The sequence below is a fragment of the Ornithodoros turicata genome, unplaced genomic scaffold, assembly GCF_037126465.1.
Source record: "Ornithodoros turicata isolate Travis unplaced genomic scaffold, ASM3712646v1 Chromosome17, whole genome shotgun sequence".
In the NCBI taxonomy this organism is placed as follows: domain Eukaryota; kingdom Metazoa; phylum Arthropoda; class Arachnida; order Ixodida; family Argasidae; genus Ornithodoros; species Ornithodoros turicata.
The window spans coordinates 2615498-2679647 of record NW_026999326.1 but is presented as its reverse complement, the minus strand read 5'-3'; the positions used below and the strand labels follow the sequence as shown (position 1 = coordinate 2679647).

The following is a 64150-nucleotide window of genomic DNA, read 5'->3' as shown; positions in this document are numbered from 1 at the left end:
GTACCAAGTTTTCTTTTGCAGCCTCTCGGCCCTAATCTCGGACCGCGACCCCACGTCATTTTGACGTAACAATGACGCAAAAGATTAGTTTCAAAGCTGAAAAATAATGTAGCGAAAAAGGGTCGATTACTTTGAGCGGGGATGGGTTTCGTGATGGGTCCGCATGTGCATTTCCGTTTATTGTGTTGTATAAAGTCTGTATGTGCTCGTCACAACAAAAAATTCATATCTTTCTTCGTTTTTGTTTAATAATGATAGAAAAGCACCGCGCAACACCGTTTCTCTGCGCCGATCGTGGCATCGTATGCGTGAAAGTGGCGGGCGTTTCGAAGCGTCGTCAGAGCCATCTTACAATCAATGTTATTGCAACGTAGCGGTGTGCACACAAAAAACTCATCGATCAAAGTTCACTGTAAGTTGAGTAAAACTATCAACGCTCATTTGCGGTACCATTACCACCCCCACAGCTCACAACAAAAGAAGCATATTGAAATGCAAATTATCATTTCGCATATCGAGCTCACGAACACACAGAAAAATATAAAGAAAAGCTCATAAACAAAGCTCAAGATTTAAAGCACGAACAGATTTCTCATAAACGCGTTTACGGCTCGCGCCACACTGTCCGCTCGACCCTTTGCGAGTTTTGCAATGATCCTTCGCGCTTTTATCGTTTTGTTGCCTGCCATCAGCGCCATCTCACAGGCACATACCGAGTTATAAATGCCAAGTACAATCACGGTGTCACACAAACATTGCCGTCTTGCACACCTGTACGTTAAGAAAAATGACAAACAGCAAAAAAGGAAATTACGAGCGTACTTTTCCGCACATTTTCCACGAAATTCAGTTTTACGCCGGTAGAGTTTTCTGTTTCCGACACCAAAGAACTGAAGCAACAAGGCAGGGCGGGCAGGTCACAGGTGTGGCCTTCGGATTCTCAGGAGGAAAGACTGGTAAGGCGGGTCGCTTTCCAAGATAACACGTGGGGCGATGAGTTGATAGAAGGTGTCAACCACTTTTAATATTCACGCCTTTTTCAACTGTGCATCAATGGCAGAAGAAATTTAAAGTAATCAAGGTAGATTACTTTGACAAGGATAGGGCCCCTGGTCTGTTTACGAATGGGGTGCTTTCCGGTGACTGCACTATTATGCGGCATGATCGAGCTCACCCATACGCCATGTCTACCTTCACGTGAGTTCGTTGCAGGGCCCAAAATCACCTCTTATCAGATGATTGAGATCGTGAGTTTTGAAGGCCCGAAACGCTGAGCTATGGCTGACACACATCATGCACCGTGCACAAGTGTTTTACATACCGCCTTTTGATTCGCGTTGGAGCATGCCGGAGCAATTCCCCTACAAGTTCTTTGACTGAGGTGTCCGTTATCTCAGGAAAATGTGCACGAACCGCATCTGTGAAGAAAAAAAACGAAATGCATTAGTGCAGTGTTTTATCAACTGAAAGGAAATGCTAATAGCCACGCATACCGGTAATCACAGAAAGAAGTCGAAGACTGGAAAATGGTGTCTTCCCCTTTCTCCCAGTCATACAATATTGACTAGCAAGGGAGTCTACCATGCAACGACACATAATATGGCGGATAGCATCCTTTGCTGAAGAGCCGCCTATTAATGAGAGTTGTAAGACCTAGAAAATGAATGACACAGTTTGTTCTGAAACCGCAGAAGCATGTTCGCCCGCGATACTCTTCAGAATTTTGGAATGGTCATCAAGCCTTGAGCTTATGTTCTCCAGTAGCTTCAGAGTCTTTACCTGCAAAGCTGAAATTAAAAGACCCGAACTTTTTCTGCTTTCTTGTTGGTGTGGCTGACTGCCTGACGCTCTCGTACCAGGAATTCACATGTGGAGCATGAGGACAGCTTGATTTTCATTCATGTGCAAGAGCCATCTTTTACTTTCACAGAAATAACTGATTTCATGAAACTATCTGGATTGTAGTATAAAACGCATTCTGCACCTGCTTATCTATATTATAGCTAATGTATTGTATACAGCATCAAAAGTCATTCCGATCAAAATGTCTCGCAAAATGCAATAGATAATTTCGTCCATTGGTGCAGTGAGTGGGAAATGCTTATAAACGTTAAGGAAACTGTTTCGATGACAGAAACTCGTAAACGTAGCCCCCTTATATTTACATACAGTATTGCGGACGCACCACTTGCCCAGGTGAAAACATTTAATTATTGTTATTATCGACTCAGAGTTACCCTGGAGTGTTCACTTAAAATATATAAAAATTAAACTTTAAAAATTAAAAATACATGTTAGGAAAGGCATCTAGAAGACTTAATTTCCTTATATACAGACCAAGACAAATGCCAGAAAGTGCGAAATTACTGTTACAAAACGTTAGCCCGATCAATTCTGGATTATGCTTCAGTGATTTGGCTTCCGTATTTGAAAAATGGTCTAGCGCTCATTGATAAGTTGGAAATAAAGGCACTTCGATTCAGTTTTAGCTTCTATGACAGAAAATCCTCGCCTGTACATCTTTTTGAAAAAGCTGACCTACTCCTGTTTCACAAGAGAGTTTTGTTACAGAAGTTTAAAATTTTCTGGTTAATAATCAATGGTCACTTAGTACATGTACAAGTACATGCATTCATTCTTCTCATATATGTCACGTCAATGGAATTCTCACCCTAACAATCTTGTATGTTCAACTAATATAGATGCATTTCTTGACCATATCTCCTCATCGTTAAAATAATTGCTCGAATTCATTCATTCATCTGCGTATTGTACACTTTTTTTCCTCTGTATTTTAGCTTATGCTGAGTATGGTTTGTTTTGTCTTCACTCTTGTAACGGCCTCTTAGGCCAACAGTATTGTAAATAAATAAATAAAAATGACGATCATACCCAATGAAATTATAAAGTTCTCTAGCACACGCCATACTGGTGTACGCTACTTATGTTTACTTTGCTGCTTCTTTATGCTTCCAAATGGCACTGCAAGTGCAGAAGTATCGGGAATACCACCTTGTCCAGTCCATAGCAGACGAATTAGTCGCAGCAAATGAGGTCTCATAATCAACTAACGTCGTAATCCAAGTGAGTACACCAACGTGTCTTCTCACCGCCTTTGGTAATTCTGTAACTAACTATGCCTTGACAGCACAATGTCCAGAAAAAAACATTTTGTGATGGCAAGTTGTATACTGTATTCAACAACTTGGGACTGCCTTCAGTGAGGCCAAATTGTTGTTCGCAGAGCACATGTGTCAACTCCATGTATCTCTGGTCCACGTGTTTGAGAGCTTGTGCGGGTATCAAGACTGCTGATGTCGTGACTGACTCTAATTACTGACTCACCTATGAGGTCACTCTGAGCTCCTTTGCGTTTCGGGGCCTTCATCTGTTGTGACATGGCATGACGCACTACGTTCTGTGGTGGTGGTGCTGGCACGAAGGATGAGCTCGTTGACGATAATATATCTCTACTCCTGTCCATGGCATTCTGGACAACTTCTGCATTATCTTCGTCCTCTGAACTTGAAAGGAGCCTGAGCGGAACCTTCCTTGTACGTTTCTTGGCAGAGTCATCATCTGTGGTAAGGTCCGACACTTCCTCTGCTCTCTTCTCTCTTTGCCTTGCAACTTCATAAGAATCTGCATAGTGTATTTGCATAATGTAACTGTCTCATACGCAATTAACAATACTTCATGCCACATATTTTGTGTGCACATGGCAGCAAGCCGTCAACAATATTTTATACGTGACTATTGAATGCTCTACAGTAGCAACCCTTATGGTGACGATGATTGCATTATCTTCGTCCTCTGAACTTGAAAGGAGCCTGAGCGGAACCTTCCTTGTACGTTTCTTGGCAGAGTCATCATCTGTGGTAAGGTCCGACACTTCCTCTGCTCTCTTCTCTCTTTGCCTTGCAACTTCATAAGAATCTGCATAGTGTATTTGCATAATGTAACTGTCTCATACGCAATTAACAATACTTCATGCCACATATTTTGTGTGCACATGGCAGCAAGCCGTCAACAATATTTTATACGTGACTATTGAATGCTCTACAGTAGCAACCCTTATGGTGACGATGATTGCATTATCTTCGTCCTCTGAACTTGAAAGGAGCCTGAGCGGAACCTTCCTTGTACGTTTCTTGGCAGAGTCATCATCTGTGGTAAGGTCCGACACTTCCTCTGCTCTCTTCTCTCTTTGCCTTGCAACTTCATAAGAATCTGCATAGTGTATTTGCATAATGTAACTGTCTCATACGCAATTAACAATACTTCATGCCACATATTTTGTGTGCACATGGCAGCAAGCCGTCAACAATATTTTATACGTGACTATTGAATGCTCTACAGTAGCAACCCTTATGGTGACGATGATTGCATTATCTTCGTCCTCTGAACTTGAAAGGAGCCTGAGCGGAACCTTCCTTGTACGTTTCTTGGCAGAGTCATCATCTGTGGTAAGGTCCGACACTTCCTCTGCTCTCTTCTCTCTTTGCCTTGCAACTTCATAAGAATCTGCATAGTGTATTTGCATAATGTAACTGTCTCATACGCAATTAACAATACTTCATGCCACATATTTTGTGTGCACATGGCAGCAAGCCGTCAACAACATTTTATACGTGACTATTGAATGCTCTACAGTAGCAACCCTTATGGTGACGATGATTGCATTATCTTCGTCCTCTGAACTTGAAAGGAGCCTGAGCGGAACCTTCCTTGTACGTTTCTTGGCAGAGTCATCATCTGTGGTAAGGTCCGACACTTCCTCTGCTCTCTTCTCTCTTTGCCTTGCAACTTCATAAGAATCTGCATAGTGTATTTGCATAATGTAACTGTCTCATACGCAATTAACAATACTTCATGCCACATATTTTGTGTGCACATGGCAGCAAGCCGTCAACAATATTTTATACGTGACTATTGAATGCTCTACAGTAGCAACCCTTATGGTGACGATGATTGCATTATCTTCGTCCTCTGAACTTGAAAGGAGCCTGAGCGGAACCTTCCTTGTACGTTTCTTGGCAGAGTCATCATCTGTGGTAAGGTCCGACACTTCCTCTGCTCTCTTCGCCTTGCAACTTCATAAGAATCTGCATAGTGTATTTGCATAATGTAACTGTCTCATACGCAATTAACAATACTTCATGCCACATATTTTGTGTGCACATGGCAGCAAGCCGTCAACAACATTTTATACGTGACTATTGAATGCTCTACAGTAGCAACCCTTATGGTGACGATGATTGCATTATCTTCGTCCTCTGAACTTGAAAGGAGCCTGAGCGGAACCTTCCTTGTACGTTTCTTGGCAGAGTCATCATCTGTGGTAAGGTCCGACACTTCCTCTTCTCTCCTCTCTCTTTGCCTTGCAACTTCATAAGAATCTGCATAGTGTATTTGCATAATGTAACTGTCTCATACGCAATTAACAATACTTCATGCCACATATTTTGTGTGCACATGGCAGCAAGCCGTCAACAACATTTTATACGTGACTATTGAATGCTCTACAGTAGCAACCCTTATGGTGACGATGATTGCATTATCTTCGTCCTCCGAACTTGAAAGGAGCCTGAGCGGAACCTTCCTTGTACGTTTCTTGGCTGAGTCATCATCTGTGGTAAGGTCCGACACTTCCTCTTCTCTCCTCTCTCTTTGCCTTGCAACTTCATAAGAATCTGCATAGTGTATTTGCATAATGTAACTGTCTCATACGGAATTAACAATACTTCATGCCACATATTTTGTGTGCACATGGCAGCAAGCCGTCAACAACATTTTATACGTGACTATTGAATGCTCTACAGTAGCAACCCTTATGGTGACGATGATTGCATTATCTTCGTCCTCTGAACTTGAAAGGAGCCTGAGCGGAACCTTCCTTGTACGTTTCTTGGCAGAGTCATCATCTGTGGTAAGGTCCGACACTTCCTCTTCTCTCCTCTCTCTTTGCCTTGCAACTTCATAAGAATCTGCATAGTGTATTTGCATAATGTAACTGTCTCATACGGAATTAACAGTACTTCATGCCACATATTTTGTGTGCACATGGCAGCAAGCCGTCAACAACATTTTATACGTGACTATTGAATGCTCTACAGTAGCAACCCTTATGGTGACGATGATTGCATTATCTTCGTCCTCTGAACTTGAAAGGAGCCTGAGCGGAACCTTCCTTGTACGTTTCTTGGCAGAGTCATCATCTGTGGTAAGGTCCGACACTTCCTCTGCTCTCTTCTCTCTTTGCCTTGCAACTTCATAAGAATCTGCATAGTGTATTTGCATAATGTAACTGTCTCATACGCAATTAACAATACTTCATGCCACATATTTTGTGTGCACATGGCAGCAAGCCGTCAACAATATTTTATACGTGACTATTGAATGCTCTACAGTAGCAACCCTTATGGTGACGATGATTGCATTATCTTCGTCCTCTGAACTTGAAAGGAGCCTGAGCGGAACCTTCCTTGTACGTTTCTTGGCAGAGTCATCATCTGTGGTAAGGTCCGACACTTCCTCTGCTCTCTTCTCTCTTTGCCTTGCAACTTCATAAGAATCTGCATAGTGTATTTGCATAATGTAACTGTCTCATACGCAATTAACAATACTTCATGCCACATATTTTGTGTGCACATGGCAGCAAGCCGTCAACAACATTTTATACGTGACTATTGAATGCTCTACAGTAGCAACCCTTATGGTGACGATGATTGCATTATCTTCGTCCTCTGAACTTGAAAGGAGCCTGAGCGGAACCTTCCTTGTACGTTTCTTGGCAGAGTCATCATCTGTGGTAAGGTCCGACACTTCCTCTGCTCTCTTCTCTCTTTGCCTTGCAACTTCATAAGAATCTGCATAGTGTATTTGCATAATGTAACTGTCTCATACGCAATTAACAATACTTCATGCCACATATTTTGTGTGCACATGGCAGCAAGCCGTCAACAATATTTTATACGTGACTATTGAATGCTCTACAGTAGCAACCCTTATGGTGACGATGATTGCATTATCTTCGTCCTCTGAACTTGAAAGGAGCCTGAGCGGAACCTTCCTTGTACGTTTCTTGGCAGAGTCATCATCTGTGGTAAGGTCCGACACTTCCTCTGCTCTCTTCTCTCTTTGCCTTGCAACTTCATAAGAATCTGCATAGTGTATTTGCATAATGTAACTGTCTCATACGCAATTAACAATACTTCATGCCACATATTTTGTGTGCACATGGCAGCAAGCCGTCAACAACATTTTATACGTGACTATTGAATGCTCTACAGTAGCAACCCTTATGGTGACGATGATTGCATTATCTTCGTCCTCTGAACTTGAAAGGAGCCTGAGCGGAACCTTCCTTGTACGTTTCTTGGCAGAGTCATCATCTGTGGTAAGGTCCGACACTTCCTCTTCTCTCCTCTCTCTTTGCCTTGCAACTTCATAAGAATCTGCATAGTGTATTTGCATAATGTAACTGTCTCATACGCAATTAACAATACTTCATGCCACATATTTTGTGTGCACATGGCAGCAAGCCGTCAACAACATTTTATACGTGACTATTGAATGCTCTACAGTAGCAACCCTTATGGTGACGATGATTGCATTATCTTCGTCCTCCGAACTTGAAAGGAGCCTGAGCGGAACCTTCCTTGTACGTTTCTTGGCTGAGTCATCATCTGTGGTAAGGTCCGACACTTCCTCTTCTCTCCTCTCTCTTTGCCTTGCAACTTCATAAGAATCTGCATAGTGTATTTGCATAATGTAACTGTCTCATACGCAATTAACAATACTTCATGCCACATATTTTGTGTGCACATGGCAGCAAGCCGTCAACAACATTTTATACGTGACTATTGAATGCTCTACAGTAGCAACCCTTATGGTGACGATGATTGCATTATCTTCGTCCTCTGAACTTGAAAGGAGCCTGAGCGGAACCTTCCTTGTACGTTTCTTGGCAGAGTCATCATCTGTGGTAAGGTCCGACACTTCCTCTTCTCTCCTCTCTCTTTGCCTTGCAACTTCATAAGAATCTGCATAGTGTATTTGCATAATGTAACTGTCTCATACGCAATTAACAATACTTCATGCCACATATTTTGTGTGCACATGGCAGCAAGCCGTCAACAACATTTTATACGTGACTATTGAATGCTCTACAGTAGCAACCCTTATGGTGACGATGATTGCATTATCTTCGTCCTCCGAACTTGAAAGGAGCCTGAGCGGAACCTTCCTTGTACGTTTCTTGGCTGAGTCATCATCTGTGGTAAGGTCCGACACTTCCTCTTCTCTCCTCTCTCTTTGCCTTGCAACTTCATAAGAATCTGCATAGTGTATTTGCATAATGTAACTGTCTCATACGGAATTAACAATACTTCATGCCACATATTTTGTGTGCACATGGCAGCAAGCCGTCAACAACATTTTATACGTGACTATTGAATGCTCTACAGTAGCAACCCTTATGGTGACGATGATTGCATTATCTTCGTCCTCTGAACTTGAAAGGAGCCTGAGCGGAACCTTCCTTGTACGTTTCTTGGCAGAGTCATCATCTGTGGTAAGGTCCGACACTTCCTCTTCTCTCCTCTCTCTTTGCCTTGCAACTTCATAAGAATCTGCATAGTGTATTTGCATAATGTAACTGTCTCATACGGAATTAACAATACTTCATGCCACATATTTTGTGTGCACATGGCAGCAAGCCGTCAACAACATTTTATACGTGACTATTGAATGCTCTACAGTAGCAACCCTTATGGTGACGATGATTGCATTATCTTCGTCCTCTGAACTTGAAAGGAGCCTGAGCGGAACCTTCCTTGTACGTTTCTTGGCAGAGTCATCATCTGTGGTAAGGTCCGACACTTCCTCTGCTCTCTTCTCTCTTTGCCTTGCAACTTCATAAGAATCTGCATAGTGTATTTGCATAATGTAACTGTCTCATACGCAATTAACAATACTTCATGCCACATATTTTGTGTGCACATGGCAGCAAGCCGTCAACAATATTTTATACGTGACTATTGAATGCTCTACAGTAGCAACCCTTATGGTGACGATGATTGCATTATCTTCGTCCTCTGAACTTGAAAGGAGCCTGAGCGGAACCTTCCTTGTACGTTTCTTGGCAGAGTCATCATCTGTGGTAAGGTCCGACACTTCCTCTGCTCTCTTCTCTCTTTGCCTTGCAACTTCATAAGAATCTGCATAGTGTATTTGCATAATGTAACTGTCTCATACGCAATTAACAATACTTCATGCCACATATTTTGTGTGCACATGGCAGCAAGCCGTCAACAACATTTTATACGTGACTATTGAATGCTCTACAGTAGCAACCCTTATGGTGACGATGATTGCATTATCTTCGTCCTCTGAACTTGAAAGGAGCCTGAGCGGAACCTTCCTTGTACGTTTCTTGGCAGAGTCATCATCTGTGGTAAGGTCCGACACTTCCTCTGCTCTCTTCTCTCTTTGCCTTGCAACTTCATAAGAATCTGCATAGTGTATTTGCATAATGTAACTGTCTCATACGCAATTAACAATACTTCATGCCACATATTTTGTGTGCACATGGCAGCAAGCCGTCAACAATATTTTATACGTGACTATTGAATGCTCTACAGTAGCAACCCTTATGGTGACGATGATTGCATTATCTTCGTCCTCTGAACTTGAAAGGAGCCTGAGCGGAACCTTCCTTGTACGTTTCTTGGCAGAGTCATCATCTGTGGTAAGGTCCGACACTTCCTCTGCTCTCTTCTCTCTTTGCCTTGCAACTTCATAAGAATCTGCATAGTGTATTTGCATAATGTAACTGTCTCATACGCAATTAACAATACTTCATGCCACATATTTTGTGTGCACATGGCAGCAAGCCGTCAACAACATTTTATACGTGACTATTGAATGCTCTACAGTAGCAACCCTTATGGTGACGATGATTGCATTATCTTCGTCCTCTGAACTTGAAAGGAGCCTGAGCGGAACCTTCCTTGTACGTTTCTTGGCAGAGTCATCATCTGTGGTAAGGTCCGACACTTCCTCTTCTCTCCTCTCTCTTTGCCTTGCAACTTCATAAGAATCTGCATAGTGTATTTGCATAATGTAACTGTCTCATACGCAATTAACAATACTTCATGCCACATATTTTGTGTGCACATGGCAGCAAGCCGTCAACAACATTTTATACGTGACTATTGAATGCTCTACAGTAGCAACCCTTATGGTGACGATGATTGCATTATCTTCGTCCTCCGAACTTGAAAGGAGCCTGAGCGGAACCTTCCTTGTACGTTTCTTGGCTGAGTCATCATCTGTGGTAAGGTCCGACACTTCCTCTTCTCTCCTCTCTCTTTGCCTTGCAACTTCATAAGAATCTGCATAGTGTATTTGCATAATGTAACTGTCTCATACGGAATTAACAATACTTCATGCCACATATTTTGTGTGCACATGGCAGCAAGCCGTCAACAACATTTTATACGTGACTATTGAATGCTCTACAGTAGCAACCCTTATGGTGACGATGATTGCATTATCTTCGTCCTCTGAACTTGAAAGGAGCCTGAGCGGAACCTTCCTTGTACGTTTCTTGGCAGAGTCATCATCTGTGGTAAGGTCCGACACTTCCTCTTCTCTCCTCTCTCTTTGCCTTGCAACTTCATAAGAATCTGCATAGTGTATTTGCATAATGTAACTGTCTCATACGGAATTAACAATACTTCATGCCACATATTTTGTGTGCACATGGCAGCAAGCCGTCAACAACATTTTATACGTGACTATTGAATGCTCTACAGTAGCAACCCTTATGGTGACGATGATTGCATTATCTTCGTCCTCTGAACTTGAAAGGAGCCTGAGCGGAACCTTCCTTGTACGTTTCTTGGCTGAGTCATCATCTGTGGTAAGGTCCGACACTTCCTCTTCTCTCCTCTCTCTTTGCCTTGCAACTTCATAAGAATCTGCATAGTGTATTTGCATAATGTAACTGTCTCATACGCAATTAACAATACTTCATGCCACATATTTTGTGTGCACATGGCAGCAAGCCGTCAACAACATTTTATACGTGACTATTGAATGCTCTACAGTAGCAACCCTTATGGTGACGATGATTGCATTATCTTCGTCCTCTGAACTTGAAAGGAGCCTGAGCGGAACCTTCCTTGTACGTTTCTTGGCTGAGTCATCATCTGTGGTAAGGTCCGACACTTCCTCTTCTCTCCTCTCTCTTTGCCTTGCAACTTCATAAGAATCTGCATAGTGTATTTGCATAATGTAACTGTCTCATACGGAATTAACAATACTTCATGCCACATATTTTGTGTGCACATGGCAGCAAGCCGTCAACAACATTTTATACGTGACTATTGAATGCTCTACAGTAGCAACCCTTATGGTGACGATGATTGCATTATCTTCGTCCTCTGAACTTGAAAGGAGCCTGAGCGGAACCTTCCTTGTACGTTTCTTGGCTGAGTCATCATCTGTGGTAAGGTCCGACACTTCCTCTTCTCTCCTCTCTCTTTGCCTTGCAACTTCATAAGAATCTGCATAGTGTATTTGCATAATGTAACTGTCTCATACGGAATTAACAATACTTCATGCCACATATTTTGTGTGCACATGGCAGCAAGCCGTCAACAACATTTTATACGTGACTATTGAATGCTCTACAGTAGCAACCCTTATGGTGACGATGATTGCATTATCTTCGTCCTCTGAACTTGAAAGGAGCCTGAGCGGAACCTTCCTTGTACGTTTCTTGGCTGAGTCATCATCTGTGGTAAGGTCCGACACTTCCTCTTCTCTCCTCTCTCTTTGCCTTGCAACTTCATAAGAATCTGCATAGTGTATTTGCATAATGTAACTGTCTCATACGCAATTAACAATACTTCATGCCACATATTTTGTGTGCACATGGCAGCAAGCCGTCAACAACATTTTATGCGTGACTATTGAATGCTCTACAGTAGCAACCCTTATGGTGACGATGATTGCATTATCTTCGTCCTCTGAACTTGAAAGGAGCCTGAGCGGAACCTTCCTTGTACGTTTCTTGGCTGAGTCATCATCTGTGGTAAGGTCCGACACTTCCTCTTCTCTCCTCTCTCTTTGCCTTGCAACTTCATAAGAATCTGCATAGTGTATTTGCATAATGTAACTGTCTCATACGCAATTAACAATACTTCATGCCACATATTTTGTGTGCACATGGCAGCAAGCCCTCAACAATATTTTATACGTGACTATTGAATGCTTTACAGTAGCAACCCTTATGGTGACGATGAGCGATTTTTTTTCCACAAAGGCAGCTAAAAGTATGCATTAAAGGAGTTGCGACAGGTCATACCATATTTTCCCAGATAAACGTAAAAGACTGTTCTTTCCACCGATGCAAACCTGCATTGAAAGTGTCACAGCGAAGAGGGTAGTAGAAGTGGAGAAAATGGGCACCTCGAATACCGAAACTCATGCTGCTCTCTCTGGCATCGCAGTGCTCGCCGTTGCCAGTGAGGCAGCGCACATGAGGTCACATGCTCACAGCTGCCAATGGGAATCGACGCAGCCCTGAGCTTTGTGACATCTGCACTTTGCTCAGGAGCGTCCTCGAGGGCTTGTATCCACTAAGTACGACATACAGAAGAATTATTATTTTTTCTTAAGTATTCTGGGGTGTAGTACAATGCTCCCATGGTGCAATGAACTGCATATATGGAAGTGTCCCAATCCCTTCAACCACTACTAACTGCTCTTAGACAGGGCAATTGCAGTAAACGTAAGAAACTAACGTATCCATGATAAAAAAAAAACTCCAGTCTAAGGGGCCGACACACAGGGACTCACTTAAGTTCCTGTGTGTTGTCCCCTTATTTTAGCTCAGACTCAGGCTTTTTTATCATGGGTTTTCGTCACCAGATTTCCTGCATATTTGGCTATCCTTACAGAAACCAAGGTACATTAATATCGATTGAGTGTGCATAAAATTGTGCAGCATACTTTTTTTTCTTCAAATTACACTTTCCTTACACCAGGAAATATTACCAGCAGAATACAACACTCACAGCTACAGCTGTATACTCAATACTACAGCTGTAGCTTTCCCAATCTAATCCTGGGTTTTCAGTCTCTCGAACCGCTCTCGTTATCCTTGCTGTGCTCTTGTATGGTGGCCACACATACATTCCGTCTGAAATCCAGTCAGTAGGCACCACAGCAACATCATCCATGTCCGTGAAGTGCACAGCTGAGTACATTGCACCTGCCTCCAAAATGTGATTTGACATGTATTATTTCTGAGCAGGGTTGAATGTTGTGTATTTTGCACTGAAAACGCTACAAGTATGATATGAGGAAACACTCGTTTGTACCTCCTCCTTTGTTCCCCCTGCCAAGGCCTATGTACATTATATAAAAACAATCTTATATTGAGCCCTAAGTGAAGAGAACACAATTCAGTCCTTCATTGTGATGACACACAGAAAGAAATTGCAGCACACATACAATGCCAACATCAGGTGCATCTTTGCTATGACGGATGAGTCTCATGTAGGCAAATTCACTGTGGCACTTTCATCTCTAGTCGATGATGACTTGAGTTTTTGTTTCGAAACACACACAAAGCAAGACGGACAAAAATCCACACATTAGACGAAACAAACAGATACAGCACACACACACAGACAAACACTTGCAATCCACATAGGCGCATAAAAGAAGTTCTGGTGCGCAATGCTCAAATGTTCTTCCTAATAACATCGATGAGATGTCATGGTAAGTCTGGGCCCTGTAGATGAAGCAGTCTAAATATGGCATGACTACCGCCACTACATGGCAAGCAAAGGCATTTCCACTTGATTTCCTCCACATCCCAAACTGACAGATTCTCAGACAGTCTTGTCGCTCTGTGTATGCCAAGATCTGACGATGACAGTCCGCATGTGTGCAGGTCACATAGTGTTTGGAAATAGCTGCCACAAATCTTCACAACTCAATTTTCTTTAAGAATGTTTCTAATGATCACAACATTCCCATCCTTCAGTTGAACGCAGCAATCAGATACCTTGAGTGACAGGCGCATGTTACGAACTACAAGGAGTGCATACTGTGTCCCTTCAAACCCTGGCGGTGATGGTCCTCTTGTGTGCACCTGACATAGCTGTGTTTCATTATCTCTGGAATATACTGTTGGACGAACTGAATCCTCCTCTGATATCCTTCTAATGATCTGCTGGAGGGGAAGGGCCCGGGATCTTAACATGCGTTTCAGCTGTCCCAGAAAGTTCTCAAATGGGAATGCAGAAAACTTATCAACAGGACCCAGTGAACGAACATCCTCTGCTAAATGTACCAGGGAATGCAAGTTGTACACGTAAATTCCTTCCCCATATAACCTTCCAGCTGTCTCAACAAACTTTTTCAGAAGGCTGTCTGCCAGATCCCAGTGCGTTATACAAAACTGTGGGCTGTCAAGAAGAGTCAGTGCAGTACTAAGCATCATGAAGTGATTGTAAAACTCTTTTGTCAAGCGTTTCTTTAATGCTACGGGCCCGAAATACAGGAGGAAGCTCCGGAATTCCGTTGCCTTCCAGTGTTCCACTTCAGTGAGGCCACGAGGTTTGCGGCCGATGTCACAAGCCGTATGGGATCGCAAAGCTTCCAAGTTTGCCGAGATATCTGCCCTACACTGAAGTGGAAGTCTAGATGAGCAAGGCTTGTTGCCAGTCCAGTACTTTACGAGAAGCATTTTCGTCACCCCCAAGCACACCAGATGCATGTACTCAACAGGAAATTGAGTAACGAGGCCAATGTTCAAAGCAAGCAAAGGGGATACACTTCGATGATGTTCGGCCTGGTGCTGCTGTGAGAAGCTTTCATCAGTGCGAACTGGGCACTGCGAGTCAGGCAAAATGACTTTCCTGTGTTCTTTCGAGTACGTCCCTCCCTGTGTACATTTCTCGCAGCCATAGAGGGCATTGTGGCCCTTGATACACTTCACATAGGCCCTTGCAGGAGCATCACAAACAAAACACTTGTTGCAGTAAACCAGGCCCTGCAGTGTAATGGCTGTCAACTCTTCGACAAAATCTTTTAGATAGTCACTAACATCAGCTGGCTTGGCAGAACCCACATATAATGCTGCAACAAAGGGCTTCTACACACTGCTTTCGTTGACAAGAACAAGGACTGGCCAAAACTGAGTTCGAGAGCTTCGCGAAATGGGAAGCCCGTCAATGTTTATATTCAGTGTCATTGTTGTGGATCCACTGAGCAACTGACCCTCTGAAACTATGCTTATAAGCGTGTGGGTTATGCCAAAGTAGTAGTACAGACCACTACCCATGGTCCTAACTTCAGCTGTTATAACAGTCTGCAGCAGAGTCCGTGCATCCCGAGGAAGTTCGGGGTGGTCGGAATGCAAAATTTTCAAAAGTCTGGAAAGGTGCGACGCGCACTGATTTGTCTGTACGGCCCAGTTACGAAGCTTAGTTTCTAAGCTTTCGATGTTTCCTTCCTCTGACAAAGATACAGCTGCGTTTGATTCGTCTGTTTGTGTATTTACTGACAGCTCTTGCCATCTGCTATCGTCCACTTTACCTGACTCGCTTTCGTCAGATGACGGCACGTTATGCGTGCTCATATCGCTGCCGCTGCTGCATGATTGTACAGCGGCCATGTGACTTCCAATGTCACAGAGGTGGACGCTAGAACAAGACGCACTTGTCTCCCCCAAGAAAGATGCACCGGCCATTTGAGAAACAATCTCATGTTCATCGTTGACATTGGAGTTCGAAGTTTCAGTGCTTTCGCTGTCATCAGTGCCAACGTCAGAGAAAACGAGTGCGGACGCAAGATGAGAACGCACGCTGTCTTCTATGCGCCGACGTTTTTGTCGGCTGCCAACTTCTGACAACACCCTCCTCAGCCTCTTCATTGTGATAAGTCAATGTCTCTGCACTGGGGATGCATTTGCACAACGAACAAAGACCACTTACATTTGAAAGAGGAACCGTTATGAGTTGAGGAACCGCTGGGAGATCGCGCCATTCGTGAAGCGGCGGCGCGGCAATCGCTCCGTACCGATGACGTTCGTGATTCTGAGGAAGGGGTATCACATTCTGGCAAACAAGTTGACAAACACTTTTAACAGAAAAGAAAAGCTTTTCCAGGAGCGCCCCATACCAAGCATATACTTCTGAAACGAATGCCGTAACGTTTTTCCCGAACGAGCGTGCGTCATGGTGTGAGCTGTCGTCTGCTATCTGTCGTTCTCCGTATCCAGCTGGTACGCATATATGCCTGTCCAGAAAGGGGGCGAGGGGTGCCAAGGGCCGATAGACAAGGGAATTTTGGAAAAGGGGTGATCCGGCTCAGGGGCGCAATGAGGGGGGTGTCGGGGGTTCAAACACCCGCAATCGTACCTTAGGTAGTGCATGCATTTGGGAGAGCTATGTTGCACATTTGAACTTTGTGAAACGTAACAGGAATGTTCTGAGGGAACAGTTAGACAACGTTCCTAGAGCAACGTAGCAGTGTTGCTTTATTATGTTGAAAACGTAACGTTTCTAAAGCAACGTGTCTGTAATGTCTCTTTTTTGTTGAAAATATAACGTTTCCCAGAGAACGTTGCAATAATGTCATTTTTTTGTTGGAAACGTTGCTCTCACATTGGGCACATTCAGGCAACGTTGCTGCAACTTTCTGTGCTACCTGGGCAGTAACATGGAATCTAGGTTGGAATAAAACTCATTCAATTGGCCTTTGTCTGCTGGTGAGTAATATGAGGGCCGGAAACATGACTCTGCAAGGCCTGCCTCGCACCACAGATGCGCACCTGTTTCGCCATATCATGAGTGTCGCCACCGTCAAGACCAAGTTTTCAAACCTCGATAGTCTACGACTTCTTGTTCAACTCGGGAAGCCGAAAGTGCGTGTGACTATATTTTGAAAAGTCCTAATTTGCACGCACTCTGATGTAGCATGCCGATTGGTTTCCTCATTGCCGCAATTGGGACACGTTGACAAGTTCGTAACGCCCCATCTGTGCAACCGATCACGCGTTGGTAGGATTCCCGAGGCGGTCTCCCAAAGGAAGTCTTGCACATTACTGGGGAGCTCTTGGGCGCTTGTTTCCAACCACTCTTTCTGTATATTCTGTACCCTGGGTACGCTTTCGACGCGTGTTTCGGATATGCTTTCACATATGCGAGATACAGGGAGTGCTTGCACGTCTGCTTGGGGGCAGATTGTCCGAAATGTTTGGAAAATTCGCAATATTGACGAATAGGAGGCAGGCGTCACTTCCGAACTGGGGCTGAGGTTTCCCAGACGACGGGGGACCAGCATTCTGCGGCTCGGGCCGAGAAAATACAAAACAAAGGGTCGACCTATGCACTGAATATCATCGATAATGTTCAAGGTGCTCCGTAGAGCCAACAGAGCAGAGAATGTTGATAGGCACGGTAAACCCCATCCTCCTTGAGCGCGACTTAAACGAAGTGTATCACGCGATACCAGTTCTGTTTTGTTGTTCCAAAAGAACTTAAAACAGGCCGATGTAAACCGTCTAGTGAACGTTGCCGGGGGGTTCGCTACCCTAGCGATATACCATAGCCTGGCACAAAACACTGACTTGATTAAAAACGATTTTTCCCTGTACGTGAAACGAAACTTACTGGCCACAGTTATCTGCTTATCTAAGGTTACCAGCAATTGCCCCCAGTTTGCCGATGCTACGCCATCTTTGTCAAATATCACTCCCAGTAGGCACTCTGTAGGCTTTCCATGTCTAAAGACGATATCGTCTGCGTACGCAGTCGCGGCCACTGTCGCAGTACCCGGTAAGGGGAGTCCCCTTACAGCACGAGATTCATTTAGGTTTCGGAGGAGGGGGTCTATGCACATGACAAAAATCAATGGTGACAGAGGACACCCTTGCCGTATCCCTCTGGACATTTGGAATTTACAGGTAGAGAAACCGTTAAGAAAGAGGAAACTTTCCAAGTTCGAGTATAACATCTTCATCAAAAATACAAAAAGGTCAGAAAAGCCGAATATTTTCAACACAGAGTAAATGTAGAACTGTTCAATACAATCAAATGCCTTGGCTTGATCCCAAGAGACTACAAGACCATTAATTATGTGAGAATTCGTGTACATCATTATATCTCGCACCAAAATGAGAGATGAAAATACAGATCTACCAGGTACCGACGCTGTTTGATAAGGGGACAAAATGTACGGGAGTGCTTCCTTCAACCGTTTTGCAATGAGTGACGCTAATACCTTATAGTCACCATTCAATAGCGTGATCGGACGCCAGGATCGTGGGTCTCCTGTTTCCCTCTCGCCGTCCTTGGGTGTGAGCACTATGCGACCCAACTTAAAAGACTCGGGCACAGTTCCTGTCGTCAAAAATCTATTTACGATATCGACCAAAATTGGTCCAAAGATTGGAAAGAAACGCTTGTAGAAATTTACGGTGAGGCCATCCTCCCCGGGTGCAGATTCCGATTTCATAGCGTTTAACACAGACTTAATTTCCGCGCTTGTAGCAGTCTTATACAAACATTGTTCAATCTCTGCTAGAACATGTGGTAGACCAGAGAGGAAAGCTATCCCCGATTCAAGAAAGGTTCCTGTCGGATCCTGCATTTGTGTTTCGTACAGACGGCTAAAAAACCGCACAAATACGTCCTCGATGTCCATTCGAGACCGTGAGGTGCTCCCCGATGGCATCCTCACTTCTTCGATGCGCACGGGTGATTTTTCTTGAATTTCTCCGTTCCTTATAAAGCGGAGGTATTCCGGGTTTCGGATTGGTCTACCCCGGTTTAAAGCAACCGCTGCAGTACCAGATGTCGTGCGGAGCAAACGAAAATATCGTTCTGTTTGAGTTTGTATATATTCTTGCATAAGGAGGGTTGCGGCCCCGCCTCGTTTAACTATTTGGAGTCTCTTCCAAATGTTTCGCAGTAACAACGTCTCGTTTCGTGCTTTCTGTTTTCCAGCCTCAATAAAGAAACCGCGTATCGTCTCTTTTAGACTGTCCCATTCAACGCACCCTGCACGCGTAGAGTTCAAGGCCGCGCTGATCCTTTGCTCGACATTCCGCATCAGCGGTTCATCACGCAGCAAGCTGTCGTCTAATCGCCACAATCTTCGTGACCCGCTCCTCGTTCAATCGAGTTCTATCACCATTGATAGCGGCCGGTGATCTGAGACGTATCCCATTTCGGGTGCAAAGTTGGAAACTGTACAGTCAATCTATCGAAGTCCCCGAAGGCACCGTGACGTTAAACGCCCATTCCTTACTGGGTGAGCAAGATGTTGCCATCTTGCCCCGGAAAACGACGTAAGGAACGACGAAATCCGGGGCCGAAACACTCGAAAAACGTTCGCAGTCTCCGATCAGAGAGTGTATTGGCATCAAATGGAAGGCCGGCCACAGGGGCAGGCTTCCTGTAGCATCTCAAACAGACTCGAACAACATTCAACTCCTTAGTTCCGGATTTTGTGTTGATCGCCGCCTGTGTTCCGTGTCTTTGCTTTTGGCGATGTAAGGTTTTTGGTATTTCCGCTGTATCGTTTATTCAATTCAATTCAGCTCGATCAACACACAAACGATCTTAGCCAAAAGGCCGAGAAGCGATAAATATTGCACGTCCATCTTTCGCTCTGGTCACGGTCGCGGCACCTGCCTCCGCGGATGTCACGTCGCCAAATTCAACATGATGTGGTGCGTGTAAGAAGCACTAGAATGATAGTCGGACTGCATGAAATGCGCATGTTAGTGGACGGAACTCGTGTTTCTTTTTCCCTTGTATCCGCCAAAAGACCGAGAAGAGATATACACTGCACGTCTCCCCCTTTCGCTTCTGTCGCAGTCTCGGCTTCTACGTCCGCGCGTGGCACGTCGCCAGTTTGGGCATCGTGGTATATGGGTACGGAACACTAGGGTGTTAGTACTAATGCATCACGGCCCGTGAGATAAAAATGATTGATTGGAAATTGCAAGGTACAGAGAGAGAGAGAGAGAGAGAGAGAGAGGGAGGGAGGGAGGTAGATAGATAGATAGATAGAATGAATGAATGAATGTACCCTAGTGGCCAGACAGGACATTTCCCAGTGGTTGTCTCCAGTGTGTTCTGTGTCTGCTGTAGGTTCCCTGCTTTGCTTGGTGTTGTTTCTACGCTTCCCTCCTTTGCCTGTCTCTGGTCATCATGGCTGATGCTTATTGGTGCTGTTTCCGAATTTTTCTTTGTTTTGATTTTAGACGGGTGGGCTACACCTGGAGGTAGTGCAATACCAGGGCAACCCTTGACACTGCCGAGGCGAGCTTCAGACACACTGTCTCGGGCCAAAAATAAGATTAATATCGTGAGTCCAAATAGGGCTCGTATCAGATATTAAGCTGATAAGAACAGATACTTTTTAGAATGATTTTATTGACATTTCAGACCATAATTGACTAGAGACACACTGTTCAAAAAAAAAAAAAACTACAATTGGGCCATCATTCGCTTATGACGTCATGCAATACGCCGAGTATAGTCCTTCAAAAACACACAGTCTCCAATGGTTATAAAACCTGGGTGGTGACCCCATCGACTTAGAAAACCTTGGTTTCCGTGGCATCTGAGCTCAGTCGTAAGACATGTTTGAAGTTCCACGCGGAGCTGATTAAGTAATGCAATCACGGGAAACGAACGGTTTCTTATTGACTACACCATGGGACCTTGCTCGCCAGAGCAATTTAAAGCCCAGGGCTGTGACTAGGCAACGAAGACGTGTACTGTGGGGAGGACCGTGGTCTGGACAAAGTTGTAATGAGCAAACAACGTCAAGCGACCTGCGAACATACGCCCAAAATCGTTTACTCGCCTGACACTCAAGCAAAACGAGTTTGTTTGTCTCAGGGTTCGAGCACCATACACAGATAGAGACAGGCGTGATGCCCCATGCCGACAGCCGGTCTCTCGTGGGTAAAATTCCCCACGCAAATCGCCAGAGCAAGTTTCTTACCTGAAGGGAAAGACACTGGGCATTAACAATGCTCCACTTAACTCGTCGCACAATCGTAACATGTCTGGCCTGCAGACTACTTTCCGCTATTTTATATCCGAAAGAAGAAGGTGGTGCCGTGGTGAGTGCAATGTCCGGACATTGCTGCTTGATGTATTTTATAAACTTTGCCAGAGAGGCATGAAATTCGCTTGGTGTTTCAATTATCGGTGCAGACCCAAGTGAACAATCGTCTTTAAAAAAACGCCGTGCGGTACCGAGCAGGTAGTGCAAAAGTTTGCATTCTGGCGAGTCTTGCCTACATAACACCTCAATAACTGTACGTAGGTTTAACATTTTGCAGGCTAATTCAACGTTTGGTACTCCCCAACCTCCTAATTTACGTGGTAGTTGCAAAACTACTCTTGGCACAAGTTCAGTTTTCTTTGCCCAAATAAAACGATACAACAATGAATTAATGCGCCTCATTACTATCTTCGAGGGCCATACGACATGTCCCAGATGCCACAGTTTAGCCACAAATACCGATTTAACCAAAAATACTCTTTCAGGTAAACAAAAATCATACTTTTCAGCAGCCGTGACATCCACAACCAGCTCTCTATACAACTGTACCCAGTTTGAAGCATCGTGACCATATGCATTAAAGGTTACACCAAGTATGTTCAATTTCCGACACAAAAGTACTGGTGCATCCACTGCGACTAAGAAATCTTTGATAGGAAGAAGCTTACACTTCGCTACATTGAGCTTAGCACCTGACACTTTAGCATATTCATTGAAAACAGAAAATACACGGGAAAATGACATCTCATCACGCACAAACATGGTCACATCATCAGCATATGCCATTACCTTTAACGTTCCCCCTCCAGGTAGGGGCAAGCCGGTTATGCTTGACGTACACTGTACGGCACGAATGAAGGGATCTAATGCAACCACAAACAAGAGATAAGGGGCAACCTTGCCTCACACCTCGCTTCACGGGAAACCCAGGCGTGTTCTTACCTAACAACATCAATGAACTAACATGGTTTTGATATAACAAGCGCAGAAAATTGACACAATGTGATGGGAACACATAGGCGTCAACTACACAAAAGAGGTAACTGTGACTAAAAAAATCAAAGGCTTTCCTTTGGTCTAGCTGTAATATGCCGCCAGAAACTGGTCTATCACTAACAAATCCCAACAAGTCACGTACTGCTCCCAGGGACGCGTACATACTGCGACCAGGAACACTACACGTTTGGGCCGGGTGAATGATACAATCAAGCACTAATTTAAACCTGTCTGCAAAAACAGACGTGATCAACTTATAATCTGTGTTCAGGAGCGTGATCGGACGCCAGCTTTCCGGCCGCATCAGATCACAATCCTGCTTTGCGATTAACATTATACGTCCTTTACCAAAATAACTTGGAAGAGAGCTGTTCTGAAACCCAAAGGATATAACCTTTTGAAAAAAAAAAAAAAAAACAACAACAACGAAGAATGGGCCAAAATGTACAATAAAATTCGATGGGAAGGCCATCCGGACCTGGCGCCTTCCTTCGTTTCCCGCGTTTAACAGCGCTATCTAACTCCTCGATAGTCACTTCTTTATCAAGCCATTCTTGGTCTTCTGAAGGTATCTGTGGTAGATTTTGTAAGATACGACAGCTCGCTTCGCAAGTCCCAGACCATGCTTCGGCGTTTTGCCGATAAAATTCAAAGAATCCAGCACAAACTTCACTTGGTTCGTAAGAGACAGTGCCGTCTGCCAGCCTAAAACCCGTCACTTCTTTACTGGAACTGATATCAAACTTTGTACGACGGATGTAGCGCAACATCTCTGGACCACCCAGCTGCTTCCTACGATTATAAAAACATTTACATGCCAGAGACGTCTCCCGTAACAGGGAGAGTCGGACATTTGTTAACGTTTCTACATATTCCTTCATTTTCGCTGCTAGCGGACTCCCGCGACGTACAATGTGTGTTTTCTCCGCTAAATCACGCAACTCTGCCGCTCTTTCTTTAGCCTTACGTTTGCCCCATTCTGTGAAGAGGCGGCGAACCACATCTTTAGGTTCCTCCCAAGTTCCTGGTCCGACTCTACTCTGTCGAATAAATTCACCAATCTTTCGATTAACATCATCTACTACCTCTGCATCCTCCAACAACGACACATCCATACGCCAGGGACGGTATGGAATTCTCCTCTGTGCCGGAACGCTTATACTCAGAAACAATGCCCAGTGGTCTGAAATGTAGAAACCTACGTCTGGCAGTCGGCGTATCTCACACCGGGTAACCAAAGGACTAAAAGACCGAGATATATAGCAACGATCCAGTCTGGATCCCAGACCTCGTCCCGTCCAAGTTGTTTCTACCCTCGATGGGTACAAATCCCGTCAGGCATCTACAACATCAAACTGCGTAATTAGACTTCTTAAAGATCTCGTTTCCCATCTCCCTTTACGAGAGTTTGATTTCCCAGTGCAATCACGAGTCACATCCAAAACACAATTAAAATCGCCAATAAGAACAACCGGGGAAGGGACAAGCAGAAAAGAATCCAGACTGCTAAAGATATCATTTAATTTTGATTTGTCAGCTGGCGCATACACATTCAACAAACGAAGTCTGTTCCCGTTTATAGTAATGTCCAAGGCGACTACGCGCCCATCCACATCGTACGTGCAAAAGTATTGCTGGATACGGCTCGGTCGCAAGAAAATAACACCCGTCCCTTGAGATCTAGTGCTACCAAAACTAAAGAAAGAAGGCACATTGAACCGCTTTTCAAATAGCGCCACATCAGATTTACACGAAAAATGCGTCTCTTGTAGACATAAGATATCTACAGATAAGGAACGTGCGAAAGATATCACTTCCACCTGTTTATCCAGGCTTCGAAATCCGTGAACGTTTAACGAAAGAAAGTTCAACATCAGATAAGAGAAAAAGAAAGTTACGCCCACCTCAAAAGGTAGCCCAAGTCCATGCCGATAAGCTGTCATGTTGAAGCAAGTGTCAAAAAACTTTAAGGTCAAGATCGTCCCACATACGAAACAATCAAAAATTTTCGGGACTGCTTTCGCTGTCCGTCCTCTGACATTGCTGGTCCTCTTTCCTAACTTTCTTAGGTCGTGCCAGTGTCGAGGCCTTTCCGGACGACTTGTCCGTGGGGCTGTCGCTGCTGACCGGACGTTCATGTTTCCCTTCCAGGCGTCGATTCCCGAACTTATCTGTGACTCCCATCATCTCGTCTTCCGTCATCGACGATTGCGATCTGTCTTCGTCAATAACTAGCGGCGGCACAGACGAATCGTCGCTACCAGACACCTTGAGTTCTTCACGATCATTCGTCACTTGACTGAGGCTCCCTACCTTGTCGTCAGCCAGAAAACTTTCAGTCATATCAACGGCGACGTGTTGATCTTGTTCCACTGCTGCTACTGCTGCAGTCTCTTGTCCTTGAAGAACGTCAGAATACAGTTTCCGGCCTGTGCAGTCCAACGTCGCGTGGCTCCCGGCACAACGACGGCATGGTAGACTACAACCCTCAGTATCATGACCAAAAACGGCACAGCGAGTACAGCGAGGTGTTTTACATGCTGACCTAAAGTGTCCTTCTTCCTTGCACCTGCCACACTCTTTCCGCATGCCTCTATAATTAAGCATTACGGTGTGCCCCGCAACGCTCAGAAAATTCGGGGCGGGTTTCTTCATTTCCAACCTGACAAGAATGGTACCAGTCCAGAGGTCTGGATCATCTTTGTAAACCAGATGACTAATTCGGATTACCTTTCCAAACGGCGACGGGGCGTGAACTAAATGCTTGTCTGACACGTACGCCGGCAGCAACGCGGCAGTGATGAAAACTACGCTTGGGCCAAGTGGCTCCACTTTAACTTGTCCTCCGTCAACTTCAAATTCATTTACTTCACTTAACTTCTGTCTTGCGGCTTCGTTCCGCACAACCGTTTGAAATCGTTCACCACGTCGATGCTGAAGTGAGTGAACAGAGTTCGGGCCGGTAACTTCACGCAGTTTGCGTACTAAGACTTCAACAGGAGTGTCTGCTGGAGCAGACAAATTAAAGGCGAAAGCCTTAGGTAACCCTGACCAGGCCATGCTCACCGAACGTAGTGGGAACCCCGGGGGCGTTGACGACAATGATGGCGACAGTCCCTGACCCCAGGGTAGATGAACTGATTGAATTGATAACTCTTCCAGACACAATTGATCTTAGCCGAAAGCGCCGAGAAGCGATAAATATTGCACGTTCATCTTTCGCTCTGGTCACGGTCGCGGCACCTGCCTCTGCGGGTGTTAACACTAGGGTGTTAGTACTAATGCATCACGGCCCGTGAGATAAAAATGATTGATTGGAAATGGCATGGTAGAGAGAGAGAGAGAGAATGAATGAATGAATGAACGAACGAACGAACGAACGAACGAATGAATGAATGAATGAATGAATGAATGAATGTACCCTAGTGGCCAGACAGGACATTTCCCAGTGGTTGTCTCCAGTGTGTTCTGTGTCTATGTCTGCTGTAGGTTCCCTGCTTTGCTTTGTGTTGTTTCTACGCTTCCCTCTTTTGCCTGTCTCTGGTCATCATGGCTGATGCTTATTGGTGCTGTTTCCGAATTTTTCTTTCTTTTGATTTGAGACGGGTGGGCTACACCTGGAGGTAGTGCAATACCAGGGCAACCCTTGACAGTGCCGAGGCGAGCTTCAGACACACTGTCTCGGGCCAAAAATAAGATTAATATCGTGAGTCCAAATAGGGCTCGTATCAGATATTAAGCTGATAAGAACAGAATTGGTTTTATTAGAGTTTTTGAAACATTATTTACAATTATATACAGTATTTTACAATTATTTACAATAGTATACACGTATTTACATGATTATTTACAATAAAAGGGGCATTATTTACACTGTCTGTTTTTACGGTATTCACAATATTTATGTGTTGCAGTTACAGTCACAACTGTGTCGATGGCAGTTTTTTCAAGGGTACCTTGCTGTTGTGTTGTCCAATTCTACTGCTTACACACCAGTAATGTGCGTGCTATAAATGTCCCTTGTAGAGGAGATCACCTCACTTACGCAGAGTTTTTTCATTAGTTTGAGGTATTCTCCTGAGCAGAGGCGTTTGAGTCCGCGGTCGTTGGCTGGATCCCAGCTACCAAGGCTGCCGATGACCACTGCCTCGATATGCACTCGGTGATATCTCCTTTGCAGGCTCTCCTTCACAGGTAGGTACTTTTCTTCTTTGTATCGTCGAGCCGCTTGCAGAGCATCTGGGCGGTTGTCGAATACTATGGTCACGTCGTAAACTATAGCTTCCTCTCCTCTTGACACAACCAGGTCTGGCCGCAGTCCGGTGTTACCCACAACCTGATTTTCACTGATCACGTTGTATTTGTTCTGCGATGCCCGTTTCACTCGCTCAACTATACTGTTGTGACGCTTGGTATACGCTGTCGAATACCGCATACAATGATTGGCGACGTGGGGTAGGGTCTCAGGCTGTGTGCCGCACCGTCTGCATCGTTTGTCACCCTGTGTCCAGGGCCGGGCTCCGTTGAGGGGGAGAAGGTCGAGGCGGGCCCGATGAATGAAGCGCCAGTCGGCGAATCTTGTGAATTGTCCAGAGTGCATGAAGTGGAAGCTTGACTTGTCAAGAGCGACACATTCCATGACCTTGCCCTGGTTGGCAAGGGAGGTAAGCCGCCTATCCCGTTCTTCTTGTAGTTGATGCCGTAGTGTGCTGATCACCTTCGCGCGTCTTCTGGGTGGGATGGTTGCTTCATGCCTTTCCAGTTCCGGGCCGTCCGGGCTGAATGTCCACATCACATGAAGACGGGATGAGGCTTTCCGGGCTTCAGTCCACACTGTTTTGAGTCCGCTGGACGGGCTACGGAAGTCATTTTCATTGTCCCCAGAGAGGTAACGTCCAAGAAGATTCGGCGTGACGGGCTCCATGGTACGTAGTCGCTTACTGACTGTGGCTTCAACTGCTTTCCCAGCTAGTGAGCGGGTGACTGGATCCCTTGACGTCAGTAGTTTAAAAGCTGTGTCAACTGGTGCAGCATCACTCAGTTCTGCTGCAAGGGGGAAGCCACAAGCCCCTTTATGTGTACTCCCATATATGTAGTTGGTGGCCGCAGAGTTTGGGAGGTAGAGAGTCCACCTAATGAGGAGTCGGAGGGATTCATCAAGCGGCTTCCATTCACTTTTGGTGTAGGATCCCATCCGCATAGCGAAGTTCAGGCCAGGGTATAGGAACGTTTTCAACGCGTCCAGTCTTTGCCATGGTGCAAGTGCGGAGCCGAGTATCTTCTGGCCGAGTTCCACAGCATCCTCCACCGTGGATTTCTCCGAGAGGGGATTGAAGCCTACAGGTCTCCCTAGGTATGTGAAGGCTTCGAATTCCGCTATAGGTCGCATTGGTGTGTCCGCGATGAAGGACTGTGTTGCACGAAGTCCCACTGGCTGTTTCCCCGACATGTGCATCGTGCAGCACTTGGAAGGGTTAAGTGTTAGTCCAATTCCTATGGCCAGCTGATTTATCAGATCCAGTTGTTGTTGAAGCCTTTCAGGTGTGGTTGCCATTGGGGTGATGTCGTCTGCATACGCCAGTAAGCGGTGCTTTTCGTCGGTTCCTTGGATATGCCGCACCAGCGGGTCGATTACCAAGTTGAATAATAGCCCACTTAATGGGCAACCTTGATCAATTCCAGCATCAACCGGTACCAGCGGTGTCATTCCCTCGTTGCACATCACTGTTGCCAGGTTCTTCTTGTATAGATCCTCAAGGATTTCGCAGAACGTCGGGCCAACTCCTGACGCTTCGGCGGCTTGGATCAGGCTTCGATGTGGTACAGACCCGAATGCGTTAGCGAAGTCCAGAAAGCCGAGGCACAGTTCTTCTCGTGTTGTTCTGGCGAGGTCAAGTCGTTCTTGTAACACAAAGTTGTGCTCCAGTACGCCATCGTAGGGAAGAAACCCCTTCTGACATGGTGGTAAGACATCGTTATCCAGTATCTGGCTTGCAAGCGTGTGGCCAGGCACCCAGTGTACAGTTTTCCTAGATCAGGAAAAGATCTTCCCGGAACAGCACCGCAAGCGGTACTGCCCCGACGACCTTGTTATCAGCCGCGCGTTCAAAGATACGGCCCACCCAGGGACGGACCGCGTTATCAAGGGGCCCTTCTCCAAATATGAAGGACCGGCTCCCTTTCGCCTCCCTCCACCGCGAAAGATCCTGGCCTAAAAGGCGAAAGATCAATACGCGGATTTGAAGGGAGACCAGAGCATATCTTGTATCGCCAACTGTAGGATGGATCTTTGCATACACTTTGATCTTAGCCAAAAGGCAGAGAAGCGATAAATGTTGCACGTCCATCTTTCGCTCTGGTCACGGTCGCGGCACCTGCCTCCGCGTGTGTCACGTCGCCAAATTCAACATGATAGGGTGCGTGTAGGAAGCACTAGAATGATAGTCGGACTGCATGAAATGCGCATGTTAGTGGACGGAACTCGTGTTTCTTTTTCCCTTGTATCCGCCAAAAGACCGAGAAGAGATATAGACTGCACGTCTCCCCCTTTCGCTTCTGTCGCAGTCTCGCCTTCTACGTCCGCGCGTGGCACCGCCGCCACGTCGCCAGTTTGGGCATCGTGGTATATGGGTACGGAACACTAGGGTGTTAGTACTAATGCATCACGGCCCGTGAGATAAAAATGATTGATTGGAAATTGCAAGGGAGGGAGGGAGGGAGGGAGAGAGAGAGAGAGAGAGAATGAATGAATGAATGAATGAATATATATGTACCCTAGTGGCCAGACAGGATATTTCCCAGTGGTTGTCTCCAGTGCGTTCTGTGTCTATGTCTGCTGTAGGTTCCCTGCTTTGCTTGGTGTTGTTTCTACGCTTCCCTCTTTTGCCTGTCTCTGGTCATCATGGCTGATGCTTATTGGTGCTGTTTCCGAATTTTTCTTTCTTTTGATTTGAGACGGGTGGGCTACACCTGGTGCAATACTAGGGCAACCCTTGACAGTGCCGAGGCGAGCTTCAGACACACTGTCTCCGGCCAAAAATAAGATTAATATCGTGAGTCCAAATAGGGCTCGTATAACATATTAAGCTGATAAGAACAGATTTTATTCGATGTTAATGACATTACATAGCATGCGTAGTAGACAGTTGACAAAATATATTATATGTATAGTCAGGGTGCAATATTGTTTTGGTTTGTGGAGTCATGCTTGTTAACACGCAGTTGGTCGTCTCGCGCTCTGATCTCCACTGATGTGGGCCGCGTATATGTTGCGAGACGCTGCGATGACGCTGCAGATGCAAAGTTTCTTTTAGCTATTTCACATACGACTTTGAGCACATTCTTCGCAGCAGTCTATCATTGGCAGGGTCCGTAGACCCAAGGGGACCAACTACGACAGCCTCGACCAAGACGCGTTAAAACCGTCTCTCCAGGTTTTCTTTCACAGGCTGGTATTTTCGCTCTTTGGCTTCACGGGCATGTTGGAGTGCCTCCATGCGGTTCTCGAAGGGGCAGCATACGTCGACTATAATGGCTTCTTCGCCTTTCTGCAGTATGAGGTCTGGTCGGAGCTCAGTGCCTCCCACTGGCTGGTTTTCGGACATAATGCTGAACCTGCCGGAGGCTGCCTTTTTGATGCGTTCCACCACCTCGTTGTGTCTCCCTGTCAAGGCCGCACTCTGCCTCATGCAGTGGCAGATGACGTGGGCTAAGGTTTCGCTCTCGAAACCACATCTTCTGCACCTTTTGTCGCGGTTTGACTGCCACGGTCGTGCCCCATTCAGCGGCAGAAGGTTGAGTCGGGCCTTATGCACGAACCTCCAATCAGCAAACGTAGTGAAGGCGCCAGTGCGGATGAAATGGGAACTTGCGGGATCCGCGGCGACGCACTCCATTACTTTGCCTTGGTTTGGGAGGCTCTGGAGTTTTTGGGCTCGACTCTTGCTGAGGTGCTGGCGGAGGGAGGCGAGGAGTCGTTTGCGCTGCGTACGGGAGAGAGACACTTCTCCGCACGTGATGTAGGGGCCTTTGTCTTGGAGCTCCCATGTCACTTCCATTCTCCGGGATGCTTTTCTGGCCTTCGTTCATACGCTCCTTAGTTGTGTTGCCGGAGCCCTGAAGTCGCCCTCTCCATTCCCGGATAGGTCTGCGATGTCTCGTGAGGTAGCCGGGTGTCTTAGTCTCCTTTCAACAGGTCGTTGGGCCGCTGTCCTTGCCATCTCTCGTATCTTTTCATCTTTGGATGTCAGCAGCTTCAACGCGCTGTCTATTCTGCATAGGTGGCTGAGTTCTGCAGCCACGGGTATGTCACAGGCTCCGGCGACCTTGCTGCCATGGATGTAGTCATTGGTGGCCCCAGTTGGTAGGTAGAGAGTCTTCTTTATGAGTAGGCGAAGCTTGCTGTCGAGATTCTGCCACTCCGTCTTTCCGATCACGCCCATCCTCATGTCAAAGTTGAGTGCCGGGAAGATAAACGTCTTCAGGGTATCTAGTCTCTGCCACGGCGCAAGCAATGAGTTGAGGATCTTTTCGGCTGTGGCAGTGGTGTTCTGGATGGTTGTGCTGTTGCGTAGCACGTTGAACCCAATAGGCTTCCCCAGGAACGGATGGCTTTCGAAGTCGTGCAGCGTTGGAATGGGTTCGCCGAGCGCGGAGAATGCTGTGTCTCTCAGGCCTGCAGGTTGCGCACTGGATAGGTGCATTGTCTTGCATTTTCTTTGGTTGACGTGTAGACCTAGCTTCGCAGACATGGTTGCTATACCGCTGATGGCGTCCTGCCGGGTAGCTGGGTCTTCGGCGAGGGGTGTGATGTCGTCGGCGTACGCCTGGATGCGGTGATCCTTGTGACTTCCTTGGATTTTCCGTATAATGAAATCCACTACATGGTTGAACAGTAGGCCACTCAGCGGGCATCCCTGGCGTATTCCGGACTCTATGGGAATTGGGTTCGTTCCTCCGTCGTTGGTTATAATGGTGGTCGAGCTTCCCGTGTAGAGGTCCCGAATGATATCGGTAAATGCGGGGCCGCATCCAGCTCCGCAAACGGCGTCGCCGAGGGCGTTGTGGGGGACTGAGCCGAAAGCATTAGAGTAATCCAGCATAGCTGCACACAGATCTTTTCCTCCTCCTCGTGCTTTGTTGATCCGCTCCTCCATGACAAAGTTGTGCTCGAAGACACCGTCGTGGGGCAGGAATCCCTTCTGACACTTGGAGATCACTCCTTCATCCTGGATCCATTGTTGCAGTCGCGAAGCCCAGCAGCCTGCGTATAGTTTGGCGATGGTCCTCCCCAGCGATATGGGGCGCCAGTTCGTAGGGTCTGTCCGGTCACCTTTTTTGTAGATGAGGACGGTGCGGGACTTGCGCCATGTGTCTGGAGTCCGCCTGTAGTGCAGGCAGAAGTTAAGGACCTCTGTTAGGAACTCGCATCCAGGGTCCACCGATTTCCAGTGGGCATAGGTTATCCTGTCATCGCGTGGTGCCGTGTTCTCGCACTTTCGGAGCCTTGCCCGTACTTCTCCACAGGAGAACAGTTGTGAGTTCATTTGCCCATCTGCCGGTCTTCTAGACAGGAGGATCGTCGTGTCTGCGGTGGTGGGCGACCAGACCTCACGGAAGTGGTTCTCAATGTCTCGGGTTTGGATGGTGCATTTCTCGGTTGTGCCCTGAGTGATCAGTCGGATTGCTTGGCGTCTGTTCCTCCTGTACAGACGTTGGATGGTTCTGGGGTTATCGGGGTTCACTGGCTGCCGGCCGCGTGACTCTTCGGATTGCTGCGGCAGTTTGATTTCCACTGCGATGGCTTGCGTGGCTCGCAGGAGAAGTTCTTCAAATGATGACCAGGTTGTGTCCGATCTGGGGCCGTTGAGGAGCTCTCTAATTTCCTCCAAGAACGTACGCAGCACTCCAGGGTTATCCTCCGTGATGTCGGTGCGGCCCGCTCTCCATACAGCCTCGTCCGTTCGTCCGGTTGCTCCAGTGTTGTCACCGGGACCGTGTAAGGCGTCTGCGTTGTCGTCTGGGGTGTCACGAGGAGTGGTTGCGTGATCCGTAGCGTCGGTATCTTGCTGAGGGCTAGGGCTCGTCGTGGGCTGAGTCGAACAGTGAGAGGCTTCAGATGGCGTGACCATGTCATCCGTGACGTCGGCGTTTCGCTGCAGGTTGGGGCTCGCAGTGGGTTGGGGTGCGCATTGGAGGTCTTCGGAGGCACTGTTGGGGCACTGGGTGTCTGCAGCGTACTCTGCTTCGACTGTGTCAGTGTTGAGCTGAGGGCGCGGAGCGGTGCTCTCTACGTCTGTGCTGTCGCCGAGTACATCATCATACTGCTGGGGGGACCGCCTTGATTCCGCAGTCAGTCGTTCACGGGCCTCTTGCCTTCGGTGGTTTGCCTCACGGTTCTGACTGCCTTTCCACGAGGGAAAGCTTTCTGAGCACCGGCTGCATTTTAAGGCGAACGTTGTCTCACGGGTGCCCGGAGTGCTTGATCCGGGGCAGTCATGCAGAGCGATCTGCTGAAGAGGTCGTTTTCCGAGCGTGGCATTACAGTCAGAGCAGACGTGGTTGAACGAGGACAATCGAATTCCGTGCTGCTGCTCCAGGTGTCGTCTTAGTGATGCCTTCTGCGATGTCCACGCCTCAGCCTTGAAAGATCGGGAGCACCCTGACTCTGTGCACTGAAAGTGATCCGGAAGTGGAAAGTACACGTTCATGTCGTTTCCATCCCTTTCTGGCTGTCGCGGTTCTTTCCGTTGAGACGTCTGGGTTCCGAGAGCCATTGCCCGCACAGAGGGCAAAAGCGATGACTCCCCCCGTAGTTTAGAGGGCTACGGGGCTGCGGTGTCTGTAGAGGTCCGCATGGGTCTGTCTGTCGGTCAGGAAGGTCTGCGTCTGTGTTTGGAGGTCCGAGGTCTGGGGGGGGGGGGGGGGTCCGGGGCCGGCGATAAAGGTGGATGATCTGGCTGGATCGGCAGGTCCTCGTTGTCCTGGGCGTCAGGGGGGGCAGGAGTCCAGGGCGTGAAGTCGCTGGCTTCACGGCGGGCTGTTTAAGGGCATATTAAGCTGATAGGAACAGATTTTTTTTCAATATTAGTTTAATTATTTACAGAATGTACAGCGAGAATCTGGCATTTATATACAATATGCAATGAGTGTTCATGATTGGGGCGGATCTTCGTCTTTTCACCGACTAGTCGCTCCTGTTTGATTGGTAGTCCTGTTTCCACTGATGTGCACCGCATATATGTCGCGAGAAGCTGCGATAACGCTGCTTACACAGAGTTGCTTCAGTTTTTTACCGTACGATTTAGAGCAGAGTCTCCGCAGCAACCGGTCATTGGAAGGATCCCATGATCCAAGAGCTCCAACAACTACAGCCTCGACTGACACACGCTGGAATCGGCGCTGCCATATCTCTTTAACGGGCTGGTACTTCTGTTCCTTTTCTTCGTGGGCTCGTTGTAGCGCTGCCGCACGGTTTTCGAAAGGACAGCACACGTCAAATATGATGGCCTCCTCTCCTTTCTGTAGCACGAGGTCTGGTCGGAGGTTGGTGTTTCCCACAGGTTGGTTTTCGGTCATGATGGAGAACCTGCCGAACGCCGCCTTCTTAATGCGCTCTACCACTTCGTTGTGCCTTCCTGTCATTGCGGAGCCCTGCCTCATACAATGGCAGATAACATGGGGCAGAGTTTCGCTACTGAAGCCACATCGTCTGCAGCTTGTGTCGCGGCTTGTCTGCCACGGTCTTGCACTATTAAGTGGTAGGAGATTTAAGCGAGCCTTGTGAATAAATCTCCAATCAGCAAACGTAGTAAATGCGCCGCTGCGGATGAAGTGGGAGCTTGAGGGGTCCGCGGCGACGCATTCCATTACTTTGCCCTGGTTTGGAAGGCCGTGAAGCCTTTGGGCTCAAAGCTTGCTGAGGTGGTGGCGAAGTGAGGCGATGAGTCGTCGGCGCTGCGTGGGAGATAGGGAGACTTCTCCACATGTGATGTACGGTCCTTCGTCGTGGAGATCCCAGGTCACTTGCATGTGCCTGGATGTCTTCCTCGCCTCTGTCCACACGCTGCGTAACTGTGTTGGTGGCGTCCTGAACTCTCCCTCTCCTTCTCCAGATAGGTAATTCGCGATGTCTTGCTGCGTTGCTGAGCGTCCCAGTCTTCCCTCAACGGTGCGCCGGGCTGCCGCTGCCGCCATCTCACGGATTTCTTCATCTTTCGACGTGAGCAGCTTGAATGCACTGTCGAATCGGCACAGGTCGCTGAGCTCAGCTGCTACTGGTATGTCGCAGGCACCTGCGGCCCGGCTGCCATAAATGTAGTCGTTGGTGGCTCCTTTTGGCAGGTACAGCGTCTTCTTAATGAGTGGGCGGAGGGCGTTATCGAGGTTTTGCCATTCCGTCTTCCCCACTACGCCCATCCTCATCTGGAAGTTGAGAGCCGGGTAGATGAACGTCTTCAAAGCATCTAGTCGCTGCCACGGAGCAAGCATGAAGCTGAGGATCTTCTTGGCTGTGTCGATTGTGTTCCGGGTGGAGGTACTATTGCGTAGGATGTTGAATCCAACCGGCTTCCCCAGGAACAGGTGGCTTTCGAAATCGTCCAGACTTGGTATAGCTTCACGAAGTGCAAAGAATAGCGTGTTTCTCAGGCCTACAGGTTGAGTACCGGATAGGTGCATAGTTCGACATTTCCTGGGGTTCACTTTGATCTTAGCCAAAAGGCAGAGAAGCGATAAATAGTGCACGTCCATCTTTCGCTCTGGTCACGGTCGCGGCACCTGCCTCCGCGGGTGTCACGTCGCCTAATTCAACTTGATGTGGTGCGTGTAAGAAGCACAAGAACGGTAGTCGGACTGCATGAAATGCGCATGTTAGTGGACGGAATTCGTGTTTCTTTCTCCCTTGTATCCGCCAAAAGAAAGAGAAGAGATATAGACTGCACGTCTCCCCCTTTCGCTTCTGTCGCAGTCTCGCCTTCTACGTCAGCGCGTGGCAGGTCGCCAGTTTGGGCATCGTGGTATATGGGTACGGAACACTAGGGTGTTAGTACTAATGCATCACGGCCCGTGAGATAAAAATGATTGATTGGAAATTGCAACGTAGAGAGAGGGAAGGAGAGAGAGAGAGAGAGAGAGAGAGAGAGAGAGAGAGAGAGAGAGAGAGAGAGAGAGAGAGAGAGAGAGAGAGAGAGAGAGAGAGAGAGAGAGAGAGAGATAGATAGATAGATAGATAGATAGATAGATAGATAGATAGATAGATAGATAGATAGATAGATAGATAGATAGATAGATAGATAGATAGATAGATAGATAGATAGATAGATAGATAGATAGATAGATAGATAGATAGATAGATAGATAGATAGATAGATAGATAGATAGATAGATAGAATGAATGAATGAATGAATGAATGAATGAATGAATGAATGAATGTGTACCCTAGTGGCCAGACAGGACATTTCCCAGTGGTTGTCTCCAGTGTGTTCTGTGTCTGCTGTAGGTTCCCTGCTTTGCTTGGTGTTGTTTCTACGCTTCCCTCTTTTGCCTGTCTCTGGTCATCATGGCTGATGCTTATTGGTGCTGTTTCCGAATTTTTTTGTTACCGCAAATCTGCAATCTGGTGATGCCTTCTCGAATGGCCCTGTGATGTCTATTGCAAGCTTCTCCCACGGCATACTTGGAAGTGGTACGGGAGTAAGCGGTTGGCAGTTTTATCCGCGGCTTGGCAGATTCCACAACTGCGCACCACACGTTCCACTTGCGCATCCATGCGAGGCCACCAAAAGATGTCTCGTAATCTTTGTTTTGTTTTCACTATGCCTGGATGAGACTCATGAGCATTTTGTACTATCGCTTCGGTAAGTACTGTTGGTACGACTATTCGGTCTTCCCGGAGAAGTATGTCTTCAATGCAGAACAGTTCTTCTCTTATGTGGAAGTACGGAATATCTTGTTCTTCCAAGCACTGCTTAGACGGCCAACCGTCTGCGACGTACTTCTTGATTCTTTGAAGCGTTGAGTCCTCTGTTACCTTCTCCTGCAGTATTTCTCGACTGATGGGACCTGTCACAACTGATACAATTTCTTCCTCGAACTGTGTAGGAGTCTCGTCGTTCATCGGAAGGCGAGATAATGCATCCGCAACAACATTTTCCAGTCAGAAGTCATAGGCCAGTAATCTTGCACACCACCGTGCAATACGTAGCGGGCGGTGACCAGACCCTTGTGAAGATAAAAGCGTCACGAGTGCTTGATGATCAGTTCGAAGAACGAAATGTCGCCCCCATAAGTACACGTGCCAGCGCTCACAAGCCCATAAACAGGCTAAGGCCTCCCGCTCACCTGCGGAGTACTTCTTTTCATGTGTGGCCAGTGTTCTTGATGCAAAAGCAACGGTTCGCAATTTACCGTCCTTTTTCTGTTGCAACACAGCTCCTACTCCAATGGATGATGCATCCGTTGTCACTATGACGTCCAAGGTACGGTCAAAAGGTTGCAGGATGTTCTCTGTGGCCAGCAGAGTTTTTAGTTCCCGAAACGCATCATCAGCTTCGTGGTGCCAGGCAAACTGTTCTTCTTTTCGAAGCATCCTGCGAAGCGGTTCTACAACGTCAGCATAATGTGGTATGAATCGTGAGTAATACCCTGCCATGCCTAAAAAGGAACGTAATGCTGCTACATCTGTTGGTGCGGGTGCGTCCAAGATGGCTTGTACCTTGTTTTCTTGGGGACTGATCCCACGACCACTGACCTTGTGCCCGAAAAATGTGATTTCTTTCTGAGCGAAAATGCATTTGTTATTGAGTTTGAGCCCTGTATTAGCAATGCGCCGTAGTGCTTCACGAAGATTTCTTTCGTGTTCCGCTTCGTTTCGTCTGTAAATGATTACGTCATCAATGTATACCATTACCCCATTGCAGCCATGTAGAACCTTGGTCATCATTCGTTGGAACGCTGCTGGAGCTGACGACAGTCCAAAGCATACCCGTTTAAAACGGTCTAGTCCTTCATGTGTGATGAATGTGGTAATCTCCCTGCTTTGCTCGTCCAACTGAAGTTGATGATATGCCGACGCCAAGTCCAGCTTTGAAAATACTGTGGCTTCAGATAAAGAGTTCAGCATCTCTTCTATATGTGGTAGACAAAAAACATCCATGATAATTGCCTTGCTGACTTCACGCAAATCCACACAAAGCCTGATGCTTCCATTTGACTTTCGGACGACCACGACCGGTGAAATCCATTCTGAAGCTGTAACAGGCTCAATGATGTCGTTATCCTGGAGGCGTCGAAGTTCCTCAGAGACTTGTTGACGGAGAGTGAGAGGTAATCTTCTTAGCTTTGCTGCAACCGGCTTTACCTCGGGACGTATTTTCACTTTGTGAGGGAAACCTTTGGCCATTCCAATATCTTCCGAGAATAAGTCTGTAAATTCATTCCTGAGGTTCGGCGGTAGTGCAGTTGCATACGTAGAAACTGCAAAACATTTCAGTTCTGCTCCGTCCAAGCGAAGCTTTAGCTTGCTAATGGCGTCCATGCCTAGTAACATTGTCCCTTGGGGTACGATGTGAAAGTTGATTTTTGAAGATACATTCTTGTACACGACATTTGCCTCAAAGCATCCTATTACTGGTATGGCACTCCCTGAGTAGTTCCGTAGGGTCACGTTGGAATTATGTAGAGGAAATTTGTCCCGGAACTTAGAACGAAATATGTCAGACGACATGAGTGATGCCGATGACCCTGTGTCCAGAAGGAACTTCAACAAAAATTCCTTTGGAGCCTTGGCTGGTATGTTCAACTTGCAGTATACTTTCGACTTCTTCGCTGTCAATTTCTTGAATCGGTACGGATTTGCTTCTGCAGACTGATTTGAAATGCCCAACTTTCCCGCAGTTGTAACACTTCTGCCCAGTTGCCTTGCACGTCTTATTATTTGCTAAGTGGTCTGCAGATCCGCAACGGTAACATCTTGTAGTAGATGATGTCCTTGTTCTTTGCCCGTCGCGCTTCCCTTTTTGTGTCCTCTTGAGACGACCTCGCAGCAGCATTACTTGTTCATCCTCCTTAGGAAGAAATTCACGAGCTGCCTTCGCTCCTTCTTCGAAATGGGTTGCAATGAACTGTAATCTTCCCAATGTAAGCCTCATCCCTTCGCTTAACAAGCGTTCACGTAGTGCATGCGATGACGTTCCCTCGATGAACTGGTCTCTTACAGCTTCGTCGGCCGCCAGGTCGAATCCACATGTTGCTGCAAGCCCATGTAGCTCAGAAATGTACTCCAAGTAGGATTCTGTAGGCCTCTGCTTCCGACTTCTGAAGCGGTGACGTTCGACCATGACGTTCACTTTCGTGCCGAATTGCTGCTCGTGGATACTAAGTGCTTGATCATATACGTTATCCGTCGAAGGTACTGTAACATCTTCGGATGGCGGTGGTGCGTCCCCACCTTCTACGGCCTGCGCTCCACTTGGTGTTGCAGCAACCTGTCTCAGCTCAGCTGATTTTTGTAGTAGCGTGAAGAGCCTTTGACCTTCGATTCCCAAGTTGTGAACTAATATGGCCTTCTTACGTGCTGCGGACAAGGCGTCAGCACCAGCTGCGGCCACGTAGTTCGAAAATAGGCCTACCCACCGTGTCCATGGAAGAGGCGGTGTTCCCGGTACGTCGAGGAATGGAGGCGGCGGTGCGACCACAAAATTCATTGTAGAGCGAAGCGTAGTAATGGCTTAGCGTAGAAATGGATTACATTGCAAATCCGTGATGAAATTCAGGTTTTCCAATCGTCGCCAAAATGTGGTGTCGCCGAGTCCCGAAGAATGAGCCGTGCTCGAGCGTCCGTGCTCCCAACTCTATCCTTTCTTCTTTCTCCTCGTCATCCATCTCATATCACAACGCTAACCCAGGACCACGTACGTCTCTACAAGAATCTAGGACACAATTAAAATCTCCAACGAGAAATATGGGCTGTGGATCCAACATAAAAGCATCCAAATTACTATAAAAGTGATTTGAGGAGCTTGCAGATGCAGGTCCATAAACATATATGACACGAATTCTGGTATCGTAAACTGTAACGTCACCAACAAGTACTCTACGTGAAAGCTACATCTCTACAGCTCTACATCAAAGCGTACAACCAGGTCTTTGATTGGATTGAAGTTAATCAGCGCTACGCCCTCACTTCGAGCAGAGCCAAAGGAAAAGTAACAATCAACATGAAACCGCGCTTTAAATTTCGTTACCTCGTTAAGGGAGCGAATATTTGTTTCTTGCAACAATAAGTCACAATTTATCAGTCTCGCCCATTGAAAAAACTTCTGGTTGCTTTCTTTCACTCCGAAAACCCTGTACATTTAGGGTTACAATGCTTATATTCATAAAGAGTAAAACCTTCAACAGGCAGTAAGAACTATACTGAGTCTGACGTATCATCATCATCATCAATGCTGATGTCTGTACTGCAGATTCGTCGTTGGGCTGCACGTCGTCTGTTGATATTCTCTTTTCCAGTTGTTCCCGTTTCACACATTGTAGCGGCCGAAGTTATAGAAGTGCCTTCCTCCGAAATGTTTAGCTCATCATCCAGATTAGGTATCTGCTCCCGTTCATTTTTATCTTCGTCGGCACCTGGGGCTCCCTTATCGCTGCTGATTACGGTCGGAGAAACAGCGGCGGCCGTTTGTTCCGTTCTTCCTTTTTGATCTTTCCTTGCGCTTAAAGGGGGAAAATCCGCAAGCGATCTCGTTACGACTTCGGAATACGGTTTCCGCACTGTCCAATCTGCTGTCGCATGCCCGCCGTTGCATCTTCTGCAACGGGCTGTACACCCATCCTTCCCGTGACCGAACACACTACTACGGTCACAAAACGGCGTGGTGCAAGCCTCCTTATAATGCCCCTCGCCATTGCATCTTCGGCATACTCTTCGCATCCCGCAGTAATTGAATGCTGTGCGGTGGCCATTAACTCGAAGAAAATTAGGCACGGGGTTATTTACGTTCATTTCCATCTTAATTACTCTGTCTCCAGTGCGGACACTTGGGCGATCCTTGTACTTTACGTACGTTATGTCCAACACCTTCCCGTAGGGCTGCAATGCACGACTGAGATGCTCCGTCGCCACATGCGTGGGGAGGTAACTACATGTAACGTAGACGAGCTGCGGTCCAATCTGTTCGATGTTGACATCTTGGCCTGCTACTCGTAGAAGGCCTTGTCCAATGACTTGGCGGCTGGCTGCTGCCGTCGCCACTACCACCTGGAAAGCTGATTCTCCCAGATGTTGCACGCTGAATACTTGATCCAGTCCAACTACATCGGCTGTTGAGTCGATGGCTTCGTCCACCGACGTCCCGGAGGGCGCCGTTACGTTGAAAGCCCATTCTTTAATGGGGGTGCAAGATGTCGTCATCTTGCCCCGGGAGACGATGGTGAAAACCACGTACTCCGGGCCCGGACACTTGCTGAAAAACGCTCTGATGACAACCGCAGATCTTAGCCAAACGGCCGAGAAGCGATAAATATTGCACGTCCATCTTTCGCTCTGGTCACGGTCGCGGCACCTGCCTCCGCGGGTGTCACGTCGCCAAATTCAACATGATGTGGTGCGTGTAAGAAGCACTAGAATGATAGTCGGACTGCATGAAATGCGCATGTTAGTGGACGGAACTCGTGTTTCTTTCTCCCCTGTATCCGCCAAAAGACCGAGAAGAGATATAGACCGCACGTCTCCGCCTTTCGCTTCTGTCGCAGTCTCGCCTTCTACGTCTGCGCGTGGCACGTCGCCAGTTTGGGCACCGTGGTATATGGGTACGGAACGGAGAGAGAGAGAGAGAGACAGACAGACAGACAGACCCTAGTGGCCAGACAGGACATTTCCCAGTGGTTGTCTCCAGTGTCTTCTGTGTCTATGTGTGCTGTAGGTTCCCTGCTTTGCTTGGTGTTGTTTCTACGCTTCCCTCTTTTGCCTGTCTCTGGTCATCATGGCTGATGCTTACTGCTGCTGTTTCCGAATTTTTCTTTTTTTTTATTTGAGACGGGTGGGCTACACCTGGAGGTAGTGCAATACCAGGGCAACCCTTGACAGTGCCGAGGCGAGCTTCAGGCACACTGTCTCGGGCCAAAAATAAGATTAATATCGTGAGTCCAAATAGGGCTGGTATCAGATATTAAGCTGATAAGAACAGATACTGTTCAGAAAAATTTTATTTTTAACAGGTATTCTATTTACATCACCTAAAGGTGGCACTCTTTAACACACAAAACCCAAACCCCCAAAACAAGAAAAAAAAACATTCTATCTATGTACATTCTATCTATGTAGTCACACACAAAATTGTCCCACTACAGTTTTGTTTTTTTGTGATAGCTCCTAAGAATCATGATTAAAACCCTATGACGAAAAGGAAATGAGTGGCATGAACAAGTTTATCCTGGTTGAAATGGGAAACGGCCAGCTTTCCTACAGTAGCAGGGTTCCTTTTGTAGCACTCGTAATTTCCCTCCTCTGACTTGCACTAGAGGCTGCCATTCCCACTCTTTCCCAAAGTTTATTTCATCCATAACTCGGAAGCGGTTATGTAAAAATTGCTTAAAGTGCTGGGTGACAATATTCACTATGTAGCTAATAGATACAAAACGGCGATTTTGCCTGCTGTCACGACATCGCACTTGCCATAGAGCTTCCTCGGTTAGCGCTGTAAGAAGCACTCTTAGTCTCTTTCTTGGTGTGGTCCAATCCCGAGAAGAAAAACCAGCAGGGAGCTGAAGATGATAGGTGTTGGACATCCGTGACCACGTTGCACGAGCCACTGAGCACTCCCGAAACACATGTTGGACAGTTTCCGTACTCAGGCAATGAACACATTCATCTGTATGTCTGATGCCAAACCGTGTGAGTCGATCTCGTGTGGGTAGGACTTCCCAAGCCGCCTTCCACCTGAAGTCTTGTACTTTTCCTGGCAACCACGATGCTGACACTGCCCTCCAGTTATGCTGCCGTCGTTCTTCTTCTATCGCCTCCTCATTGGAAATTCTTTCTCCTAGCTCTGTAGCCGTCGTTTTGAAAATGTCTATATTCGGGTCCAGGGTTTTTATTTTCTTGTAATGTTGTACAAGCAAAGCGTAGTGTTGGGTCGGTGTCTCTGTCTTGCTGGACTTCTTCCATGTTTCAGCTTGGAGGACAAACCTCCCCAACGGTCCCAGCAAATATCGTGCTAAAGCTGCAGGTGGTCCCTCAGTCTGGAGAGTTTGGAGCAGGCTTTTTAGTGCCAACGTACGAACGTTGGTACCTAAGTGTGGGAGACCTTTTCCTCCTGACTTCGGGGAACAATGTAGGAAACGCCGTGCTGCTAGCTCTGTAGAGTAATCCCAGAAGAAACCGAAGACCAGAGAGTGAAAAGTTCTCACTATGTTGTTAGACGGCACGCATACCCGTGCCGAATGCCAGCATCTTGAAAAAACAGCCGTTTTTACGAAATAGGCTTTTTCGTTGAACGAGAAAGAAAATTTGTTTGTTTCTTGGATACATTCTCTAATGTGACGAAGCGTGTCCAACCAGTTTTCTTTTGCCAAGGCATCTCTGTTGAAGATGATGCCCAATATCGTTATCGTCTCACACCTCTGTATGGGAAGTTCTCTTGCATCAAAGTTTCCAACTGAGAGTAGCTTGCACTTCCTCATATTTAGTTCTACACCTGTGAAACTACCGAAAAGCTCAAAAAGGTGAAGAACCGCAAGCACTGAGTCTGCATCTAACACGAAGATGGTGATGTCATCTGCGTATACCGCGGTCTTCCACACTATTTGGCCAGGGTCCGGTAGTCCTCGCACAGATACAGAGTTATTTAGCATTCTAATGTATGGGTCGAGGGCAATCACAAAAAGAAGGGGGAACAGGGGCCAACCCTGTCGTACCCCTCTCCCTATGTTGAAGGTTCCTCCCTTGTGTGTCCCAAAACGAAGTGCTGCTCGTTGACTTGTGTATGCTGTTTGGATGCATTGTACGAAGCTCGATGGAAAATTGTACATCTGAAGTAGGTCGAAAAGATAGGTATGTGTTACCTTATCGAACGCTTGTTTCTGATCTAAGGAGAGGACTGCTCCTCTTCCTGTTCGATCTTTGGAGAAAGGTAGCAAATCTTGCACTTCCGACAAAGTGGTGTATATGCTTCTGCCTTCTACACTGCACGTCTGGGATTCTTGTACTATGCTGGGCAAGACTTTCCGTAGCCTGCTTGTTAACAGTCCCATGATAATTTTATAGTCACTGTTGAGAAGAGATATTGGCCTCCAAGTCGACGGGTCTTCTATGACTGAGTTTCTTTTCGGAATGTATACAACATAGCTGGTGTGGAAGAGTTCTTCCCAAGCATTTTTCTCAAACATGTCTCGAAACATTGTGGTGAGAAAGATTCGTAGTTTTGGCCAGAATACCTTGTAGAAAAGGTTTGGTAGGCCGTCCGGCCCTGGGGACGATCCTGACCGCATATGTTTCATCACCACCTCCAGTTCCTCGTCGTTTATCGGGCTTTCGAGTGCTTCTTTACTTTCTTGCGAAAGGTGAGGTGGTAAGTCTGCTACATAGTCTGGAATATTTGTTCCTGACTTTGCTGAAAATTGCTCCTCTGCATGTCGGAGGAAGCCTTCTTGATCTGCCTGTGTTATATCCCGTACTGCGTTTGCGTCATGCTGACTTGTCGGGTCCTGCCACCTTGTATGGCTAAAGTATCGGAGCATTTCTGCGCCACCTACACGTTGCGATCTGGCATATTCGAGCTTGGCTGTCATTGTGGATGTTCGGAGCACTTCGAAGTATTGTGCCTTCAGCTGCCTCAAAGCCGCCTGTGCTAAAGCACATTGAATGCTTCCTCTTCGGACTATTCGAATTTTCATTGCGATGTCACGTAGCTCTTTTGTGCGTTGTTTTGCCTTAGCCTTCCCAAGCTCGATGAAAAGCTCTTGCAATTCATCTTTTATGCTTTTTCAATTCCTTAACGACGGAGGTGTTCCTATAAGGCGTTCAGTTAAAAAGTCATTTACTGTGGCCACTACTTCCTGGTCACATAACAAAGCGTGCGAGAGCCTCCATGGTTTCCTTTCCGAGGCCCTTCCAGTTGGTACATTAAAGGTTGTTACAACGGCTCTGTGGTCAGATACATACGTCCCTGTGATCGAAGTCTCGAAGACTTCACAGTCTCGCGCACAACTTGCTACCTCTTCAGTTGCATATATACGGTCTAACCGAGAACTGCTGGTTCCACGAGACCACGTGCTCACAAAGCTGTTGCCTTTGATTTTTCGCCAGATGTCTTTCAATGTAAATTGATCAATGATGCGAACTAGCTCTCGACTGTTCCAAATCGGGCGGCCTTGACCTTGCCCCGCAACGTCTAAAGTGCTATCTGTCACGCAGTTGAAATCATCTGCCAAAATGAAATCTTGGTGATCTAGCACAAAACCATCGAGATCCGCAAAGAAAGCATTGGTATGTGCTGACTGAGCTGGAGCATAAATGTTCAAAATTCGCAACTTTCTCCTGGCACATCTGATATCTACAGCGGTAATCCGGCCGTCAGTATCAGGAACAGCAAATGCTTGAGACTGGAGACACCTGGTTAAGATGACAACTGCTACGCCCGTACACCGACTGGACGCCAAACTAAAGAAACAATTCACTCTAAAACGTTCCTTAAAAGTCTCTACCTGATGCACACTGGAAAAGTTTGTCGCCTGTAAAGCCAAGATGTCTAGACGTACACTCCGCGCAAAACCCATCACTTCAGTTTGTTTTCTTCAGATAATGTCTTCACTTAAGACATTATCTGAGATCACCACAATCTTTTTTGCTGCATGTGTCACTTCGATGCCTTGGGTTGAATCTGATGATGTTGATGTATGCTGTCGCTTTTTCACCTGTCCTGCGTCTGGACGGAATTTTGCTGCTGTTGATGCGGGATTTCTAGGCGCTGTGGGTGCGGGAATTGCGGAAATGTGTCGTCTTGCCATTGGAGTTGATTGCGCTTCAGCTTTGGCTATCGGCGTTAGATGTACTTCGTTGTTTTGGTTCGCGTCAGAGTTATCTTTGTCGGGAGATTCCGTTGAAGTCTCTGTGGTGTTTGATATTTCATGCTCTTTAGTTGCATCTTGCTTTGTTCTTGCCTCTGAAGCGGGGGCCAAATTAAAATCGTGGACTGATGCTGTGGCCTCTAAAACATCTGGCATCTCATCCATGCCTACCAAAGAAAGCTCCTGCGCACAACTTGTGCCATTTCCTGTCACACGGCTTTCTTCTTTTTCTGGTAAAGGAAGTCGCGGAAAAGCCTCCTCCGTTACTTCTATCCTGTGTTGTTCATCGGAAGTTGGGCCATCCCGTTCCTCGTCTCGCATTTCTCCCATCGTGGCTGGTTGTCTGACAACATCCGACAGAAGCCGTCTCTTGCGGAAACAATCCGCCGACGCGTGTCTTCCGCCACAGCGCTTGCACGCCGATGCGCACTCTGATGTTTCATGGCCATATCTAGACCAGCGATTGCAAAAGGGTACCGTGCACCCTGCACGCATATGACCTTCGCGTTTGCATCGGCTGCACACCCTGCGAACGCCGAAGTAGTCGCAGGTAACTCTGTGACCTAGTACTCTCAGAAAGTTTGGGACTGGGTGTTTGATCTCCATTTCTATTTCCACTATGCGGTTTCCATTTCGCATTGTAGGCCGGTCCCTTGAGAAACCCCACTCGATTTTCTTCACTTTTCCATGAGGTGCCAGCGCCCTCATTAAATACTCATCAGGTATCAAGACAGGTAGGTGCATGCATGTTACCCGGGTGACTTGAGCCCCCAACGACTCCAGAGTGGAAGGTACTCCGGCTATAACGATGACACCTTGAGAAAGTAGTTTCTCCATGGCGTCGAGACGAGGAACTGAGATTTGGAACTCTGTTCCAACCACGTGTTGAACGCTAAAAACGCCTTCTACACTCACCACTTCAGCCACACCATCGATGACGTCTACCAGGGAGGCGTCCTCTGGGGCGTTGACGGTGCAGACCAGTGCCTTCGTGGGGATGAACCGCGAAGTCATCCTTACCCCGGCAACTTGCTCCTGCAAGGACCGGGGCTTCCAATTGAGCAGAAACGACCTTGAACAAACGAACTTTGACCTTAGCCAAAAGGCCAAGAGGCGATAAATATTGCACGTCCATCTTTCGCTCTGGTCACGGTCGCGGCACCTGCCTCCGCGGGTGTCACGTCGCCAAATTCAACATGATGTGGTGCGTGTAATAGCCGTGTCACATTGCAACGATTTGACACCGATTTGTCGGCCAACACCGTTGGTGGGGCTGTCGCTGTCGGTGTCTGCTGCACAGTCACACTGCAGCGACAGCAACACCCGACAAATTGGTGGCCGACACGATATTTTGTCGGCAGATTTTGTACCTCGTGAGACCAACAAAACAGCGACGCCGACAGCAGTCACACTGCACCGACCATATCACCAACAATGACAAACGACGGCGAGCAAAGCGCGCGCGCATGCGTATTCGCGTAGCGTTTTGCTAGTTGGGCTTCCGATCGCGATGGCAGACGACGTAATAGACGACGCGGTCGCAGCAATCTTTTTAATTTTTGCGCTAGAAGACGAAGTGAGCGCACCACAACGGAGAAGGGAGTGGAGTAGACAGTGGCTTCTCCGCAGGAAGCGCCTAGGGTGCTACGAAAACCTTCTGCGCGAGCTGTCATTAGAAGACACAGCAACCTATCGCCGGTGGCTGCGAATGGATATCAACACATTTGAGCTCCTTCTTGCCAAGGTTGGACCTCTAATACGGCGTCTCGACACGCCGTTTCGCGAGGCTATTCACCCAGGGGAGCGCCTGGCCATAACGCTCCGGTACCTAGCTACAGGTGAGCGAGATAAATGCGCATGGGATGTGTGGTTCAGACTACACGGGCTTTCTGCGCAGGCCGAAACGCATGCCAGATCTGACATGCGCCCATGCAGCGCAACTGAAGCAGAACCCGTTTCCAATATTTTGTCGCATCTGGGAAAGGCAAAGTACAGCATCCCAAACATTCTTAAAACCTGCGTCGTGACGTCAGGTGCTATTTACATCTCCTTAATTCTCGGTTTTCTTCACGATCGAAGCGCTTTGCTTTCCGAAAATTGCGAAGCGAAACCGAAACTGGAGCATACAGAATATTTTTACACTGCTCTGCTCTGAGGAAGAAAATTGTAGTAATTGAAACTATGACGCCAACGAGAATGTGTTGATCACTTTCACATTACTTTCGCTTTCCCTGTGCAGAAACCCCTTAAAAATGCACTGCGCCAAGCATGGGTCTAAGTGGTGTTTATGTTCACCAACTAGCTCTCTGATGCTTTTACGCCTGCATCTGTTGTATACATATTTATTTGAGTTGCAAACTGTTAATTAACATGCTTTGACACTGATATGTATCATGCTGCCGATTTATTCTAGGCGAAACACAGTCCTCCCTTGAAGGTAATTTTCGTGTGGCAAGGAACACAATCTCAATGATCATTGCCGACGTGTGCAAGGCCATATACAAGGCACTGAGGGAGGACTATGTAATGGTGGGTATCCTGCGCCATGAATCACAGCTTCTCCCACCTAGAGCAATGTCTTTGAGCAAATGGTTTTGTTACTCTTGGTTTTGTACAGGTCCCCAAAACGCAGGAGGAGTGGTGTGGTGTCGCCAACAGGTTCCAGGAACTCTGGCAATTTCCCAATTGCTGCGGTGCCCTAGACGGCAAGCATGTCGTCATCCGACCGCCTCCAAACAGTGGAGCCTTGTATCACAACTACAAGGGATCATTCAGTATCATTCTGATGGCCCTTGTAGATGCTGATATGAGGTTCATCTATGTTGACGTTGGGAGGAACGGGAGGATGAACGACAGTGGCGTCTGGGGCTCCTGTGACCTGAGGCAAGATATCGAGGAGAGCACTTGTACCCTACCACCCCCAAGACATCTACCTGCTCGGACACAAGTGCCCCCTTTGTAATAATAGGAGATGAGGGGTTCGGCCTGAAGCCGTATTTCATGCGGCCGTATTCTGTGAAGGATGGTCTAACGCCATCCTCCAGAATTTTCAACTACAGGTACGAAGCACTGATTTGTAGATAGAGCTGCATATACCGAGTGTCCGGGCTAAGTGTCAACAGGATAGAAAGCACAAGTAAAGAAAAACTGGAAGTTTTTCTATGATGTTTGTTTAACAAGTAGGTGGTTCATCTTGCAATCCAGCAATGTTTTGCAGAACAAGTAGCAAGGAAACAGCACCTGTTTTCCCTGTAGAGTTCTAGTAATCGGAGATGCTGTTTGCACTTAGCTGGGGCACATTGTATAGGGTTTATTCACATGACGTCAGCCGCATGTATCGCTCCAATGGCCTGCCGCCATAATGTAGGTACCGGCTTGCTGATTTTTGTTTTCATTGTTGCTTTGGGATTACTTCTTCTTTATATGCGCTTATACACAATATCTTTGACATTATTGGTGCTTCAGGTCATTCTATTTAGGCATTCAGATTGTGTTTTGATGATAACTTTCGGACGGTAAGGCATGTATACTGCTGGACGAACAGTAAAACACGGTGCTTTCCGCATACCACTATGTGAATCCATTGTGTCTTTACGATGAACATCTCCGCACAAATGTGGTGTAGTACTTTCAAATAGACCTTACCGGCAAACATGAGACGATACTTTTGCTATATTTCCTTGTCACGGACACACTCTGCCACGTAGCGATCGCTGATCCAGAGCAACTACAAGTTTGTCAGATATCGACGCGGGTCACTGGTGGTGGATTATGTCATGCCGTTTAAACGATAATGTAAAGTAGAAATGGCTCGCAGGGACTTCGCTAGCAGGCACACGTCAATGAGGGAAGACCAAAACTGTCGTGGTACCTAAGTTATGGCGGCGATCCCAGGTGGGGTCCTCCGGAGGGCTGATGTCAGTGCATAAACCATACAAGGTTGAAAGATGAAAGATCTGGTTGTTCTGCTAATGATCTACTTGTTACTTGTTTAAAAGGTCCCTCTGTAAGAGCTACTGTGGATGAAAAAAAATATTTGATTTGTATCTCTATCTTGACATTTTCATGTAGGGTTTGTTACCATGGTTTAAGAGATGGGACAAAAGATGCATACTGGACTAACTAACAACGATAAATAACTACAAGCTGGTAAAATGTTTCTGCAGGCTGTCTCGAGCTCGACGCATCGTCGAGAACGCATTTGGTGTCCTGAGCAACAGGTGGCGTGTCTGCCAGTCACCTCTTCGGCACAGTCCAGACAGGGCTGGCAACATAGTGCTCGCCACCGTAGCTCTGCACAATTTCCTGCGCACAGTACAGGCAACCCTGCCTCTGTACACACCAGCGGAGATGGTTGACGTGGAAGACGTAGCTACTGGTAATTACGCCCAGTTTATTTTTCCTTTCTGAAATATTACAGCATCTGAAATTAATTTAAGGCTTATAATTTAAAACGGTTAATGCCAGCTTGTTGGTTATTTCAACAGACAAATGGAGGAACATGGATGTGATGTGATTTACCCGCTCATTCTGAAATGCAATGTGCCGTACATTTTGTCCGTGTAGTGGTTTGTTCGGTTCACTTGTGGCACCGTTACATTTTGTGTTCTTATACGTTGTGTCCCAAGAAAAATGGTCCAGAGCACTTCACAAAAAAGAATGATAAATGGAAACCTCAGCCCCTGTATGTCGTACTTGAGTTACAAACACATGCCACATCAAAAGTAGCTTCGGGTACCACGGAGGTGGCCTGACGTTTCCGTTTATCGCTCTTTTTGTGAAGCGCTCTGGCCCACTTTTCTTAGGATACACTGTATCCATCACAGCGCAGGCAATACACCTCTCCCTATTTGTAAACAAATGGTGTAGACGCGACACTAGCGACGCGAGTATGGTAGGCTGCAGCTAACAGTGGAAATCAAAATACTGGAGGAAAACGGTTGAAGATCAGTGCATGTTTCGTAAACCGAGAACTTGATGAAGCAATGCACTGTAATGCGTCCTGGTCAACCAACCACCCAATTATCCTGGTAGCAGCTGCTAGTGGCTCGCGGTTTCAAGATACATATATAGCAAACTCTGGATCTGATTAGTTCTTGCAAAAATTTAGCAGATCGCGAAGCTTCGCATTCATGATTTCGGTTTTGGTTTGTCAACCAGACATCACGGCTAAATTATGATGATGTTTCACTGGTAGAGATCTATGCTGCATAATGTTCATAAGCAAGCACTTTCCTGCTTCACTGAAAGGCAGTCATTATCACAAAGTTTTAATGAGTCACATCAAGACCAGTCATAGTGTGCAACTCAGATTGTTATTCCTAACAGGCACTATCCGTGAAGCAGCATGGCGGCAAGACCACCAACCAAGGGGTGTGGTTCGAATAAGGCAGCGTGGCTTCAGCAATTCGAGACAAGCTAAAGAAATAAGGGAGCTATACACAAATTACTTCATCAACGAGGGTGCTGTCTCGTGGCAGTGGCAGCATTCCTGAACTACCTGTGCATCAAGTTGCATCCTGCATTTTTCTTTTTTAAGTTTTATTCTGTTTTACATAATTCTGTCGCCTTGTTTTATTTTTATTTTTACATGGTTCTGTCAGTTTTTCTTTGTTTTTGTTTTTTTCTTGCTTGTGCATAGTTCTGTCAGCCTGTCTCTTTTTACATAGTTTTGTCATATTGTGTTGTCATATTGTGTATATTATATATTGTTTGTGTTATTGCAAACTGTGTTGTTTATAATTGTATCCCCTTCTCTACACACGTCCCAAATTAACAAGTAAATTGGACTGCTTCCTGTTTGAACTGAATAAGTGTGCCTCATATGCCTTTCACTGATGCCTGCATTGAAGTTACCTGCTCTTTCCCATTGCACCTAGCTAACTAATGTTATGGAATTGACCGACCTTTATTTATGTTTGCATGGAACAATCAATCTTATTTTGATGCCTTGATATGTAACAGCTGCAGATATCTATCAACAAGCTACTCCTGTCTTTTTGGAGAGCAACATGTATGTAAGAAATAGGACAGCAGATGCGGTTTCATACAGCAAAGCCTCCATTTATACATACATAGCAATCATACACAACTTTATTCAAATACAAGATCCTGAACCGTAGCCCCACATGCTTCTGTAATGTGTGTCACTAACACTTCATGGGCCTGAAGCATCGCCCTGTGGCGCGAAGCTCCTGCTGGCAAAACTCTTGCCAAACTTTCCATTAATATACCGAATGCCTTGCATTCGTCTGGCGGCACTTGAATGGAGGCCTGCAGTCTTTCTGTAGCAGCCCTCATCAGCTGCATTTTTTCTTCTTCTGCTGTTGACTGCTGGGCTGACATTCTTGGTCTTTTGGCACGGTGATGTGCAGCACCACTGTCTGTCAGACCAGTCTGACCCGTGGACGCCGCTGTCTCAGCTGTGGGTAGCTGTGACTCTTCCACGTCGTAGCTCGCTGTCTCCTCCTGAATGAATTGCTCACCCAAATCGACTTGAGCTCCGGATGTAGAGGCCTACATGTTGTTCAACGTAATTACTAATGCAATGCTTCCAGTGCAAACTGTACTTTGAAACTGGGCCTTTTATGCAGGTGATATGGTAAATGCTGTTGGTCTTTTAAACAGGGCAGAAAATATATTCCCTTAAGAAAGTCATCTATCGTTTTTATTGTTAAAGCTACAGAAATAAACCTTACTGTTTTACACTGAATGCAAGCCCGCAGTAAGTTGTGCTGGTTTTGATGCATACCTTCGCCGAATGGTACAGAAGGATGATGTATGAAGAACATCAGTTCTCTCGTGTACAGAAGGACCTATTTATTTTATTTTTATTTTCAGCACCTACAAACGGGTGTTAAGTCTTGGATAATGGTGCACTAATTCACTTCAACAAATGTTGTCATAGCTTTTTCATATATTATTTATAATTATTTTTTATAATTAAGCTTGCATCAATCGGAAGAGAATTTCATCCTTGCATGTAGACGAGGCTGTAGATGCCAGCATTTCAGTTCTCTGGTGCCAGACACGGCATATACGCGACGGCGAACGTTCAATAGTCGATACATCGCGTCCGCCGGCATGCTAATTAACAAAAATACGCCAATTAACTTGGAAGACCAGGAAAGCTTTAGAATGCTCAGATACGGGCCAACGCAACTCAGAAATAACGCACGAAATGGCAGTGAAACCGAAAGCGGTCTTCTCGGAGCGCAAGAAAAAGATAGCTGATAGGAGTACGCATAGACTATACATTGTGGAATCTGATAAAATGACTGGGTCAAGGGCTCACGTTACAGTAATATAAAAGAGCTTTTCTTCCAACCCTTCTGTCGCTCTCCGCCGAGCGCTTTTGAGTTTCGCTGTCTCATTTGCATGTGCATTATAAGTGATAAAGAAGAAACAATTGCTACTTTTGTGGTATTTGAGTTAGAAACAGGTGCTACATAACAAGTAGCACCCGTTTTTAGTGCGCAGAAAGGCTCGCTTATCGCTCTTCGTGCTTATCGCTCTCTTGTGACGCGACCTATCTCCATAAAAAAAATCACTGTGTATATGCAGGGTGCGTCATTAAAAACTTCAACCGCTTCATAAGGCGAGCGATATACGGAAACCAGAGGCGAAATATTTTTCTGAGTTACAAACTGCTTGTAACGCGAGCCTCACAAAGATAACTTCCGGTTTCCGTTCATATAAGAAGAATTCTGTCTGTTTTAATTGTAACTCAACTCAGATGCTACATGCGTTATCTACTTTTGCGGATTCTGAAGTATATGACCGCGTCAACGAAATTCAAGATGGGAAACACAATTCAGTCACAGACCTGTGTCTCTTGGGCACTGGTCGTCTCTGGTGGGGCAAGGTTGCTCTGGCTTGCCCTTGGCGTGCATGCACTTTGCAGGAACAGGAGGTCGGAATAGTGCTTCCATTTCGGCACATAAATGTCGTCGGTCCCCTGTCCCGACCGGCGACTGCTCAGGACCTTGTTGTGTTCCCGGTTAAACTGCGTTCGTAGGTTTCCCCATTTCTTCACTATCTTGGGAACTGGAAATTGGGAAGTGGCTGTACCATACACAGATGTGTGCTTATGGAATATGAAACTCACTACTGAATCGGCCTTCTAATTCGTCTTGCACTCTTCTGTAGCACCTTTCCTTGACGTCCTTTCTGTGGTACTGAAAATGCATCACATTCCATATTTCCGGGCACTCTGCAATAGCCTGAATGATGGTCTTTTCATCCTCAAATGAAAATTCCACCCCTGCGCCTTCCATCGTACAGCACCACAAGAACCGAAAGCAAAAACTTCTACCGCACCTCTGATTCTGTGATATTGCACTACAGCCGCGACTTCCGATTTCCTGACGGTAATCCTTTCCCATGTTTGACAGTTTTCCAACTGGGGGCTCACCTTGAGAGTGAGGGTCGACGGTATGAAAAAAAAAAAATCGGCAGCTTTCAGCACCGAAAAACAATTTTTTGCAAGCTGCGGACAATCCCGGAAGACGACCTTCTTATGCTACTTTTCGGGGCCTGCGGTCAAAGTATCACGAGCCTATATTGTGCCACATATTTCTATTACTCGCCAAGGAAAAAAAGAAAGAATGAATGAATGAAGAAGGAAAACAGCTTTGTGGTCCCTGTCGCGTGTACAGTACAGTACTCTTAAGCATATAAACAAAATATAGAAACACTGCACATTTTTATGTTTCATTGATACAAGCTTTCGCGTGGAGGACCACGCTTCTTCAGGTACAAAGTGAAGTGGTGAGACGCATAAGTATATATAACTGTATATATAATTATGTGATCTACGGGACTTGACTCCCCTCTTCGTATACGCTTCTACTCTTAAGCAGTATAATTGCTCCAGAGCGCTTGACGAGTAGAGCGATAAAAGAAAAGTAGCGCTCGTTATTCTTTTATCGCTCTCTTCACCAAGGGATCTGCAGCGATTAAAAAGGACACCATGCTATACAATATACGTTTTTGTTGTTGTTGTCATTTCGCTTTTGCTCTCTCTCTATGGACGACTGCACTGAATAAACACACACAGACTCAGTGTATGCGAGTGTCGATTTTATTACAGAGCAATAGAATCAAGTCGGGTGATATCTTTTTGGCACTTGCATTAAAACACCAATACAAAAAAAAATACTGTCGTAAAATATATAGACGCCCTGTATAAAGCTGTCGGAATCGCCTCCAAAGCATATACTCCATCTGCCCACAAACTAAATTTGTTCAAAATGACGGGAAAAATGTCTGGCCTCTTTGTACTGATCTTGACGCGATCTAGCACACACAGAGAGACAAAACTAAAATGGAAGGAAACACAGACAGCCGATGAATGCAAGTGCTCCGAATTTATTGGATTTTTTTGCGGACACTTCCATGTCCGCAGACACTAAAAAAGAAGATATGCGAAGAAAAAAACACTTTGGGAGTTTTACTCCCCTACAACATGCAGAATTAAGGAAGAAAAAGGAACTCTGAAAACCCAGAGCTTCACGAGATAATCGAAGATCCGTCCCCATGTCGGCGAAAAAACTCTGCCGTCTCCCAAAATGAGCGACACGATCGGCCAACTCTCATTTCGGCCGACTTTGTTGGCAGATAAAACGTCGAACGCAGTCACACTGGGCCGATCTGCTCGGTTGTTTGTGTCAGTAGTCGTTGTCGGCCCAATGTGACATCGAAATCGGCCAACTCTCTGTCTGCCGACTGTTAGTGTCGGCGTCGGGCATCGGTATCGTGTTGGTGTCGGCGGTCGGTGAAGAAAAAGTCGTTCCAGTGTGACACGGGCATAAGAAGCACTAGAATGATAGTCGGACTGCATGAAATGCGCATGTTAGTGGACGGAACTCGTGTTTCTTTCTCCCTTGTACCCCCAAAAGACCGAGAAGAGATATACACTGCACGTCTCCCCCTTTCGCTTCTGTCGCAGTCTCGCCTTCTACGTCCGCGCGTATCACGTCGCCAGTTTGGGCATCGTGGTATATGGGTACGGAACACTAGGGTGTTAGTACTAATGCATCACGGCCCGTGAGATAAAAATGATTGATTGGAAATTGCAAGAGAGAGAGAGAGAATGAATGAATGAATGAATGTGTACCCTAGTGGCCAGACAGGACATTTCCCAGTGGTTGTCTCCAGCGTGTTCTGTGTCTATGTCTGCTGTAGGTTCCCTGCTTTGCTTGGTGTTGTTTCTACGCTTCCCTCTTTTGCCTGTCTCTGGTCATCATGGCTGATGCTTATTGGTGCTGTTTCCCAATTTTTCGTCTTTTTTTTGATCTGAGACGGGTGGGCTACACCTGGAGTTAGTGCAATACCAGGGCAACCCTTGACAGTGCCGAACGAGCTTCAGACACACTGTCTCGGGCCAAAAATAAGATTAATATCGTGAGTCCAAATAGGGCTCGTATCAGATAGTAAGCTGATAAGAACAGAATTTATTAACGATGTTAGTTGCTTTATACATGTAGGATGGGTTGTTAATATTTTGATTTAGCAATATACCAGTCTATCAACTATTTGCATGGTTTCTTTGGCGGCTTGATTGGAGGTCATGCTCTGGCAACGTGTGCTGCGCAGAGTTTCTTCATCTCTTATGGTACCTTCGCGAGCAGACCCGTCGAAGGAAGCGGTCGTTTTCGGGGTCCCAGGACCCTAAGGCGCCGACGACTACTGGCTCGATGGTGACGCGCTGATACCTTCGTTGTAGGAACTCCTTCACGGGCTGGTATTTCGTGATTTTTGCGGCACGAGCTTCTTGCAGGGCGGAGGGGCGATTGTCGAACGGGCAGGTGATGTCGACAATCACGGCCTCTTCTCCACGGGCGAGTAGGAGGTCTGGGCGCAGCTGGGTGTCACCAACGGGGCGGTTCTCGGAGACAACGGTGAACTTTGACGCCGAGGCGGACTTCACTCGCTTAACAACGGAGTTGTGTCTCGCCGTTAGGGCCCGGCTTTGGGTGATGCAGTGGCACACGACGTGAGGGAGGGTCTCAGACTGGTACCCACACTTGCGGCAGCGCTTGTCACTGTGGCTCCAGGCTCGTGCACCGTTAAGTGCAAGGAGGTTTAACCTGGCTCGATGAATGAACCTCCAGTCCGCGAACCGGGTGCAGAAGCCTGTCCTGAGGAAGTGGGTGCTTGCGGCGTCCAGGCCGGCGCATTCGGCTGCCTTTCCTTGGCTGGGCAGGCTGTGGAGTTGCTGGGTGCGCTCTACGTCCAGCTGGTCGAGCATAGTGCGCATGATGTGCCTTCTCCAGCACGCTGTCATCGTCTTGTCTTTGCGGGTGATGGCGATGCCACCTTCCAGGGTCCACTTGACGTCCAGACGGCGAGAGGCCTTTCTTGCTTCCGTCCATACATTGCGGAGTTCGTTTGAGGAGGATCTGAAAGGCCCCTATGTGTCCCCAGCGAGGAAGATTTCGGCGGCGCTTGGCGTGCACATGGTCAGCAGGCGCTTCGAGACCGTGTTGAGGAGGTCGTCTTGGGCTGCCTTGGCGATGCCAGAATCACGTGATGTCAGGAGCTTGAAGGCGCAGTCAATTCTTGCAATGCCACAGGTTTCTTCGGCCAGCGGGATACCACAAACACCTTTTCCACTCTTTCCATACAAGAACTCATTTGCCGCGTTGCTCGGGATGTAAAGGGTCCTCTTAAAGAGCGGTCGCAGCTCGTTGTCCAGCCTTGTCCATTCTGTCTTCCCCAGGGTGCCGCATCGCATGGTGAAGTTCAGCGCTGGATACAAGAAGGTTTTTAGAGCATCTAGGCGCTGCCAGGGGGCCAGCATGGAGATCAAGAGCTTCTTTCCCGTGTTGATGGCGGTCTCGATTGTTGTGGTGTCCGGGAGGATGTTGAAGCCTACCGGTCTTCCGAGGTAGGAGAAGCTCTCGAACTCCTTCAGGATGGGCATCGTGGTCTCCTGAATGTGGAACTCGGTTTCCCGAATTCCAACAGGCCGTCCCCCAGATATATGCAGTGATTTGCATTTCTCAGGGTTTAGCTTCAGCCGAAGAGTGGACGCCATGGCTGCGACGCAATCTATCCTGGTTTGGAGGAGTTCCGGGGCTTCGGCAAGCGGTGCAATATCATCCGCGTAGGCGAGGACTGCGTGCTTGGTGCCGATGCCCTGGATGCCTCGAAGAATGGCATCTATTGCTAGATTAAATAGCAGAACGCTTAGGGGGCAGCCCTGCCGGATTCCTCTTCGTACCGGGATGTTACACGTGGCCTCTCCGTTGGTGAGGATACGAGTGGTGTTGTCCATGTATAGGTCCTTCACGATGGCTGTGAAGTGCGGCCCGGCACCTGCTGCGTCGACGGCTTCAATTATGGCATTGTTGGTGATCGACCCGAAAGCGTTGAAGAAGTCAAGGAACGCCGCGCAGAGGTCCTTGTTGTTGGTCCTTGCCTCTTCGATGCGGTGCTGCAGGATAGAATTGTGTTCAAACACGCCATCGTGGGGCATGAATCCTTTTTGGGCTCAAGACTTCTTGCTGTTGCATCCATGACTGGAGTCTTGCTGCCAGGCAACCTGCATAGTTTGTTCAGCGTCCTCGCAATGGTGATGGGCCTCCAGTTGGCGATGTCGTCCGGGTTTCCTTTCTTGTAGATTAGGACGGTGGTTGATGTCCTCCAGGTGTCCGGCGCACGCTTGTACTTCAGGCACACGTTGAAGATAGAGGCCATAAAGGACCCGTCTGGATCCGCATCAAGCCAGTGCCTGTCCGTTATGCGGTCATCGCCAGGGGCCGTGTTTTCGGATTTGGCTGCTTTTCGCCGCACCTCCTGAGGGCTGAAATATCCGAGATCGACTTCAGCTGAGGCCCTTGGTCTTTCGCGAAGCAGGCCGGTATCGCACTCTTCGTGTTGCCACGTCGAGGAGAAGAATTCCTCTACATCACCGCTCGGTATGCCGAACTTCCTTGACTGTCCATCACAGATAAGCTTGTCTCCTGTTGTGGCGGTACAGCTTCTGGATTTGCCTTGGGTCGTCCGGATTTATCTCCCTTGGACGTGTGGCGCCTTCTCTAGGGGGCGGTAGGCGCACAGCATCGGCAGTTGCTCTTGTTGCCTATTCCAGGATCTGTTCGAAGCTGGACCAGTTTTCATCTGTTGGTTCAAAGTCCAGTATCTGCTGTACTCTTGGGACGAAGATTGACAGAGGGAAGTCCTCGCTGAGGGAAGGAGGCTGTTGCTCATTTTCCGACCCCGTGTTGTTGTCGTCCGGCGTGCCACCGGGCGCGTCTTCCTCCATTGGGATGGGGGTGAGTCCAAGGAGAGCTCAGGTGTGGCCGAGCGTGACGGTGGGCTCCGGTTGGTGACAGAAGTCTCATGGCTGGCTCCTGGCAGTGTTGCTGTGTGCGGCGTCAGTGGTGAAGTGGAGCAGTGGTTGCGGATGCGTGGAGGTCACCGTTGTCCTGCTCCCCGGACGGCGGAGCAGAGGGAGTGGGTGTCGCGATGTGGTGGTCCCCATTGTGCTCTTCCTCAGGCATGGTCTCATCTCCGGGCTCTGGGAGCGGGTTGCTCGCAGGACTGCGGGCAATTCTTGCGGCCCTGGCTGCTTCCCGGCGGTGCCATACCGTGTGGTTGTGTAGGCCCTTCCGGCTAGGTAACGAGTCCTGGCACACTTCGCAGGCGTGGGGAAATGAGGTACGGCTTCTCCCTGCTTATGGTTGTGGTCGGGATTACATTTGTGGGAAGTAGGCCGACTTCTGAACGGCTGGTTACATATGCTGCAGTGGTAGAGGACTTCCCTGATGCGGTGGCCGTGGGCCTGTTCAAGGTGACGGGTCAGGGATTGCGTCTGGCTTGTCCATACTGCAGACCGGAATGCCAGGGTGCAGCCTTCCTCGGGACACACAAAATGGTCCGGAAGAGGGAAGAAAACGGTGAGCGCTGTGTTGCTCCTTTCAGGCTGCCGCGGCCCGTGGCACGACGAAAGCTCGCCCGATGGGCTCTCCTCCGTGGCTGTCACGTCCTCGAGCGAGGGGGTCCCACAGAACGGCGTCCTCACGCAGGACATAAAGACCGCTCCCTCCCCACAGTGTAAAGAGCTGTGGGGCTGCGGCAGTAGAGGCTCGCAGAGGCCGTCGTTCGACGTGACTGTTGGGGTCCTGGGCGTTGCGAGCGGAGGGGTGGGTGTCCATGAGCCATCTCGTAGCTGTCAGGGATCCACGGCTTCCCGGGCATCTGATGCGGGCCGGCAGGCAGGCAAGCGGGTCCGGCCTTCGTCGGTGCCCTCCTGGGCGGCAGAGGGTGCAGAGGTCCACGGCGAGAAGTCGCCAGCTTCGCTGCTGGTCATGGTCGGGCGGCGCATCTCGCTGGTCGAGGCTGGCGGGGGATGGTCACCAGGCGGCCAGCCCCAGGGCAGGCTGCTTCGGGAGGAGGTAATGAACCACGCCCAGTAGTGGGCCCTCCTTCGGATGGTGTTCCTCGCCCTGAAAAGGGCGATAGGCAGAAGTCCACCTACTTAACACCACCTGTGAGAGTGGTTGCTTCTAGACAAGAGGCTATAAACCACACCCACAGAGGGGCCTTGCTTTCAGCGTGACACTCCAAATGTCCTGAAAAGGACGGTACGCCTCGAAGGGTACTTAGCGTCACCACTCTCAGACCTTTTGGCGATCGAAAGACTGTCACAAGAAACTGTACTAAAACAACGCTAGTCTAATTGGGAACTCGACAAAAAACTAAAACCCAAATAGGCAGAAGCAGCTCAACCATGAGCCAACACAAGGACTAGAGGTATGAAGAAAACGTCTTCTACATTTCTGTTAGTTGTGCTTGAAGAAAATAAGACATTTCTTAACTACGAAAACATCTTCAGCCTGCCACGTGGAAGAAAAAGCCTCCGGTTCCTTATAATGCAATTCTTCAATCAGAAAGTTGCGTACCGCGTCACGATGTTTGGCGACTTCTCCACGGATTAGGAGGAACCTCCTATGTCTTACGAGCGCCCTTTTGCGGGCTCGAAAGATCAAGAAAAGATCTTCCCAGAACAGCACCGCAAGGGGTACTGCCCCGACGACCTTGTTATCGGCCGCGCGTTCAAAGACACGGCCCACCAAGGGGCGGACCGCGTTATGAAGGGGCCCTTCTCCAAATGTGAAGGACCGGCTCCCTTTCGCTCCTTTTTCCTTTCCCTTTCGCGGGCTGGAAAGATCAGGAAAAGATCTTCCCAGAACAGCACCGCAAGCGGTACTGCCCCGACGACCTTGTTATCGGCCGCGCGTTCAAAGACACGGCCCACCCAGGGGCGGACCGCGTTATCAAGGGGCCCTTCTCCAGATATGAAGGACCGGCTCCCTTTCGCCTCCCTCCACCGCGAAAGATCCTGGCCCAAAGGCGAAAGATCAATACGCGGATTTGAAGGGAGACCAGAGCATATTGATCTTCGTATTGCCAACTGTAGGATGGGACAAGCGTAAGCTTGCCCATATTGATCTTACACTTTGATACACTGATCTTTAGAAAAAATCTTCCCGGAAACAACACTGATCTTTAGAAAAAATCTTCCCGGAAACAACACCGCAAGCGATGTTGCCCGACGACCGTTTTACGGGCCGCGCATTCCAAGACACGGCCCACCCGGGGGCGGACCGCGTTTTCAAGGGGCCCTTCTCGAAATATCAAGGATCGGCTCCCTTTCGCCTCCCTCCACCGCGATACATCGAAAGATCAATACGCGGATTTGAAGAGAGACCAGAGCATACAGAACAACACTGATTTTTTTTTTTTCTGAAAAGGTTTTATTCACAGTGATTACTTAAGTGTCACACATGAAAATCAATCGCCGACTATGTACACGAGGCTGGCAGGCCTATGCCTTAAAAACGACATTTCCCCTTGTGTTCCGTTCCCTTTCTCGGTGCACGTTTGCAAGCACTGAAGTTATGAAATTCTTGCTAGAAAGTTGTTAACAGTTTCACCCGGGAGTTAGCAACCTCGACTATGTTGACACAAGTCCACGCAGACGAAAATGCTGTCTCACCCGTCATCAGCAACTGTCTTTCGAGGAACTGTTTCACCTCACTTCCAACACAGTCGACCAACATCATCACGGAGCACCACTGCCTGGACTGTATGGTGTCCCTGCATCGGGCCTTCCAAAGAGCTTGTTCTGCAATGGCTGTGAACAGAACCCGAAGCTTGCCTTCTGTTGCACCGTACGATCTTGTGTGGAGCCCAGCAGGGAGCCGCAAGCGATATTTTCGAGATAGTATTGACCATACTCTGCGGGCAACAGGGCATTCACAGAAAACATGCACTGCGGATTCTTCTTTTCGGCATCGCACTCAGGTGGATGTTCGAGAGACTCCCCAACGGCTCAGCCGATCCCGCGTTGGTAGTGCATCCCAGGCAGTGCGCCATCGCAGATCTTGAACAGAACTTGGTAGCCATAGCGGCGCGACGGCGCCCCAGCGGTATCCGAGACGGGGTTCGTCTTGAATGTGGGCCATAACAAGCATCTCTGATATTTTGTTGGAGGCGTTTCTTTGGCATCGACGCCTTCTAGTCCTTGTATTGTGGAGTAGTGACCGAGGATAACGGCGTAATGAGCAGCCGGAGTTTCCGCTTTAGAAGACATGTTCAATGAAGACCGAGGTAAGACAGCTCTGCCGAGGGGCCCCATCCAGTATGCCATTAGTCTTCCAGCCGGATGATCAGGTGCATCTGCTATACGCAACACCTGTCGCAGTGCTAGGGTTTTAGCCACTGTACCTATTTCGGGTAAATCCTATCCACCCCGCAAAGTTGGACAATGAAGATATTGGCGTGCGACGTAATGTGTCTTACCACTCCAGAAGAATTTGATGAGGGCTGAATGCAGTGAACGAACAACAGAGCAAGGGGGAACGCTCACGTGTGACAGGTGCCACAGTCGCGCCGTGAAGACTCCTCGTATCAGGTATGCCTTCTCTCTGTAAGAGAGTGCGAACGTGTTCGCCTTGGCTATCTCTTTCTGTATTTCCAGGGTTGCTTGAGTCCAGTTTGACCGTGATAATCCCTTAGCTGTAAAAAGAACGCCTAAGATGCGAAGTGTAGGGCACACGGCAAAATCTAGTTGATTCAGGCTAAAACTACCTAACAAGAGCTTGCTCTTGTCTTTGTTCAAGCTTGCACCAGAATACAAAGCGTACTGATCAAACAAGTCCAAGATGTGCATGAGTGAGTCCGGGTCGTGTAAGAAACATGTGATGTCATCAGCATAAGCTGTCACCTTCCAAGCACCAGAACCAGGGAGGGGCAACCCATTCACTCTGTTACATGAGATAATACTGCGAAGAAACGGATCCAAACTGATAACAAATAGCAGAGGTGACAGTGGGCAGCCTTGTCTAACACCGCGCTCTATATGAAAGGTTCCACGAATGGCACTGCCGAACAGTAGAGTACTTGTTTGCTGGTTGTATGCAGTTTTGATCCACTGGGAAAACTCTGGCGGAAGTCCATACGCGTCAAGGAGGCAAAACAGATAAGAATGCGCTACCCTGTCAAACGCCTTCGACTGATCCAGAGACAAAAGTGCTCCACTTGAACGACGAAATTCTGTGTATTGTATCATGTCCCGAATGCCGGAGAGTGCTGTGTACATACTTCGACCTTGCACACTGCACACTTGGGCTGGATGTACAATGCTCTCCATCACACTGTTTAGTTTTGCTGTCAGGACGGCCATGACGATCTTGTAGTCACTATTCAGTAGAGAAATTGGGCGCCATGTTGACGGATCACTGGGGTTACTGTTGTCTTTAGCAATCATGACAACGTAACTGGCCATGAATTCGGGGTTCCATGAGGAGGTGGTTAGTATCCACTGAAGATATCTGTGAAAGTAATTGCGGAGTGCAGGCCAAAACATTTTGTAGAAGGCATTCGGTAACCCATCCGGTCCTGGAGAAGATCCGCTTTTCAGCTTCTTCACTGCGTTGTCAATTTCTTCTTTAGTCACCGGCCTCGGTGGCTCAGTCGGTAGCGTGTTCGCCTTCTGATCCCGAGACCGCGGGTTCGATCCCGGCCGAGGACGCCAGCAACTTGGTGGCAGGGTACAAGTTGCTTAGACACGCCGTCTTCCGCGAGGGACGTTAAACACGGGGTGCCGTGTGATGAGCTTTCATCGCACGTTAAAGAACCCTCAGGTGGGCAAAAGCAATCAACAGACCGACCGCTGTGGCGTCGCTCATGATCTCAGTTGTCTTGCGACGTAAACACCCAATTATTATTTTTATTATCTTCTTTAGTCACAGAAGATATCAACAAGGAGCGTTCCTCGTTTCAGAGTTTGGGCAGGGACTGCAGTACTTGGGCAGGGACCTCTGCAGTTGCCTCAGAGCAAAACTGTCGAGAAAAGAACTGTTGGAAAGCTTGGCGGTCTGTTCTTGACTGAGTGATGTACTCAGCAGCTGTAGTTGCCTCCGGATCGATAAATCGCCTGGAACGCAGGTAGCGCAAGGACCCTGGCCCTGCAACAGACCGAGACCGGAAAAATTCTAGTCGCGCTGCCATAGTGCTAGACTTCAAAAGAGCCATTCGTTCTGCCTCCAGGCAGTCAAGGTATGTCTTTGCTTTCGAACAGAGCACACTGGAACGTCGAGCTATGCGTATCTTCTTTGTCAGAACAGTTAGTTGGTTGGTACGCTGGCGAGCCTTCGACCGACCCATTGCTGTGAAGAGGAGGCGGAGATCTTTCTTGATCTTGGACCAACCCTCGAATGTCGTCTCTGTTCCAAGTAGTCTTTCAGACAAGAATTCGTTCACTGTCGTTATCGTATCTTCGTCGCATAAAGCAGCGTGAGACAATCTCCACGGTCGATGAATTCGCTCTGCTCTTTGAGGTACACGTAGCGTCATCACGACGGCTCGGTGATCTGACACATACCTTCCACTTTGGGAAACCTCAAATACATCACACCTCCGCACATAGCTTGTGTATTCTTGTGGTACGTAAAATCGATC

General features: G+C 47.5%; 3 protein-coding genes, 3 non-coding genes and 2 pseudogenes across 6 annotated transcripts; 1 reads left to right on the top strand and 7 right to left on the bottom strand.

Moving 5' to 3' along the window:
• Positions 1 to 3470: 3470 nt before the first annotated feature.
• Positions 3471 to 13280, bottom strand: LOC135372768 (trichohyalin-like). Its single transcript, XM_064606238.1, has 27 exons — positions 13089 to 13280; positions 12569 to 12650; positions 12078 to 12161; positions 11784 to 11867; positions 10902 to 10985; positions 10608 to 10691; positions 10020 to 10103; positions 9726 to 9809; positions 9432 to 9515; positions 9138 to 9221; positions 8844 to 8927; positions 8550 to 8633; positions 7962 to 8045; positions 7668 to 7751; positions 7374 to 7457; positions 7080 to 7163; positions 6786 to 6869; positions 6492 to 6575; positions 6198 to 6281; positions 5904 to 5987; positions 5316 to 5399; positions 4735 to 4818; positions 4441 to 4524; positions 4147 to 4230; positions 3750 to 3936; positions 3548 to 3668; positions 3471 to 3476 (listed from the first exon to the last, which is right to left on the bottom strand). Exons 1-27 carry the CDS (start codon positions 13278 to 13280, stop codon positions 3471 to 3473), a joined length of 2436 nt encoding a protein of 811 aa, XP_064462308.1.
• A 7018-nt stretch (positions 13281 to 20298) lies between these two features.
• On the bottom strand, positions 20299 to 20467 carry LOC135372982 (U2 spliceosomal RNA; annotated as a pseudogene).
• Positions 20468 to 25711: 5244 nt separating this feature from the next.
• Positions 25712 to 25895, bottom strand: LOC135372974 (U2 spliceosomal RNA). Its single transcript, XR_010416194.1, has one exon. It is a non-coding gene; the product is annotated as a U2 spliceosomal RNA (small nuclear RNA).
• Positions 25896 to 29063: 3168 nt separating this feature from the next.
• On the bottom strand, positions 29064 to 29267 carry LOC135372932 (U2 spliceosomal RNA; annotated as a pseudogene).
• A 4021-nt stretch (positions 29268 to 33288) lies between these two features.
• Positions 33289 to 33753, bottom strand: LOC135372767 (uncharacterized). The gene has a single exon (XM_064606237.1). It carries the CDS (start codon positions 33751 to 33753, stop codon positions 33289 to 33291), a length of 465 nt encoding a protein of 154 aa, XP_064462307.1.
• A 7393-nt stretch (positions 33754 to 41146) lies between these two features.
• Positions 41147 to 41333, bottom strand: LOC135372967 (U2 spliceosomal RNA). The gene has a single exon (XR_010416189.1). It is a non-coding gene; the product is annotated as a U2 spliceosomal RNA (small nuclear RNA).
• Positions 41334 to 46688: 5355 nt separating this feature from the next.
• LOC135372766 (uncharacterized) lies at positions 46689 to 50673 on the top strand. Its single transcript, XM_064606235.1, has 5 exons — positions 46689 to 47016; positions 47592 to 47707; positions 47796 to 48061; positions 49345 to 49556; positions 50507 to 50673. The coding sequence occupies exons 1-5, from the start codon at positions 46689 to 46691 to the stop codon at positions 50671 to 50673; spliced, it is 1089 nt and encodes a 362-aa protein (XP_064462305.1).
• A 4805-nt stretch (positions 50674 to 55478) lies between these two features.
• Positions 55479 to 55663, bottom strand: LOC135372923 (U2 spliceosomal RNA). The gene has a single exon (XR_010416176.1). It is a non-coding gene; the product is annotated as a U2 spliceosomal RNA (small nuclear RNA).
• Between the last annotated feature and the right edge of the window lie 8487 nt (positions 55664 to 64150).

Bases quoted from the DNA above. Each gene is read 5' to 3' on its own strand.
- LOC135372767 (XM_064606237.1), bottom strand. From the start codon at position 33,753: ATGACAGGAAGGCACAACGAAGTGGTAGAGCGCATTAAGAAGGCGGCG.
- LOC135372766 (XM_064606235.1), top strand. From the start codon at position 46,689: ATGGCAGACGACGTAATAGACGACGCGGTCGCAGCAATCTTTTTAATT. The intron at 47,017-47,591 runs GTGAGCGAGATA...GATTTATTCTAG, and splicing joins GCTCCGGTACCTAGCTACAG to GCGAAACACAGTCCTCCCTT. The intron at 47,708-47,795 runs GTGGGTATCCTG...GGTTTTGTACAG, and splicing joins TGAGGGAGGACTATGTAATG to GTCCCCAAAACGCAGGAGGA.
- LOC135372768 (XM_064606238.1), bottom strand. From the start codon at position 13,280: ATGTACTCAGCTGTGCACTTCACGGACATGGATGATGTTGCTGTGGTG. The intron at 9,810-10,019 runs GTACAAGGAAGG...TACACTATGCAG, and splicing joins TGATGACTCTGCCAAGAAAC to ATTCTTATGAAGTTGCAAGG. The intron at 8,634-8,843 runs GTACAAGGAAGG...TACACTATGCAG, and splicing joins TGATGACTCTGCCAAGAAAC to ATTCTTATGAAGTTGCAAGG.